The sequence below is a fragment of the Solanum pennellii genome, chromosome 8 (genome assembly GCF_001406875.1).
Source record: "Solanum pennellii chromosome 8, SPENNV200".
In the NCBI taxonomy this organism is placed as follows: Eukaryota; Viridiplantae; Streptophyta; class Magnoliopsida; order Solanales; family Solanaceae; genus Solanum; species Solanum pennellii.
In genome coordinates this window covers 30,754,777-30,824,825 of record NC_028644.1, presented here as the reverse complement: position 1 = coordinate 30,824,825, position 70,049 = coordinate 30,754,777, and the positions used below count along the sequence as shown (strand labels likewise).

General features: G+C 35.4%; 1 long non-coding RNA gene across 1 annotated transcript; it reads left to right on the top strand.

Moving 5' to 3' along the window:
- The first annotated feature begins 24,245 nt into the window (after nucleotides 1–24,245).
- On the top strand, nucleotides 24,246–47,888 carry LOC114078468. Its single transcript, XR_003580148.1, has 3 exons — nucleotides 24,246–24,402; nucleotides 38,413–38,475; nucleotides 47,685–47,888. It is a non-coding gene; the product is annotated as an uncharacterized LOC114078468 (long non-coding RNA).
- The last annotated feature ends 22,161 nt before the right edge of the window (nucleotides 47,889–70,049 follow it).

The following is a 70,049-nucleotide window of genomic DNA, read 5'->3' as shown; positions in this document are numbered from 1 at the left end:
TATATAAGGAGTTCACATAGACTCCTTACATAGGAAACATTACTTAGGCTTCTACTTTTATTTCACATACATAATACATAAAGATATTCTAATAGGAAAAGTCTCACATTTAAACTATCTAGATCGAGTACAACATTTGGACATAGCCCACACTTCATTACAACAAAAGCCACATATAGGTTTATACAAAAGTAGTCTACAAATGAAAGAGAAATAATTAAATTATCTTCAAGACTAAACAACAACAATATCTAGACAGTGGCATCATCCTCGTAAGGTGAGGACCTACCAAACATGGAGAATGAGAGTCCAAGTTATCTTCCAATTGCCCTCTAAAAGCTCAACGGCCGGAACCTACATAATTTTAGAAAAATAGAAATATGGGTTAGTACAAACTTGTAATAAATAGGTAACATGCACATAAAACTTTTGAATCATGCTAAATGGGACATTTGTTCAAAACCATGCCGAGTTATTTTGAAAAGTCTTATGCACAACCAAGAAGCCATTCAAGTCAATAATCACATATTCCTTAAGACAAGATCATATTCAACAAGAACAACGTCATCAAATCTAACCAAGTCAACATGTGTAATATCAAAATTTGAGTACATAATAAACCCGCTCCAACATCATCATATAACAAAAAAGCATGCATAAGAGTTCATAACATTACAACATATACAAGACCCTTACTCATAACCCATCATCAATTTTACAAGTTCAATGACCAATCATAAGCTTACTAAACCAAGTAAACCAAATAAAGGACCATAAGCAATGTCTAGACTCACATAACATAGCATTAAGAGTAATCATCATCATACATAGAAATATACACCAATAGCAAGTTCATACATGAAATAACATAATATAAAATCATCAACATGTAGAGTCAACATAAGCAAAAAAATTACTTTATAAGACATAAGAACAACCTTCTAGGACTCCCCTCAAGGCCAACTAGTTCAATGTATAGGTAGATTCCCACACCCCTACTCACCCTTGTTAGTGTCCACCTTATTACTACATTTTACTTTCGGAAACACATCCTTAACCGACATAGACCACATGATCTAAATGTGGAATCCTGTGTCATGAAAACCCTACACCAAAAGAAGGTGGACTACTTGCCAAGGTAGTACCAAAATATGAACATAGCATTCTAGGTGGATCCACTAGCTAGTATTCCTATAGGGCAACATTGTTCAAGAACTAGGAGATATTCTTAGGACCCTCTTTATGCACATTGCATTATAGTCTCCAATATTATGAATACAATAGTGAACCTAATTTCCTACATGGGAAGGGACACGTCTCATTACTAGTTCACACGGTGCTAAGCTAGAGTTCCTTTTTGAAATGTCTTTATATCATTTTTTTAACAATCATAACTTAGTTTAGGCCATAGGAGACTAACCCCTTGTATATTCATAGTCATTAGCACATTAGGAGTTGCATGAGAATGTCCTTTCAATACAACCCTTATATGTGATATCAACACATTATCATCATCATGCCATAATAAGGCACATAGGCAATTCATAACCAACCTTATATCATAACATGTTAAACATAATCTCACACCTTCACATAATCAACAAATTTCAATTGAATCATCATAAAAACACCTAATTAATAAAATCACAAGACATGCTTCAATTGAACTTCATCACGAAGTACAAGCCATCAAATTGAAGTAAAGGTTCAAGATCACAAAGTCTTACAAATTCTTCATCTTAAACCATCATCATTGGTGTTACTCTTAACCAATCCAATTTCATCCATCAATAGGTGTAATAACATCATTCAATAATAATTAACACAACAACTAAGGCAATTGCATCAAACTAATCAATTTAACATGAGTTCATAACCTAGGATTGGGGAATTTGGGTCAATTCATGATCTATTCCACATACTAGATTAAATCATCAAGAACTACCATAATTTAAAAATAATCAATCATAATATAATCATAATAATCATTATGAATCAAGAGCAATACGTTTGAAAGATCAATTTCGAATTAGAAAGAAACCAATATAGAACTCATCTTTTTAAAACCAATTTCGGGAGAATCCTTTGGTGAAATGAATCCCAAAGGTGAAAGGTTCTCATACCTTGTTAATCTTTGAATATTGATGGAGGGAAGTGATAATATTTCTGCCCTAGAACCCTTAGAACTCGCCCTTTAATGGAGTCTTCTTTGGGAGAGAGAAAGTAGAGAGAAGGTAGAGTAATTTGGGTTTGGGAATTGTGGGGCATTAAGTTGCGTTTAGGCTTAGGGTAGGTTATATTGTAACCTAACTAACTTAATTAACAACCCCTTAACCCCTAATTAAACCCCTAACTAATTAACTAATTAAATGAACTTACTTAAAATAAGACAATGAAACGCAGGCCTGACCTATGAGACCCCGACCTACGGGTCATAGGTCAGCCGACGGCCACCCTTGACCCCCGTATTGCACATACTTAGGTTTGGTTAGAGACTATGTGTTTGTCCATTTTGGTAAAATTTCTAAGTGTACATCGACGCTCTGTCGTTCAACCTACGTCCTGTCGATGGCAGGCGTAGGTAGACACTGTCTTTGATAGCTTTTTGGTCAACTAGGGAGGGTCCTCCTCAAGGGACCTTTGGGTAGTCCTTGGGGGGTAGTGCCCAAAATTTTAGACCCTAAACCTACTCTAATACTACTTTAACACCATTCCACCAATTTTTATCTAATTCCAGCTCCTAAAACCTCGTGAAATAGGCTAAGGCACACTAGCACCTATTTCACTAGTCTCCGGACGTCATGGACGTTTCTTGATGTCTTGACTCTAAAACTTCCTACATGACTTATAAAAATTATTTTTTACCTTAAAAAAGTTCCACATACCTTATACACTAATGTGAGGCTCTAGATTAGGTCTTGGACTTCATAGTGTTAATGGCCAGATGATTAGTGGCAGACTAGGATGACCCATGATAGGCATTTTAACCCCTGGGATGTTGTCCTCATAATTACTTAAATTGGGATAAATATATGCTAGGATTTATCCCCCAAGCTGCCACACTTCCAAACCACTTGAGATCGACCCATGCTAGGCTTTTGCCCCTAAGCTTCCACTCATATTTATACAGATGGCTTCACTTAGATTCTTTCATCTTTGAGATTGCTGTTTTGGTGGTCATAATCATTATTGACATTTGGATCTACAGAAAAGTGGTAGAAAGACATGATAATAATAATTCAAGGCTGTAACAATTACATAAGGAGCTATGTAACATCAATGCATTACTTGTGAGCTTAAATGACACAATTGACTTCAATTGATTAAAAGAAGAATTTACCGAGCTTACTTTTGCAAATACCATTTCCATGCCAGCACATAGGAGGATAATTACACAAGCAAAGAGTAACGTAGAAATAGTGAAATAATTCTACACACCTAAGAGAGGTGGAAATATTTTCACTATTTGGAGACCATTTGACGTCCTATGTTTCCTTTACTTGGAATAGAACTTAGGAAACTCTCTTCATTGTTATTCATCTCAAATATCAGATTTCATGCCAAGGAATATGGAATAGAATAGTATTACAAACCTTATTTTCTGACCAATACACCTAGCACGATTCAACCTTCCTTTTTGGGTGTTAATCTACAATATACGTCATGATTAGGCTAATGTTAGCAATTAATCACATTAAGGCCCTCGAAAAATAGTTGCTAAGCTTTTGACGGAAAGTAGGCCCATAGAACCCTTACAAAAATGGTGAACCACCACAACATTCTTCTATACATTATTAAAACTTCATACATCCTTTGCTGAGATACCCAAGCTGCCCGCAGCAGCAATATACATAAGGCAGTTACTATCAATCTCTAAAAGTCTTTCAGCATAATAGGAGAATATTGACTAAAGGATTTATCACCATCCATGAGTTATTGATAAATATATTTGAAATTCTCCAATCAAAACTTGTATTTAAAGTGAGGCAAAAATGGTCACTAATCTTAGCTTCGTTTCTGGAAATTTATCCTCTAAACTTATACTTCAAGAACTGAAAATCTCCTTCAAACTTTTACTTGAAAATAGGGACAATACTCAAGAACCCTAAGGTGTTTTAGGGCTGTCGTTTGTAGCCAAGATAGACCAAGAGAGAAACTTAATAAATCTGCAAAATTTACAAGTTAAAATGGAACAAAAGATCTGATCTTTATCCCTTTAAAAGGGAGGTGTATTGGCAGACTTTCTTGGCCAATTTTTGGACATATATTGTCAAGTAGGTGACTCACCTACTTAGACTTTTATCTTTGGACTTTGGATACTTAACACTTGTTGGGCCTTAATGCCAGTTATCTCTCTATTCTTTTCAATTTGCGCCATAATTAATGCAAGTAGCTGATCCACCTACTTGGAATTTTCACTTGGGCCTTTTTGGACTTGACACAATTGGGACTTTTCACTTGGGACTTTTTGGACATAAGACTATTGGGCCTTGGCCGTTTATTTTTCCTTATTTAAACCCAACTTGGGCCAGATTAAAGCAATTAGGTGGTAGTGTACTTAGCCCAATTACATGGTCAAAGAAGAATTATTAGGTGATGCACCTACTGTGTCCTTTCGGCTGGTCATTAGGTCAAATTAGGTGATGCACCTATTTGTCACCTACTAGCTTAATTAATTCAAGCAATCAACTCACATATTTTATTCCATTTTTTGTAAATATTAATCCCTTTTGCTTCAACTTAGCACTTAACTTTCAAGTTTACGCTCAATTACCACCTTAATGTCTCTAGTTTAAATACTCCCGTCAGAATTAACTTGCAATACACATGCTAAACATGCCAGGTGTTACATCACCTTTCGAGCTAGTTTAAACCAACACTAATCAGATAAGAAACATGGTTCCTCACCTATACTATAAGGCTATGTTAAGTATCACATAAATAGAACTAGCATAGACATAATCAGGTCATTACAACCTTACTCCCTTAAAAACATCCATCCTCGAATGTTAGCCCGGTTATCCAACAAACAATTTCAGGCCTAAGTAAGTACTACTATTAATCACATAATGAATATGTACTTACACTTACTTTTCAACGTCTAAACTAAGAATTTTTCATCTTTCGCATCTATCTGAATGAGATGAGGATACTTCAACTTCCCATGTAATTTCTTCTACTTGTTGGTTCCTCCATAATACTTTTACAGAAGCTACTTTTTTATTTCTTAACTTCTTAAATTTTTCAATCTAGAATAGCAATGGGTACTTATTCATAAGTGAGGTCTCTCGTAAATTTTACATCTTCCGTAGGAGTAATATGAGATGGGTCAACTATGCATTCTCAAAGCATTGAGAAATGGAACACCAGATGAACTGATGAAAGCTCTTGTGGTAGCTCTAACTCATAAGCTACTTGGAAAACTATTTGAATAATCTTATATGGCCCTATATAGCGGCGATTCAACTTCATTTTTTTACCAAACCCCATTACCCCTTTCATTGGAGACACCTTCAAGAACATCTAATCCCCTATGGAAAATTCTAGTCCTGTTCTTATAACATCCGAATATGACTTGTGTCGACTTTGATTCATTGTTAGACATTTTTGTACTACCTTAACTTTTTTAATAGCTTGATGAACAAGATTTGGCCCAAATAAGGTAGTTTCACCTGTTTCGAACTAACCAATTGGATATCTATACTTTCTCTCATACAAAAGCTTCATAAGATGAATTTGGATAATCGAATGGTAGCTATTGTTGTAAGAGAATTCAATAAGTTGTAGGTGATCATTCTAGATACCCTTCAAGTCTAATATACAAGCTTGCATCATATCCTTAATTGTTGAATTGTACGTTCTGCCTGGCCATCCATTTGAGGGTGAAAGGTTGTACTTAAATTAACTTGTGTTCCCAAACTCTTTTGAAATGACTTCCAAAAATTTGCAATGAAATGAGCAAAGCTATCGCATATTATACAGATTGGCATTCAATCTTGTCGAACTATATCTTTAATGTACAACCTTTCATACTCTTTAGCAATATAAGTAGTCTTCACCGGAACAAAGTGCGCTGATTTGGTGAGCCTGTCAACTATTACCCACATGGAATCAAACTTCCGAAATGAGCGAGGCAAGACAATGACAAAATCCATATTGATCATGTATCACTTATGAATTGGAAATTCTATATGTTGCATATAACCTCCGGGATTTTGATGCTCTATGTTTACTTGTTAACAATTTGGACATTAAGTCACAAATTTCACAATGTTCTTCTTCATGTCACCCCAATAATACATTTCTTTCAAGTCATGATACATTTTGGTTGACCCAGGATGGATAGAATATCTTGAATGATGTGCTCCCATCATGATCCTCTTTCTTAATTCATCTACATTAGGTATACACAATCTATTTTGACACTGAAGTAATCCCTTTTGTGTAAGCTCAAATGCCTTTATCATACCCTATTGTACTTTCTCTTTAAGCTATAGTGAAATAGGATCAGTGTATTGCTTCTCTTTCACTTCCACTACTAATGAGGATTATGTCGCATTTTATAGAACAACCCTTTTGTCTGGATATTCTAAAAGGCAAAACCCCAAGCTTGCTAGTTGGCATAGGTCCTAAGTTATTTCTTGTCCTTCCACAGACTGCCCATCAGTGCTTTCCATTATTTTAAAGCTTAAAGCATTAACTACTATATTTGCTTTATCGGGATGATACAAGATATCAATGTCATAATCTTTTAATAGCTCCTGCCATCTTCGTTGCCTCAAATTTAGGTCATTTTGCTTAAAGATATATTGCAAACTTTTGTGATCAGTATATATTTCAACATGAACTCCATTCAAGTAGTGGAGCCATATCTTCAAAGCAAACACAACTATTGCTAGATCTATATCATGGGTTGGATTTTCTCATGTGGTCACAGTTACCCTGAGCCATAAGCTATAACTTTACAATTCTACATCAATACACAACCTAAGAACACTCCCGAAGCATCACAATACACTGCATACCCTTTCGTACCTTCTGGAAGTACCAATACAGGTGCAGAAGTTAATTTATTCTTCAGCTGTTGGAAGCTTCTTTCACATTCATGAATCCACTGAAACTTGGTTTCTTTTTGTGTTAACGTTGTTAAGGATGCATCAATGAAAGATAATCCTTCAACGAACCTTCTTTAATGATGGGTCAATCCAAGAAAACTACTAATAACTGTAGGCGTTATAGGTCTTGGGTAGTTTTTCACGGCTTCTATCTATTAGTTATCAACCCTTATTCCTTCATTCGATACAATATGACCTAAGAATGCCATAGATTCCAATTAGAACTCACATTTATAGAACTTTCCATATAACTTATGATCACTAAGAGTTTGAAAAACTTGTTGCAAGTGATTAGCATGGTCTCCTTCCGATCTTGAATATACCAAAATGTCATCTATGGATATTATCACGAACACATCTAAAAATGGCTTGAACACTATATTCATCAAATCCATAAAAGATACTAGTTTATTTGTTAGCCCGAATGACATGACTATAAACTAAAAATGACTATACCATGTTTGGAAAGTTGGCTCGGGTATACCTTTGTCATTGACCCTCACTTGGTGATAACCCGACCTCGGGTCAATCTTTGAAAAACACCTAGCACTTTGTAACTGATAAAACAAATCATCAATTCTAGGGATGGGATATTTTTTCTTAATTTTCACCTTATTCAACTGTCATTAGTCGATGCACATCTTAAAGAGCTATGTCTCTTGCGTATAAATAAAACTGGTTCTTCATATGTGGACATACTATGCCTTATGAATCCTTTTTTTAATAAGTCTTTTAATTGCTCCTTCAACTTTAGTGATTCTTTTGGGGACATTCTATACAAAAAAATGGATATAGGTTGAATATATGGAATAACATTTTCTAAAATACATTGGGAAACTCATTTACCGGAATGGATTGAAGAGTTAGTGGCTTTGCATCTGTATTTTTCACTCTCACTAGATTTCCTTTTGACATCATCTTCTTTTCCTTAAGATAAGCAATAAATTTACCTCTTGGTGTCTCGATATTGCCTTTCCATTCAAGGACTTGGAAAATGGAAATGCACCATTTTAGTTCAGAAATCTACCATGGTATAACAAGAAGCTAACCAATCCATACCCAATATAACATCAAAATCTACCCTTTCCATCTCAACAAGGACAACCAATGTATCACGATCACAAATAGTTACGATGCAATTACGATAAATCCTTTTAGCTATAATAGACTCACTAATTGGTGTAAACACTTCAAATGAATCCCTAATAATTATGGTGTTCTTTAAAACTTTTCAGCAATCAATCGACTAACATATGATAATGTAGACCCTAGATAAATTAATGCATATACAATATGTGAAAATATGGAAAATGTAGTATTAACCACATCCAACGATGCTTCTGAATTTTGTCAATCCCCTAGAGTATGTGTGGTTTTGACCTCCACTAGAACTAGTTGCTCCCCTAGATTCTCTACCACGACTTCTAGGCATCTCTAGTCCCCTACCTAAAGAAGGTATTGATGAGGAATATGTAACAACTGATCTAGTCGGTATTGCAACACCATCTACACCCCTATGACTGTAGTTTCTCATCATATTCCATGGTGTAACGCACCAAAAACAAACATTTGTCCCAAACCTACATGCACCTAGATGATTCCTCCCACATTGTTTACAAGACTGTCAAGGTTGTCTTGTACTTCCCTACTCTTGATGACCCACTATTTGTGATCCTTGGCTTTCAATTATTTGCCCAAATTGATTGCCCCTAAACCCTTAAAACCGCGCTGGAGCACTAGTTATAGAGTAGAAAGATGATGGCCTAGGTGGTCTGTTAGAGAACCGAGGCCTAAACTCACCAGGGGATAGTGTACTCTGTCCTTCTTAGAATGCCTTATTTTTTAATCTAGTGTCCTTCTTGTCCTTTGATCCTCTAACTTTTGCGCAAAAGCATGTATCCTTGCTATATGCATATTTGTATTCAATGAAGCAATGGTACAGTCACTAACCAGATACGAATACAATATATCCACATATCGATGAACTTTATCATTCATAGTAACTACTACATTAGAAGCATACCTGGCCAAGGAATTAAATTTTTGGTGAAGATTTATGAATTGATCCACACAGGCCTCTTTGATCTCCAATGGCAGGTATTGGTCAAGGAATGCCTTTTGGAAATCTTTCCACGTAGTTGAACGTGAATCTTTTCTCCAGGATTTCTTGCAAGCTTCATACCAAAATATAGCCACACCATTTAATCTACATTCTGCTAGCTCAAGTGATTCTTTACCACTTACAAGCATAACATCCAAAATATGTTGGACCTGATCTATTAAGTCTTGCGGATCTTTATTAGTATTTGACCCGGTGAATTATGGAGAGTTTGAGTTAAGAAAATGATGTATCTGCATGCTAGCTAATCTATCTACGCCACTAGTATGTAACATCTCGCTAATTGAAAGAACTAAAAAGAGCTAGAACTAGAAAGAGTGATTTTTGGAAATAATAAAAAATGTTGGAAACATTGGTTAAGTTTAGTTAAGTTTGAGTTTTTAGTCAACTTCTAACAAACATAACTCCTAGCTCAGTATGAGTTCGGTGTGTTGCCATAAATTGGAGAGTTTGCACGATTCCAAGTTCGTATGAGTAAGTTATGTCCATTGAAAGTTGGGTTGTTTAAATAAGGAAAGTACAATTTGGATTTTAGAAGGGCATTATGGTCTTTTCACCACCCAATTAATTAATTTCATTTTTTTGGTAATTAATTTGGGCTCTAAACTTAGTGCATTTTGTTTGCTCTTTTGAGAAACAAGTTAGGGTTTTGAAAGAAGAGAAAAGAAGAGGAAATGACAAGGAATCATTAAGATCTTCAAGGTAGGTTTGTGGATTTTGTCAAAGGGTGATCCCTACGAGGTATCTGAGTCTTTCATAGCGTTGGGTTCATTCACCCACGCGCCAATCACATTTATTTCAACGAAGTTCGTTCTAGAAAGTTTAAAGTTGATGAATCTTGAATGTTGTTCTTGAAATTGGCCTTCATTCTTGACTTAAGGTTGAGATTGAGGAGTTGCTTGAGGTTAAAATGTTGTTTCCTTGAGTTTTTTTAGTTAGATTATAGTGTATAAGGAATTTGAATGAATCTAGTTCACGAGAATTGGTGTCAGGAAATGAAGAAGGAACAACTCTGGAAAATCTGGGTACCAGGTTCGCGTTCGCGACGCCAACCTGTTCCTCAGATTTGACAAAAAAAAATTCTCATCGAGAGCGGTCACAGACTTTTTGGTCTCTAAAGTTATTTTCTGACCAAATATTTTAATTCATCTCCGCGTCGCGGAGTAGGTTCTTGGTAGTGATTTCTTGATCATTACTCATGATTAACTATCTAAAATCACTCTTAAACATTATGAGATCTTTCCAATCAAATCTCAATCCTTGAATCCATAATTATATTCAAAGATCAGTTAAGAGTCAAGTCAAGAGAAGTAAGATCCAAGTTAAGAGAAGTTCTTAGAGTCTCCCAAAAGTCTTTTACAAATTATTTAACTTTGTTTAAGACTTGAGTTTTGAATTCAGTAAAGAGTAAAGTTGAAGTTCATTTCTTCAAAATTATATGGGGACTATGTATTCACAAAGAGTTTGAAATGTTTTCACATTCAAACTATTAAGGAAACTTTGATTTCTAAAAGATACTTTGAGCTAGTTTTCAGTAAAGACACTTTGAGCTAGTTTTTCACTAAAGAGCCTTTGAGCTAGTTTTTCACTAAAGAGCCTTTGAGCTAGTTTTTCAGCAAACAGCCTTTGATCTAGTTTTACAGTATAGAGCCTTTAAGCTAGTTTTCCATTAAAGATCCTTTGAGCTCATTTTTCAGTAAAGAGCTTTTGAGCTAGTTTTCAGTTAAAGAGTAAATGCTTTCACAATTAAGCAAGAGAGGAAACTGAGATTTCCAAGTAGCCTTTGAGCTAAGTTTTTGCGCAATTATCTTAAATCACAGAAAGAAGTTATGTTTTTAAACATAAAGATCTAGTATATTTTGAGAGTAGTATTGAGCACCGATATTGGGCAGAATTATGAATACTCTGAGCCACGATAAACCATGTAGCCATTATGAGTAGACAAGGTTTACACTTTTTAGATGATTCATTTAGTTCTTTTTAGCATAGAATAGTGGATCCACTTAGTAGTTCAAGTTTTATACTCCCGGCAAGGTATAGGACGACCCTGGCAGCGTGAGGCACAAGATTGGATCATCACAATGGCTCTTATGTGATGGTTTTCGATTAGAGAAACTCCCACATAAGTAATTGTATTTTATAAACACACTTTCTCTGTATTTTTACATATATTTCGGAGTTATATGTATCTTGGCATACACCTAGATTTGACATTATGTTTTAACCAGTTTTTCTTTATATTGCACTTGTTTTAAACTGCTTACATCAAAATGAGTTTAGCTATTCGTGTACTGTTAAGCTGGTAAGTTCTTCAGATTATTTTCAGGCATATGTTGTGTTTAGCATTCCAACTCCCATACTCGTTCATTCAGTGTACTAATGTCAATTAGCCTTCATCGTCTTATGATGTAGACACATGCAACCAGGATCAGCAAGCATCTTATAGTTGATCCAGTTGAGCACTCGAGAGTTAGTTAGTGAGCCTCCTACCATTGTGGAGGACTTATTTATTTTTTTTCAATTATTTTAATAGTTCATTAGGATGTCGTGGGGTTTGTCCCGACATCCATCTCAATCTTTTTAGAGGCTTCATAGATTTTCAATCAGATGTTAGTTCATTGGTCATCATTTTTTTATTGTATTATGTTCAAATTTGAATTGCCATTTTGGCTAAGTTAAATGATTTTTTTAAAAATTTTATTAGTTCTATTTGTGATAGTTGAGTTATTTAGAATGTGAATCCTTTTCTTAATGATTAAGGTCTTCTAATGAGTAAGTAAGCCAACCCAAGGGTTCGCTTGAGGTCAGAAATAGTTCTCAAGTTCGAGTCCTCCCCAAGGTGTAGGCTTAGGGCGTGACATAGTACCTACAACTAGACCTTCTTGCCTTTCGCCTTGACCAGCAACTATACGAGTCAATAATTGGACTACATTCTTTACATCTTGCTCGGTAGGTTTTTCTGGTGCAGCTTCTCTCCTTAGATCTTCTGGAGATAGAGAGGTTGGGTAATTATGTGATAGAGATTCATCTTGAGCCTCACTTTTAATAGCATGATTAGGTGGTGGTTGGCTGGTCCCTACTTGGGCAGCCACATCCACGCGCTTACTTATGTTTTTACTCCTTATCGTAACTGACATCTTTGTTATAATAAAATAATTTAGAAGTTATATACGATTCACCTACAAGATTGGTTCTATTGCACAATATAAGAAATGAAAGAAAAGATAATTGTTACATGTCTTGTAGCCTCTTGTTTATAAATGTGGTGTAAAACATATCCATAAGAAAGAATCTACATAGACGCAGATTTTTAGACACCCTAATATGAACTTCTCTGATACCACTGTTGTTACACACTAAATCTCATTAGGATGACAGGCACCCGACGCCCTGAAAACCTGAGAGAACCAACATGTAACTTGTGCTTACTATGCATATAACTATGACAATCTTAAAGTTGTGACAACTTTGCATGGCATGCAGCGATAAGAACTAACATAAGTAGACTCAAAACTTATATACAAGACATGGTCGTTGAGGCCACAACTTGAGTCTATAAAGCCTCTAAAAGATAGAAAACCTCAGTGTAGGTCGGTACAAGGCCCCGCCTTACCCTTAACTAACATATAACAACAAAATAAGTACAAAAGACTCGATAAGACCTGAATCAACCTGGATATTCACCAATAATAGATAAGTTCATGTGCCTCTACTAAAGAGGTCTACTGGCTGGAGTACATGTGCTTGCAGCATGAAATGCAGCGTCCCCATAAGGGACGTCGGTGTGGAAAAAATGTACTGAATATGTAAGGCGATAACATATATACTACATGGCTCAAATGACATCAAGTATCCGTATATAATTGCATAGATCAAATATGACAAACTTTGTTATTCTTTTTGGATTATCTATGTTGCATTCATTTCTTTACTTTTTAGTGCGTTATAATATTTATTATGCATGTGATATGAATGATTAGTTGATCAATGGTAGAAGAGGCTGATCCATGCTAGGAATTATAAACCCTGGATATTTTGCTCATAATTACAAAAATTGGGATCGAACTATGCTAGGCTTTCGCCCCTGAGTTGGCACCCTTCCATACCAATTGGGATCGGCCCTTGCAAGTATTTCTCCCCTGAGGTGCCACCCATAATAATATATATTGCTTCACTTAGCTTCTTTGATCTTTGAGATTGTCGTTTGGTGGTCATAATCATTATTGAAAATTGGAACTCCTAACCAACAGTAGAAAGACATGAAAATAATACTTCAAGGCAGTAACATATGACAGAAGGAGTTATGTAACTTCGATGCATTACTTGTGAGCTTAAATGATACCACTGACTTCAATTGACTAAAACGAGAACTTCACCAAGCTTTCTTTTGCAAAAACCATTTTCATACCAGCACATAGAAGGATAATTACACTAGTACAGAGTAACAAACATATAATGAATTAATTCTACACACTAAAGAGATGGGGAAATTGCCATGCCGCGAGCTACCCCCGAGATGCAGACACGGGACCTAGGACCATAACTGATCCTAAGCTAACCCTACTTGAATGATCATGAGCATACTAGAAATAATAATCTAGTGCTGAAGCTAAATCATAATTAAAAAAAAGATGGGAATACCCATATACTATAACTGAGATATATAAAAACTAATTAGTTTAATACAAAGAAGATATTAACTGAATACTAAGCCGAAAATTAACTATGTATGAAAATAAACTCTAATTGATTAGAAATGATGGGAAAGGCCCCAGCTAAGTCTAGAATAACTGAAAATAAAGGACTAAAAATACCAAAATAAACTCATGACTATTGTCCTCGGAGAATGAGGACTTACCACTGATTCTGCTGAACTGGTGATCGGGAACCGATCTAAGCGTGATTTGGATACTAAGAACCTGAACCTACATCATGAGAAGATGTATCAACAATATGAGTAAGTACTTGAAAGGAACTTAGCTTGTAGGATAAAGTAAAGTTGCAATAATACATAACTGAACAAAGCAGTAAAACAGTGATATAATAAACATGATATAAATTCTGAATGGTGAGATAACTGAATGTAGTGACCAATTTATAGAATGTTGAAAGTGAATATTGGATATACTGATAAATAGTCAATGCAATGGAATCTGACTGAATTGTTGGAGCTACTAATGACCGATAATAAAACCACATGAGATAAATGTGGAGTCCAATGTATACTCCCCATCGAGAGGACCCAACATACCCTGCCAGAGGTATAAGGCATGCGGGCGTGATCATAAATTGATGCCTGCAGAGGGGACTTACTACCTACTTGGCTAGTAGTTCTGGGACTATGTGGGTACGCTAGACCCTAGTCCAACTCGGTATTATGTTACTCCTAATGAATTAAGTAGTTAACTAATTATAACTGAGTTTCTATAAATACTAGATAGCTTAAACTAAACATGCAAACAAAGAATGAAACAATTAATATGGTAATGATGCAGTATAACTGAGGCATGTAGAACTAAATAATTAAAATATTTGATATAGTATGTGTAATTGAAGAACTAAAAAAGTGTTATGGTTCTAAAATTCATGCAATAAACTGCGTAATAACATGGTAATATGATTTGGAACATGCTAATAACTAATTCATGATGATCTGTTGTAATTCTAGAAACCCTGGGTCTATTCATAATAAGGGAATCAAGAAACTGACTAAATTTTAGGGACCCAATGGGCGAAAGGAACCCATTAGGGATATCCCACATACCTAGTGATGAATTCCACGGAGAAATCTTTAGATTATGGGGTCGGAACTGATGGAACCTTGTTGCATTCTTAACTAGGGTTCTTGACCTTTTTCGCTTCTCTTGTTTCTAATTTTCAAAGTTTTGATTAATGATTTTGACTTGGGTAAGTTCTAGTTATATTGCTAGGATTAAACTGACTAAAATCTCATGATTTAGGATCTAAATGATGTAGCTTAGGGGCCAAACAAACAAGGAAAATATGAAAATACCCCTAACATAAAAATGGTCAAAATCACTGACGGAGTCGATTGACGGACCGTACTGGTCGATCGTCACTTGTGATTGAGAGCTCAAAGTCAGTTGGGGAATCGACGAAGTTGACTGACGAACGGTAAGTCGACTAACGGTCTGTACTGGTTGATCGTTAGTTCGCGACTAAGAACTGGAAGTTAGCTGGTTAATCGACGGGGTCAACTAACGGACCATAGGTCGAAAGAGGGTCCGTACTGGCCGACCGGCATTTATGACTGAGAATTGGGTGTTGACTGGCCTATCGACAGAGTCTGAAAATCTGTATTTTTGGTCTATTTTGGATACGGGGTGTTACATTATCTCCCCTTTGAAACCATTCATCCTCGAATAAAGACTAAACTAGCTGAAAAGAGTGAGAGGGCCGCAATCCCTACCACTAAACACTAAGAACTAAATTTCTGACTAAACTGAGTTCCAAGAACATGCAAATACGCTGAAAATGCAAATACAAAATGAGAAACATGATTCTACGACTGAATTCATGCATGAATGACTGACAAACTAAAGAGGAACTATTACGTCAAATTGTAGTGGACTCAGAAGGAAAGAGGTGAGGATACTTGGATTTCATGGTTTCTACTTCCCAAGTAGATTTCTCTACGGACTCACTCCTCCAAAAAACATTGGCTAAAGTGACTTCTTTGTTTCTCAACCTTTTAACCTGACGGTCAAGAATCTCAACTTATACATCCTCATAAGAAAGGGTGTCTTTCACAACCACACTCTCCAATGGAACTACGGAGGCTGGATCACCCACACACTTCTTCAAAAGTGCGAATTGAAAGACCGAATACAATGTTACTAATTATACTGGCAACTCTAATTCATATACCACTTTTCCAACCCTTTTCAAGACTTTTAAAGGCCTACATATCTAGGAATGAGCTTCCCATTCTTGCTAAATCTCATAACCCCCTTCATAGGGGACGCTTTCAAGAAAACTCAATCATCAACTTGGAACTCCAGTTCCCTTGTTCTTACATCTGCATAAGATTTCTAACGACTCTATATCTATTGAGCTGCACTTTCTGCATAGCATAACAGACTGAATTTGGTCCTATCAAGGCTATTCACCTACTTTAGACTAGCCAACAGGAAATCTACATCTACACCCATATATTGCCTCATAAGGGGCCATCTGAAGGATGGAATGGTAGATATTATTGTAGGCGAACTCAATAAGATAAAGGTGATCATCCCAACTACCCTTGAAATTGATCACACAAGCTCTCAACATATCCTCTAGGGTCTGAATGGTACGCTCTTCATGTCCATCCGTGTACGAATGAAATGTTTTGCTAAGGTTAACTTGAGTACCAAAAATGTGAGGTAAACTAAGACCTCTATCAGAGATGATCGACAAAGAAACCCTATACAACCTCACAATTTCATTAATGTAAATCTTGGTATAGTCCTCCGCCGAATATGTAGTCTTGACCGCCAAAAAGTGAGAAGACTTAGTCATCCTATCAATTATCACCCAAATGGAGTCATATTGTCTGCGAGTACGAGGTAACCCTGTGATGAAATCCATATTGATAACTTCCCACTTCCAAGTAGGAATGTCGACCCCTTGAGTCATACCCTTGGTTTTTGATGTTCTACCTTGACTTGCTGGCAATTGGGGCACTTACTCACAAAATGTTATATATCCCTTTTCATGCCATTCAACCAATAGACTTCCCGTTGATCAGGTTACATCTTAGTGGCATTTGGATGTATAGAATATATGGAATTATGGGATTCTGCAAGAATATGTTGTCTCAACTAACCCATATCAGGAACACACAATATACCTTGGTAGAGAAGTACACCATCACCCCTAGGGATAACACCTCTACTCTCTGATTGTGGACTGCACCCTTAAGTTCAAGCAAGATTTGATCACGGTCTTGCTTTTCCTTAACCTTTACTGCCAACGAAGATCCTACCCCATTCTGAACAGTTACACCACTATCTGATATGCTCATAAGGCGAACTCCCAAGCAAGCAAGCCTATGAATATGCTTCACTAGTTCATTTCTCTATGCCTCAACATGGGCTACACTACCCATAGATAATCTTCTAAGAGCATCTGCTACTACATTCACCTTATTTGGATGGTAATGCACACTCATATCATAATCCTTAAGGAACTCAAGTCATCTCCTCTGGAAAAAGATTTAACTCTTTCTTGTGAACACATATTAAAGGCTCTTATGGTCAGTGAACACATCTACTTGAGCACCATAAAAGTAGTATCTCAAAATCTTTAATGCAAAAACCACTGCTCAAAGATTGAGGTCATGAGTTGGATAGTTCTTCTCATTCACCTTAAGTTGTCTAGAAGCATAAGTTATAACATTATCTCACTAAATCAACACACAACCTATGCCATCTCTGGGTGCATCGCAATAGATCACATAACCATCTCAACCCTCTGGTAGAGTTAAGACAAGAGTTGTAGTCATTATAGTTTTCAATTATTTAAATCTTTTCTCACAATCATCTGACCATTTAAACTTGACCATTTTCTCAGTCAACTTAGTCAATGATGAGGCTACGGATGAAAAACCATCCAAAAACCTTCTATAATAACCCACTAGACCTAAGAAACTTCTGATATTTATATTAGAGGTAGGTCCGGGACCACTGTTTCACTGCTTCTATCTTGTGCAAAACCACTCGGATCCCCTAGCTAGATACAATGTGAAAGAGGAAAGCAACGGATTGCAACTATAACTCGCATTTGCTAAACTTAGAAAATAACTAGCGATCTTTGAGAGTCTGCAGAACAACTCTCAAATAACTTATATGTTCTTCCTTATTCCTAGAGTAAATAAGGATATGATCAATAAAGACGATAACGAACAAGTCCAAATACTGTTTGAACACTTTGTTCATCAAATCCATAAAAGATGCTGGATCATTGGTTAGTCCAAGCGACATAACTACAAATTCATAATGACCATACCAAATTTTGAAGGTTGTTTTCAGAATGTCATTGTCTCTGACTCTTAGCTGATGATAACCCGATCTGAGGTCTATCTTTGAGAAATAACTAGCACCCTGAAGTTGGTCAAACAAGTCATCAATCCTGGGGTTGGGATACTTATTCTTGATTGTGACCTTGTTCAACTGTCTGTAGTCAATGTACATTTTTGGTCTGTTTTATATACAGGGTGTTACATAAATATTGTTTGTTATTTTGAGATTGTAGCTTCCACTATGTTTCCTTTACTGTGCATAGAACTTAGAAAACTCACTTCATTTTTATTCATCGCAAATATCATATTTCATGCTAAGGAATATGGAAGAATAGCCTTACATATCTTATTTTTTAACTAATACAACTATCACGATTCAGCCTTTCCTTTTGAATGATAATCTACAATATAAGTCATGATTACGCTAATTTTAGCAGCTAATCATATTAAGGCACTGTAACAACCCTAAAAAATAAATATGCTAAGAAATGTTTAATGTGTCTAGAATGCCTACTATTAGACCGGGTTCACATGGATTGATGCGCGTAGACCCGGACCTCTGAACCCTTTCTACATCCAAGCCAACTAACTTAGGGAGTTATTTTAGCTTGGAAAGGTTGCGTCCAACCATGTAGGGCTATCGAATACGAAGGATACTTGAAGGAGACTTTACCGGACTTCAAAAAGGGAAAATCTTAGGTTTGGAGGGTCTAGGGGTAAAATGGTCTTTTTCCAGGCTAAAGGGAGTATCATTATTACCCTAAATATACAATTAATTATTTAATTAATAAGGTGGAGGGGTATTTTTGGGATAGAGGGCCGAAATTGGGCTCTTGAAGTGAAATCTTGCTTCACCAGGGTTCGAACCTAGGTGGAAGCAATGAATTAAATTTTTTATTTAAGCTATTGAATTAATTTAATAAATTAATAATTATTTCATTATATGATTTAAAATAATATAAAAATAAGATTTTTATTAAATAAACAAAACCTTATTGACTAAGTCCTAAAACTAGACTCCTAAGCCTCCTACAACTCCCACTCTCTCACGTTTATCTCTCCACTCTCACGCTCAATCTCTATTATTCTTTCTCACATTTTTTCTCTGCCAAAATAATATTAAAAAGCAGAAAAATAAACCAAGTTCTTCACCCTTGAAGAAATCACACGAAATCACAAGAAAACAAACGTTAATCGCACACTAGGCTAAGGGAGGTTGTCATTCGAGTGGAGTTGATATTGAGGAGGCTTAGATGTGTTCTTGGTTGAAGTTTTTGGGAAGCAAGTCAAGATTTTAACGTCAAAAAGGTATGGGTTCTCTTCCCTCTTGGTCCCTTTCCTAAGAGACCCCCTAAGGTTCAGACGAATCTATTCCAAAAACTAGGATTGTTGCCCGTTGCATGTCCCTGCCACTAGCTCCCATTGAATCATAGGTTGGTTATATTTGCTGGTAGAAAACTAGGGATGAAATGTGTTTTTGTGATGATTATGTGTTTATATGTATGTTTTGAAGTATGTGACTTATGTTGATATTTCCGAAAATGTAATTACGTGTATATGTGTGTGTTTCTGTGGCTATTGTTAATTGTTTAGAACTTGAAATGACATGATAGTTCAATATATTTCATGTACACGTGTTGATGTCAATGTGATGTTCATATGAGTTGAATGTGGCTGATTTGAGGGATAATATATTGTCTAAACGAATCCATTAAAACACACCCAAAACGTTCTAAATGCACTATGAAATTCCCCTAAGAACTAAGGTGTAACTTGATGAAAGGATGCTGAAAAATTAAAAGAAAATTTCCAGCTTCTAGTGATGAATTCCGGTCAGCAAAGAGGGTTCAAAATGTTGAAAAAAATGAATTAAAACAAGTGAGGTCATTGAGGTTTGAACCTGTGACCTCACCATGTTAAAAACCATGAAAAAAAAGTAATAAAAATGTGGTGAAGGGGATTTGAACCATGGTATTGGCTAGAAAATGTAACTTAAAAGAAAAAAATAAGAAATGAGAAGAGTGGGATTCGAACCCACGACCTCTTAGGCAGATTTTGAGGAGGAGAATAAAAGAAAAATAAAGGGGGAGGCGTGTGGGAATCAAACCCACGACCTCTTTGACAGATTAAGGAGGAGAATAAAAGAAAACTAAACGGGGAGGCGTATGGGAATCAAACCCACGGCCTCTTAGGTAGATTAAGGAGGTGAATAAAAGGAAAATAAAGGGGGAGGCTTGTGAGGGTCGAACCCACGACCTCTTAGGCAGATTTTAAGGAGGAGAATAAAAGAAAAATGAAGGGGGAGGCGTGTGGAAATTGAACCCACGACCTCTTAGGTAGATTTAAGGAGGAGATTAAAAAAAAAAAAGAGGTTGTGGGGGTTTGATCCCACAACCTCATAGTCAACTCCAAATAGACAAGGAGAAATAGAAAAAAAATAAAAGGGGTTGTGGGGGTTTGATCCCACAACCCCTCGGCCAAGAAAGAGAATTTTCAAAGAATAAAACTGAAAAGGAAATGGTGATGTTGGGGCTCGATCTAGGGTCCCAATGTTACGTGGACTGGAATTAAATAAAAAGAAAAATGTAAAGTGTTGTCCAAGGGATTTTAAACCGTGTTCCCTTGCCCAAATTCCTCATTGATACATAAGTCATACATGAATTAAATATTCAAGAATAATGATGCCTATTTAGATCAAAATCGAGATCTTGGCATACATACAAGATGCATAAGTCTTGTTTTACATAATCTTAGGAAGATATGAATCACTTAAACGAACGATGAATGAAGCTTCATGGCTTGTATTTATAGACCCATAAGTCTAGCGTACGTTTAAAAATAAGTGAACCTAAGATGTATGTAATAAAATGGTGTAACCTTAGAAGGGTTAAATAAGAGGGTAAAACACACTAAATGACCAAGTGCATTGGCACATAATTAAATGAACAATCAAATGATGAAATGAACAATGAAATGATTAAATGAATAAAGAAATGATGAAATGAACAGTGAAATGATGAAACCCTAAAAGGGTTAAGTAAGTGTGTGAAACACACTCAATAGCCAAGTGCATTGGCATATGATGAAATGAACATTCACCCTTACTCCCGGTGAGTAATAATGAAGAGCAAATGTGCTAATCTTAATGAATGTGGAGACAACATGATATGAGGCTAATGTAAAATATGAGACCAATCTCAAATGAGCCTAAGTAAATGTTACCAAAACGTACTCACCTATGAGAGTGTAAAGTTAATGAAGAGACCAGTCTCTATGAACACTATAATGAAAGTATTGAGATTAACACACTTAATACTAATGATGATATGAGAAATCATCTATTGAGCTATGATGTCCTCATACTAGAAGCCAGCTTTCATAACGTATGAGTTGAATGTAATGGAACTTTATACTGAGCACCGATAGACTAGCTATGAGCGGTGATGCCTTATTTTGGGAAGTGCGGAGGTTCACGTAACTCTCTTTAGATAAGACTGTCCGGCATGCCAGGTATGGGTCTCCTTATATCTCCTAGTCTTTGAACCTATACTGCCAATATAGGGATCTGGCGGGGTTCAATTCCAATGTACGCTAGCCTATTTTGGGTAACTTTGGCCGGTGATTCTACCTATTTTCGGTGTGGGGTTTCATGACACTGGATTTCATGATGCTCACATGATCTATGTCGGTTAAAGTTAAAGTTCCCAATGAATTACTGAGGCCAGCGTCAAATGATGCACATAATGAAACGAATGATACCAAAGGTGTTAGGATAGATAATCAAGAGGTGAGTTAGATTCAAGTAATGACATTAGGTCATTCTTGGTCATTGCACAACAAACCCGATGAAAGTCTTAAACTACATCCTAGGTATAGCTGGTGTCTACACTGGCCCATGAATGAAATAAAATAAAGTACGTATGAATGAACGAAGCAGACTTTCTGTTTGCTAAAGTAGACTCCCTAGATGAGGTCCCATATGTTGAGCCCTCATTTTCGGGAAGTCTTAATGTCAAGTCCATGATTCCAAGGTCTCATGGAATACGAATGAATGATATGAACAACGTTATGTGTTATAGGAATTATGATATGTGCTATGTGTACGTTGTTGTGTGCTGTGTGTAAAATGTTAAGGATGATGATGCATGTTACTCTAATGGCATTACTTTCCTAATCCAAATTTTGAACGCTCATAAACTTTCCTAATCCAGATTTGGAAAGTTCACTCACTTTCCTAATCTCAATTTTGCAATTCCACTGACTTGACCTTCTATAATCATGTTGCTAGGAAAGATCTATTCTTACTCATGCATGTCCTTGGTGTGTGCTTGCATATACCCATACTTTGTAAAAGTGTGTACTAACCCTATACGAATCTAAACTTTTAGGTGCAGGCACAGGTGGACGCTAGAGCTACAGGATCAACGCTTCTGTTATCCGACGTCAAGCATTCATCCAGACTTGGTAGGCCCTCATGCTTTCGAGGATGCTTGCCCATTTACATTCTAGCTTAGTTGTAGGATTGAGCTAGTGGAGAATGTTCCACTAGAGTTTCTTTCCCATTTTTGTTCAGACATTGTATTGGTGCCATTTTGCCAAGTACATCTTTATCGTTGTAATTAAATGTTTCTTTCATTAAATGATCTTAATTTTAGATGGTTGATGGTGAACAACTATGTATGTAGTAGAATGTTTAGTAGGCATGTTATGAAACAAATAGTTTCAAATTTTCCACTAAAATTAACCTAGACGAAGTAAGAATGATGTAAGTAGGCTTGTCTGCGACCTCTAAGAGGTCAACGACGCCGGTCTCGTCTAGGGTCTAGACTCCGGTCATGACAGGCCCTCTAAAAAAATAGCTAAAAAATTGACGAATACACCTCATACACAGATGGTGAACCACCACACCCTTCTTCTATATATTAATACAATGTTATACATCCTTCTTCAAGATACTCAAGTTGCCCCCAACAACAATATATATAAGGCAATCCCTATCAACCTCTAAAAATCTTTCAGGATAATAGGAGAATATTGACTCAATGATTTATAATCATCCATGATTTATTGATAAATATATACAAAATTATCCACCCCAAACCTATATTTAAAGAGAGGAAAAATTGGGCAGTAGTCTTACCTTAGTTTTTGGAAATTTATCCTCTAAACTTGTACTTCAAGAACTGAAACTCTCTTTCAAACTTTTACTTGAAAATAGGGACAATACTCAAAAACCCTAAGGTGTTTTAGGGTTGTTGTTTGAAGCCAAGAGAGACCAAGAGATAAAATTAAGAAATTTGGAAAAAAATTACAAGTGAAAAATGGAGCAAAAGATCTTATCTTTATATCTTTAAATGGGAGGTGTATTGTCCGACTTCCTTGGCCAATTTTGGGCCATATGTTGTCAAGTAGTTGATCCACCTACTTGGCATTTTGACTTGGGCCTTTGGGGACTTCAACACTTGTTGGGCCTTATTGCCACTTATCCCTATATTCTTGTAAATTTGGGCCATAATTAATGCAAGTAGGTTATCCACCTACTTGAACTTTTCACTTGAACCTTGGCTGTCCATTTTCCCTTATTCAAACTTAACTTGGTACATATTAAAGCAAGTATGTGGTAGTGTACTTCCCCCAATTACATGGTCAAAAGAGTCTTAGTAGGTGATGCACCTACTTGATTCATTGGAATGGTCAATAAGTCAAAGTAGGTGATGCACCTACTTGTTACCTACTAGTTTAATTAACTCAAGCAAGCTTCTAACTTATTGTATTCCATTTTTTAATTAATCCATTTTGCTTCAACTTAGCACTTTTTTTCAAAAAAAATTATATTTAAAACTGACGTCCTTTATTTATGCCTTAATGGGCTATAAAATCAAACAAAACATAAGAGACTTTATACATTGTTGGCCCACCTCAAACCAACAACTCATTATTAAAAGACCCTACCATGTAAGGTTTCCTAATTTGTTCCTCCATATTTTTCCTCTTTCTCTCCTTTTCCATTTGTCCCTCTCTATCCGCCGCTTGATCGTGTTCTCCTTTGTTTTCTTTAATGATGAGTTCCGGTTGCTCCTTCTTTGGATAATCAATAATATTCACGTTATGGAGATGAAAAATGCTGACTACTTCAGTTTTCTAAGGTTTGTATTCCTCATTCTTTCTTCTTTGTAGGTGTGCTACCTGGAAAGAGTTCTCATCTAGCTCAATAGAAAGATTAAACCTGGCATTCATCTTTGTATCTCTTGGTAAAAACTTTTTTACCTCCTTCTTCCTCTTCATCCTATTAGTCGTCGCCTTTCTGACCCTTTTTGTTTTCTAGTTGAAGTCAAATAGGAGTGAACCAAGGATCTCCCGTGTTTCATAGCCTCATTGCTCACTGCTCACTATAGATTCACATACGTCTCCTAGTCTCTAGCCCTTTGTTGGTCCTTGTGTCACTTTTTGATGGCTAACGTAGCTTTAAAATGGTTCATCTACAGCTTTTTTACTCCAAAAGTAGATAAAATCTGAACTGTACATATTATAGTTGTAGAACCCTGTAGCTTCCTTGTTGTATCTAGGCATGTTGATCATTGTTGTTATAGTTGATTCTCTTTGTTTTTATCCTAATGGATGGGACCTATTGTTTATCAATATTAAGAATCCTTTTACCTTGAGTAGGAAGATGATTAAACTGTTGAAATGTTAACTTCTATTTTGAATTGATCGTTGTATTATCTATAAAATCTTCAAGTTGGTTCGCCTCCTTAAATACATGTCAAACCTCTACATTTAATTGCTGAATAATTTGTTGTATATCTTCCACTTTATTAAAAATTCCCATGGTATTCCAATCGGACTTGACGGAAGTTTTTCTCCAAACAATACTATAAAGCTTTCCATACTGATGTTACCTCTGCTTCCATGTTGGTGGCCTCACCAATATTGTGTGCTTCCGCATAGGTTAAATTTCCATCCCTTATGAAATACTATAAGAACTCTTCCGCGGATTCCTGTGATGGATCCATCAGTATTACATGTAACCCATCATTCATGTGGTGGCTTCTAGCTGACCATATGATAGTGTAACTTTAGTTTATAATTTTGTAATGTTTTTACCAACGCCGTACAGTGATATGACAATTTTTTGATCCATGGAAATCTTAACCTTACAAATTGATGTATAGTTGATTGAACTTGACAATCCACCTTATTGTAAGTTACTTCCTTTCCATTTTTGAGAACATTTCGCCTTTCCCACAACTCCCACATAATTACTGCTAGAATCACCTTTAAATATACTCTAATTTACTCAAAAATAATTTGTTGTAATGTTATCTCACTTACAATAACATCCTGCACATGAAGCAAACTGCTTCCGTTAAAAGATGAGACACAGTCTTCATTTCTCCCATTTTGTAGTAGTAGCATTTGGAAACCACTTGTATCCTTATCCTTTTTAGATTAATCAGTGGAAATCATCCTCCTCAACACTCTCCACATAAAGCAATTAATCTTGATAGGTATTCATTTGATCCACATGAACTTCCTCTATTCCTCTTTTGCCTTTTTACCTCTCACTATATGGTATGTTGACTTAATAGTGAAGCCTCAATCAGTGTTGCCTCTCCACAAAGCTTTATCAAGACAGACCTCTGACACTTTAGGTCTAATGTTTGTAATTACATGTCTCACCATTTCCTTAGATATGACATTCTTCAACTTAATCTCATTTCGTGTTCCATTAGTGATGAAATCTTTCACCTTCAACTCTTCTTCTTGTTCCCTCTCCCCTTCTGTATAATATAAAGCTCTTTGTCTTGTCCAATTATCAAACCAAAGGCTTCAATTCGCAACTTTAATCTTCCATCAACTATCATACTCCACTTTCTCCTGAATGCTAATCATTTTTTCCATGCCTGTGATGCTCCGAACTCGACGCCAGGACTAGGTGAAACTTCTTGCAGTATTTACTCCACTTGTATTTTGGCCACAATGATATGGACACTCGAAAGTTCCACTATAGTTTTGCATATAAAGCATCATTTATGTTATATAGTTACTGTAAACCTACACTAGTTTCTAGCTTTGGGAAACATAACTCTCTCCAAGCCACCCAATGCATACCTTTAATTCCTCCCATATTTCCCCAAAAGAATTTAGAAAAAATTTGATGTATTTGCTCCAATACTTTTTTGGGTGGGTTTATCGCTCATAACATGTACAAAGGCATTGATTGAAGTACATTGTTTATAAGCACCCCTTTTCCACCAAACGCCAAAAATCTGTTATGTCATGTATGGATGGACCTTTGTGGCAATCTTTTTAACCATGTCTGCATAGTAACTTATCCTCTGTCTTCCATAAAATATTGGGCAACCCGAGTAGGTAAAAGGAAAATTTCCTTGCCTTATTCCTGTTAACCTACGCATTTTGATGGATACTATCAAAGGAGTCTTGTCATAAGGAAAAAGAAACTTTTCTCTTTATTGATTTTTTGGCCCGAAACCCGCTCATAATCACTTAAAACTTTCATCATCGTAATTGTTGAAACTCTATCCCCGAACCTAAATAGAAATGGTACCACCTGCATACGTCAGATGATTTATTTTCGTACTCCATTTAGGAAGTCCATAACCCTTCACATAAACAAGGTGGTTGATAAGGGATCACCTTGTATCCGTCCTCTAGAAGACCAAAAGAAACCATGTGCTTTGCCATTTATTAACAATGAATACCAATTGTTGGACATAATTCTCCATATCATATCTATGATTGTCTCAGCAAATCTAAATTTCCTAAGAACTTTCGTCACAAATATCCAATAAACCCTATCATATGCTTTGGCCATATCCAGATTCACTACCACATTAATATTTTTGTCTCTCCTATTGATATCTCATGTGATCTGTTGTGCCAATAAGATATTGTTCGTGATGCTACTTCCTTTGACGAAATTGACTTTGTTGGTGAAAAAAGCTTAGGTAGAACTACTACCATCCTCTCATGAACCATCCTGCAAATAATTTTATTAATAAATGAACTAAGACTTATGGGTCTTAAATCAGTGAAATGCTTTGCTGATGTTTTTTTGGGTAGAAACACCAAGTTTGTATGAGCTACAAACTTTGGTAGTTCCTGTCCACAAAAAAATCCCCTCACCACCTTAGTGATGTCTTCTCTACTTATCTCCGAGCAACTTTGAAAAAAGTGACATGCGAAACCATAAGGACCACAGGCGCTTCTGCCATTTAGTCCAAAAACCACTGATTTACTTGATCTTGTTCAGGGAGCTTCGTCATTTCTTTGTTTTTTGTCGTGGTAATGCATGTAGGAATATGTTCCAGCATCGAATAGTCTTCCACATTGTACTCCTCAATAAAATGGTCCTTAAAATATTGAATTGTTGCCTCCCCAATTTCCTCATTCGATTTCAACATCATTCCTTGCTCTATAATCATCTCCGCCATGTGAAATTTCTTTCTTCTGCCCTTCACATATGACTGGAAAGACATAGTTTTCCTATCTCCATCTATGAACCACTTCATTCCCCCTTTCTGCCTCCAAAAATCTTCCTCTAATCCTAGGAATTTTTTAAATTCAGTTTCCTCCTTGCTTAGCTCAGCGCTATTTTTGCTGATGGTTGTATATACAATTGTGCCTCTTTAACTTTAATAATGTCCTCTGTCGTGGCAATTTGTTGAAATACATCACCAAATGCCTCCTTGCTCCAGATTGTCAATGCTTTCTTAACCTTTTTCAATTCTATATGGAATTTAATAAAGGGATTTCCAGCAAAATCAATCTTCCAATTATCTTCTACTATATTCCTGAACTATTTATGTTTACTCCCGAAGTTCAAAAATCTAAAAGGTTTGATTAGTGGTTCCTCTTCTAAATTACATATCATGTGAAGTGGCGCATGATCAGAACTTTGAATCACTAGATGATGTACCTCAGAAGAAGGAAATAGATCCATAAACTCTTGATTCACCAATATCCTATCCAATCTTTTAAAAATGCATGCCTCCTCAATTCGACAATTCCACTATGTATATTTACTGCCCCTACATCGCAATTTAGGAAGTGCACCACTACTGATAGAAGCTGCAAAATCAATGGCTTCATTTGGAGAAAAATGCATACCTCCTAATTTTTCCTCCTCATTTAAAATTACATTAAAATCTCCCCCAGTAATCCAAGTACAGTGCACATTCTCCGAAATACTATCTAACTCCTCCCACAATTCTAGTTTTTCAAGAGCACTGCATCTAGCATATACGATCGATATAACAAACTCTTTATTGTTGAGTTTGAATTGGATAGTAACTTGTTGAATGGTGTCCAACATTATACTACCCACCCACTCATCCTTCCAAAAGTACCAAAATTTACCATTGCAATTCACTTCTGCGTTATCAAAACCAAGTTTCCTTTTGTAATGTTCTAACTCTGATGGATTTTTGAAAAGGTTCCATCAAAGCTATAAATCAATAATGATGTCTTGTACTCAAATCCATTCATATCTCAAAATCTTTTGAGTATTAGCAGACCTGAAAAATATCATTTTTCCAATCATTGATCTCTGATGACATCCCTTTCCCTACTGCTCCTTGTTTGAACTTGTAATGGAATAACTACTCTCCCTTTTAGAGCATCATTTTTCATATTGTGAGTGTGACTTGGTGATAAGTCTCCCACCTTGCTAATCTGCTGAATGTTATAATCCATATCCTCGTCATCTTATGTATCTTTTCTCTACTATATTACATCTCCTTCTTCTTCTATTAAGTCTGGTCCTTTGGTAAGGCTGCATCTACATCATGATTATCCATTATCTCTCTTGCACTTATTGCAAATAGTTTTCTTCATGTGTCACTATTGCTCTATGTACCATGTCTCTACGCCCTGCCTCATTACTTTCCGGCAACAATTATTCATTGTTCACCCCTTCGCATTCATTAGAATGATTCTCTGCCTGTTACATGTTGCTGCACCGATCTACCCCTTGTTGTGCTCCTTCTTTTCCATTTTGTCCTTAACTTTTTTAGGAGTACTTGTGTTTTCCTCATGTTCTTTATTATTTCTGTCTTGCCTTCTAGTGAGATTACCATTGGACTGTCCACTCACTAGCTCTTTTTATCTTTCATTCACCTTCTCCATTTCTTGATTCTCCCCTCGAACCACGTCCCCTGAGTCCAACAAGTTAAATTTATTCCTTTTTGCAATGCCACTTTAGTCCATACTTTTTCTGGTTTCTTATTCCGTCCAGCTCTCCGCATTTTCAATATCTTTGTACCACGAATTCTTCTACTTTTCTTACTTGTTCGTTAGTTTCCATCCCCTTTGTGTCCTTCTCTATGTTGACATCTTTAATGATTTTGCTGTCAATCCTCTGATATTCCTCGTGCTCTGGTTTCTCCCTATATGGATGCAGTTCAAGATGTACAACATAATATTGTTGCTCATCGTGTCCTTGAATTATCCAAGTTTGACAATATTTAAGAAAATAGACGTATTTAATTGTGATCCACTTTTCTGCCACTACATTAGTCTTCAACTTCATACCAATATTAATTCTTTTTGGAAATTCTCTCAGAAGATCAACTTCCACTTTAACTCGTGCACAACTCTGTCTTGTCTAATTCGTTGTTGCCATATCCACTTGTAGCGGCTTCCCTACAGCTGCTTCTAAAGAGAATACTGCCTCTTTACAAAAGAAATTTGGTGGAAGAAGAAAAGGAAATCCAGGCTATCGCAGTTTTTCGTTTCTTTTTCTAGATTAAATAGCAAATCGCATATCAATTTTCTCATTGGAAAAGATCAATTATTTTGAGTAATATAGAAGTAAGGTTTACATAACAACTTAACATAAACCTCCAATACTGTAGCCCTGATCAAAACATGGCAATTACTCAATAGGCAAATATTGTAATCTCCTTTCAGCTCACATTGTTTCAGTATAAATTTCCTCAGTTCTTATATTTCTATCCATCCATGCAAGAACTTCCCTTTGACCGCATATTCAAGATTCTAATTGATAGTCATCTGCTCCACCTCTTCTTGTTCCCATCTTACTTGTGGTTCTCCATGTAAATATGTAAGGCTTCAATGGAATGGATTTGATATTCACTATTTTTGGTTTTTACTTCTCATCATACATACCTCCAAGATTCTGGCCTACCTAAGTAGGAGGTTAACATGTATCGTGGCGGCAATAGTTGCCTGATCTATTCAATTGATGGTGACGGTTAGGTTACTCTTCAACATAGCACTTAAATTTCAACTCTAAGTTCAGTTACCACCTTACTATCACCAATTTAAATACTTTAATCAGAGTTAACTTGCAGTACACATGCTGGAACTTGCAAGGCGTAACATCACCTTTCGAGCTAGTTTAAACCAACACTAATCATATAAAAAACATGTTCTCTCGCCTATACAATAAGGCTATGTCAAGTATATCACATGAATAGAACTACCATACACATAATCAGGTTGTTACAGTCATCCTAGCAATGTAGCATAATTATCCTATCAATAGATCAACATCATCCAGTCAATGGAGAAATATTATCCTACCAATAATTCATCATTATTCTACCAATGAAGAATCATCATTTTACTAATGGATAATCAACCTCATCACCCTATCAAAGGATCATCATCATCCTGCCATGTATTAGCATCATTCAATTAATGGAACATCTTCATCAACAATATATTGCATTATAAAAAATATCATAATCATGTCACATCGTTAAAAAGAACGTAGGTTGACGTCAGAATAATTATAAAAAGAACATGTATCAATTTTTGTAAAACTTATGGTAAAACATATCACTTCTCTATTGAAATTGAAGTTTCTACTAACAAGTTTATCATAGTCTTTGTCTAGAACATCCAAAATGACGAACTTTCAAATAAAATCATTGGTGTGGATGACATCAAAAATGATCCACCACAACGTAAAACTTTTTCTTAGTAGCAAACAGGGACATAGTTTGATGAGGAGTATCAAACTCTTAGGACACAAGCTGATGAGAGACTTTCATCCCTGTAACACCTCTATCAGAACGTATGTTGATATTTCTTGTGATTTTTGTTTTCATTTTTGCATCCAGAAAAATTCAACTCTCACTAGAGGCAACTTTCCAATCAAAGTGACAATTCTCTAAGAGCTTTGGAAATTTTTTCTATGTAAATTCTTACTTATGGATGTGAAGAGATCCAAAGTCATAGAATATGAGTGGTTTATTTGCACTCATTTAGGGTCCGTTAAGCTTAATATTTAATATCCTTAATGCCTGATTTTATCCTCTACTAATAGAATATTGATGATTTATAGTTAGAAGGCAATTGGACAAGTCAATGACCGATGTTTGAAAGAATAACCAAAGATACAAAAAGAAGTGCAAAGTAAACATGTTGATCGCCTAACATGAAGGGTGGATCCCCAACTGAGCACAACCTTGCCAATTTGACAGTGCATAAAACTTGTGTCTATCGCAAAAGGTCGGCGTATCCTAATGGATAGGAATGCATAGAAATGGTGATGCACCGAATGAGAATAATGGTCTTAATGCACGTCGCCCAAAGATACAGTATGCAGTGGAATGATTAAATGCTCTAAAGGCGAATCAAAGTGGTATTTGATGATTCACCAAGCGTGAAAGGCTGACTCAATCAATTTCACTAGATGAGTTTCAAACACCTGACCCCAGAGAATCACAAGGCTAGCGGAGGAGCGAAGGGAGATTTACCAAAAAATTTTAGTTAGCTCGATCAATGTCTTCGAGTTAGTCGCAAAGTGGACTTTTGTCCAAATTTTGGCTAAGTATAAATATTCCAAAGGATATAGAGTTTAAGAGTTCGATTGGAATGTTCAAAATTGATTTTAAATAGTTTAAGAACATTTTACCTTTAAAAAACACTTTTCTAGCTTTTGGGGTTTTGCAATTTGGAGATTGAATTTGATTAATTAAAATTGAATTCAAAGTGGTTTTACGCTTATTTGTTTGGTTTCATGTTACCCATGACTATTTTCATGGAAGCTACAAGTTCTTTACTTTTTATGATGGATGACTAAAACCCCAAGATTTTGGGGTAGCCAAGTGGGATTGACTGTTGATTTAATGTAGTGGGTATTGTGCTATGCTATGTTTCGTTGTTGTTCATACATGAATTTGGTTGATTACCATAAGTTTAACTTAAGGGTTAAAGTTGCAAACTTAATTCCTACTTTCAATATCCAAATTGATGTTCGAAAGAGATTAATTGGAGTGGGCAATTAGTTCAATACTAGAAATTTTAGTTATGATGTTTGTAACTTGCTTGAAAGAGAGCTTATAGGTCGGATCTATTTTCTCATTTTTGAAAGAGAGAATAGAGTAAGGTATTGGGTTGTTTAGGATAGGAATATATATGAGAACAACAGGAGATTCTATGCATAGATTCTTTGAGATTGAAAGATAATTAGCGTCAATTAACATGACTTAGCATATTCGTGAATGTTCATCAGTATAGAGCATCACAATCACCCCTATGTGATATTGATTTCCAATCCATGCACCCCTAGATTGCTTGTTAACACTTGATTTTGATAACTGATAGCCAAATATTTATATATTAGTTGGTGGTATCATCTACCCAATTGTTCTTACTGTTAAAATGAGCTAAATTAAAGTCAAAATTTCTTGATAAAAAATTCTCTACGATATACCATTCCTTGTGTGATTCAACCCCGACTCCTTGATAGGTTTTTTACTTACTACAACCGCTCACTCTTATAACTTTTGGATATTTATTTGAGTGTTTATAATAAATGTACCACTGTCGTGGAGTGGTGGTTGAGGATTCTAACTGATATATTGGATTTTTAATTTGCTTATTTGTTGTAGATTTATTGTATAGTGTTGTTTTTGACAGAGTTGCAGGTCTATAAAATGAGTGTCATTACTATGAGTGTCACTACGGTGAAAACGACAACATGGGCGATTTAAATGGCATTCCCATCGGGAGGATTATGTTTCACATCACTGGAACTATGATATTTTTGCTCTAGATGAAAGGAATAATTGTAGGTCTCGCTCATAAAGATCCCCATGAAGACCTTAGGAATTTCAAGAAGGCATGTGGACCCTTTGTATTCAAGAATATATCCAAAGAATTTGTAAGGTTGAGGTATTCATATTCTTTAATGGGAGAGGCTACAAGATAACTGGCACAATTGTCAACTGATTCAATCACTTCATGGGAAGAGCTACTTGATGCCTTCTTGCAGAGATTCTTTCCACCCTTTAAGACGATTTAACTTCATCTCCAAATCCAAAATTTCAAGCATATTAGAGGTAAGCCTTTGAATTAGACATGGCTGAGGTTTAAGAAGTTGTTATCGAAATGCCCAATGCATGGTTTTCTAGACAATTTGCTACTGCAATACTTCTATTGGGGCCTTGATTCAGTCAATAAAGGTGTGGCTGATCAATTAGTCCAAGGTAGATTAATAACACAACTTAATTATGTTTTTGCATTGTTACTAGGTGATTTGACCAAGGTCAACTAAGAATGGTACACTAGAGAGGACCAAGTACCTCTTCTACAAGTGGATTTGAGCAAAGAACAAGCCCAGAAGGACCATGAAAGAGATGAAAAAATTGCCAAAATGATGACTCGAATCGATTCGTTGTCTAAAAATGTCATGGGAGGTGGAACTAAGTCGGTAAATGTGGTTGGAACCAACAGTAAATAAGTGGGGGGTTGTCTCACCAATTATCAATGATAAGGTGGGAACCAAGGTTTGTACAAGGCTTGAGAAGGTAGTTGGAAAGACTAGCGGGGTTGAAACTGGAGAGATAAGGAAATATATATATATATATATATATATATATATATATATATATGTGTGTGTGTGTGTGTGTGTGTGTGTGTGTGTTTGTGTGTGTGTGTGTGTATGTGTGTGTGTGTCTATGTGTGTGCGCGCACGCCTTCCCATGATCGTCTACCCCAAAAAGAACCAACTGGGATAGAAATAAACCGGAATGAAAACACGCTTGTAAGGATCTACAACAAGGTTGAAGGGTCCAGTAAGATGTTGAAGGATTTAATAAATGACGTCTCCACTTTATCCGATATGGTGACTTTGCACTTAGTTTCTATCAAGGAGTTGGAGAACCAACTAGGCTAATTAACACTCATCTCAATCATAGGCAAAAAGCAACATTGCCAAGTGACACAATCCCGAACCCCAAAAATGATTGTTGAGTTTGAGCAATATGTCGTCCCACGAAGTTAAATAAGTTGCTTCTTTGGAGGCAACCCAAGTCTTTACTTTTGTTTTTATCTCTTTCAAATCATGTGTGTTATTAATTGAAGTTGAGATGAGGTTGGAAGATTGAAAAGGGACACATAGGCGATGTAAAACCAATTGGCGATCTACCGAAGACATTATGCTTACCAATCTTTGTCTGCCTTTTGAGCTTGAATAGATGAGAAACTGAACTATCAAGATCGTTAATCAGAACTCCAAAGGGCAATTTGAAGAAGTGCACTACTTGAACTCCAATGGGTCTATCAATCAGCCTTCAAGCTTGGTGTTTGTTCGAAAATGCTCGACGATCTTAAGCTCCAACTGGTGATTCAACAAACATGTTCAGTGATGTTAGTCGAGATTATTAAACGGTATATAAAAAGGCCAAGGGTCTTTTCAAATTCAAAAATTAAAACCATTGAGATTTAAGAGCCTTTTCAAGTCCTTCCTATTTCATTGCATATTTTGGGTCTCTTGTGAGTAATTACAATGTTCGGGGAGTGTATTTCTTGAAAATGGGTCAACCCAACCCCGATCCATATTTTTATCAATTTTTTTGGCATTAAGGTTGGTTTTTTATTTCTTATTGAAATTTTGAGGTTAAAATGAAAATAAGGTGTGCGCTTGAGTCCTTTTACTACTTTTGTGTAATTGATTTCAATTGGTAGAATCATATTTTATTATTTGTACTATAGCCATGAGATTGTGATTGTGAATGCCTGTCAAATTGTGAATCATGATTGACTGAATTGATAAATATGTTGTGTCTAGGAATATGTTAATGTGGGTGAAGTCTGAGTAACTTGTGTTGACCCAATTGCATGATTTTTCCAAATAATAGATAGGGTGACTACTTTCTTAAGGCAATAGTCAATAAGTGCAATACTTAGTAATATATAGGGTAAGTCTATGTACCGATGGGTAGAAAAGCATATAAGTGGTTGTAATATTGGAGAAACTAGTATTTTTCGTATGTGTTGAATTAACTGTGAAAAGTAGGCACTCGTCTGAACATTTTTTGTTTGGCGGGATTCTCTTAGATCGCCAAGGAAGTTAATTGAATCGCCGAGTAATACCCAACTCACCTTCTTTAGCATATGCATTGCCTTGGGTACTATTCCATTTGTTGGGCTTGTCTTATTCCGCCAAAACCATTTGGCGAGTACCCCAGTAGGAGAGGATATCACCCTTGATGCTTGTGTCCTTCCTTTTAACGATGTCAGTTTTGGCGGACTTATCTTAGCCCGCCGAATACAACTTTATGAATCACTGAGTTGGTTTTTACTTTTCCTTAATAAGTTGCCACATTAAATTTTGGCAAGCTCACTGGAAACTCGTTTTCCCGTCAGGCGAGCCTTAGGATTGTTTTTGGAACATGATTCTGTTTTTGATCTCAGCTAACTTTCAAAAATCCTTTTTTTAAATGTGTGTTTTGCGGTTGATGACAAGAATTAAGGGCAAACAAGTGGTTTCATATGATATTGAGTTGGATAGAGAGCCTTCTCCTTCTTAACCTCCACCAAAGAAACATCGGGCATTATCTAATGAGACTTCGGGGGATCCTTGTTGTCAACACACTATCCCTCCCCAATCATCTATCAAAGAAAAGGAACAACCTAGACATTAGATAGTGAGAAAGAGGACAGAGATCAGACCAAAGTGGGTACAGCCTTCCCCTACATATACAGCAACTTCTAGAGTCATTACAGTTATAACTCCAAGCCCAGGACCCCTTAATAGGATCAAGGTTACTCGAGAGACGACTCTCTATAGATGGAGTCATGAGCGATTACCCAGTCATCTTGGATACCATACAGTTCCAAAAATTTGAGGGATTCACAAAGCATGGGGAACCTTATATCCTATCTTGGGTGATAGAGTTCTACACTACATATGCTCATGACCTTTCAAAGAAGAGAAAGGGAACAATTTGGAAACCACTTGAAAAAGTGGAGTTGAGAGGAAATAAAGTTAGTTGTGGCACAGGGGCTACTAATATTGCACTGAAGATGCTGACGTTTGAATCAGAATTGTATTCACTTCGAATGTGCCAGGACTTGGACTCTCTGAATAGTTGTTGTTTCCATTATTTTTAAATCTTTTGCTTCTTGGATGGCAGATGTTGCCCAGATCAAGAATAAGGACTTGAACATGGTTGCTCGATACTGGTTTGGTTTCATCGGTAGTAATATGAAGCCCTCACAAAAGGATTCCATCCTTTACCATGATAAGGCAGTCTTGGTAGGTACCATACTTGATACAAAGCACATACATATAGGTGTTATTATTGATATTGGGATGTTGATTAGGGAGAGGCATGAGTGGACATCGATCACATTTCCAGTAGTGATTACATAGTTGTGCGAAAGGGCAAGAGTCCTTTTTCGGGCATCTACAGATGTGAGGGAATACTTTCCAATAAAATCAGCGGATTCAGAGTGTTTGTGGGACGTTGTGTCTCGTATGGATCTCTCACCACCAGATTTTATGCATGTGGATGACCTCACTACTTTGCTAATTGAGGCTAGCAAATCTTCTACTTCTTTGGAGTGTGCATGTATTTCTACACCTTACTTCATTGTTAGTCATTCTATTTTGTATCTGCCACTCCTATTACTGTTGCAACAACTATTGTGAGGTCTCCCCCCTCTTGACCTAGGCCTTGGTTTACCAGATGGCATCCTTTCCTGGTCAAAAGATGTTAGAGCTTCCTGGGTTGAGAGAGATATACCCAACCCCATTGATCAGGTCACTTAGAAGACATTTGCTACTTATTTGAGTGGTTTTTTTAGAGTCACACTTCTAGAACTGATGATCTCACAACAAGGATAGAGACTCGAAAGAAGTCCGAGGGTAGCTCTGGTGCATTAGAAACCATGAGGGTGATATTGCTACCCTCCAAGCGGAGGTGGTCCAGTTGCAACTGACTAACACATCTATGCTTTGGGGTGACATTTCCATTCTAGATGTACTTGATCATGTGCCCAAGATATCAAGTTTTGTGCCTTCCTCTAGTGAGCACCTAAGGTTGTGCATGTTAAATATGTGGATGTAGATGGAAGTGAAAGGGCTGAGGAGGAGTCGATCAAGTAGATTAATGAGGAGGATTTGTGGGGTGTAGAACAAAGGACAGTTGGAACACTCACAAAGCTACATGATACGTATGAGGTCATTCTTCAGGTATCCATGGAGAGATCTCTTTGAAATACTTCAGTGGTTGGTTTTAGTGGAATCACTCCATACTCTACCGTACATCCTACTACTAAAACTGGCACTTATGCCCCAGTTGAGTCTTCCCTACCACCTCCAAAGATCCTTTTGTCGGGCATCGATGCCCTTCTTGAGGTTTCACCGATAGAGACTCCAAATGAGAGTATTCCATAGGCATAGCCTATAGGGGGCCCTTTATCTCAGCCTCCCCATGTTTAATTTGCATTGAGTAAACTAAATTCTATTTAGTGAGGTGAGGGACTTCATGCTAATATTCCCCTTTTGGTCGTATTTTTGTTATTTTTTGTTTTGAATATTTTTAGTATTACTCTTTGTTTATATTAGAAGGCTCTCTTTGGCTTAAAGGTTGTTTCTATTTTTTTTCCTTCGCCCTTGATGTTGCAACCCCCATGATTTTAAATCGTGAAATGCTTCAAGTTTTTATTGATAGAAATTTTAGGATTGATTGTGCTCCATATTTGATGTCTTCAATAGTACTCATAATGAGACTGATGCATTATGTTGGTATTATGAGGATGAACTCGATCTGGTTGCACCTTTGAGCGATATCTTTGAATCTTTTGTTGACTAACTAAATTTCGATTTGAGCCTTGCAATGAACATCACACCTACATTTTTTTTATCTTTTCAGGATGTGCTAATGAGTGTATTTTGAAGTGCCATGTGTGGAGAGGTCTTACTTGAAAGCATGCAGGTGAAGTCCAAGAATTTTTCTTGTTAGTCCAGTTGTATAAATCTTGGTGAATGTAATAGATGATATTGGGAAACAATTGAGAGAGAGAACCAAATTTCCCATAAATCCTTTGTGACTATCTTGTGAGGGTGTGAATCCATTTTGGCACCATATGAGCCAGGCATATTTGTTTACAACCAAAATAAAGCCTCCTGAACGAAATTATCCCAACATTGTCACAAAAAAATCATGTTGAAGTATTGTGATGTTTGAATAACCAAGTTAAGCAAAAATACAAAGTTAGTGGTGTCGAAAGGAAGGAAGAATGAAATCCAAGTGAAGAGCTAAGAAAGATGAAATGAGACCCAACTCTAAAAGTGCAACAAAATGTAACTCCACCTTATCAAAATAAATAAATACATAAGTCATTGGGATGAAACGTCTTTGAAAAATGAAAAGTAAAATAAAATTGAAAGAAAGAAAAGGGGATTCCGAATAAATTGAGTGACAAGTAAAAGATTTAGTTCTCAAATGAAAAAGAATGAAGAGAACTTGAGAGGAGGTGATGATTATTGCAACAATGCTTGAAAAGGTATAAGTCACCAATTCAAATTTACTATGCCTTAACCGTAACCCCTATTACAAGCCTAAAAGACCCTTGAGATCTTGCATGAACTCGATTGTGTGATGATTGGAAAATATGGGACAAAGCTTGCTTGTGTTTCTCTTTTGAGAGAGTGAGAGTTGCATTTATTCCTTACTGCTTTGTTGATTTTCTTCGTGAGAGAATGGAATTGTTCTTGATGTGAGGGCACTTTAATTCATTTGTTGAAACGTGTTATATAATAAGACAAGAAACTAAGGTTAGCTTAAGATTGTGTTGAGGCTAGCGAGTCATCATGTAAATCTTTCTTTTATCATGATTGAGGGTGACATGCTATTGAGAGTAGTTTTACTATGGCTCTTGCATATTAGCTCTCATTGAGATATATTGTAGACACACTTATTGAGCTTATTGTGTTCTTGATTTACTTGAGTATAAGCAAAATTTTAAATGGGGTGTTGATGAGTGGCAGATTTGCACTCATTTAGAGTCTATTTATATCAATAATTAGTGTCCTCAATGCCTAATTTTGTCATATTCTATAGAATATTGATGATTTGTAACTATGGAGGCTATTGGACCAGGAAAAACCTGGTTCTTAAAAGAATGACCAAAAATACAAAAACAAAAGTGCAAAGTAAACATTGTTTTAATCGCCTAACATGAAGGGTGGATCTCCAACTAAGAACGACTTCGCCAAATTTGACAATGCATAGAACTTGCTTCCATTGTAGAAGAAGGGTCAACTCCAATAGAAATGATGACACACCGAATGAGAACGACGGTCCTGAGAGATAATGTGTTGTGCGAAAATTGAATGCTCGAAAGGCGAACCCAGGTGAAATTCGGTGATTCACAAAATGTGAATGACTTACTCAATCAAGTTTGTCAATTGAGGTTTAAACACCTAAATCCTAGAGCATCACTGGGTGAGCTGAAGAGCGAAGGGAGATTTGTCGAGCAGGTTTGGCGAGCCCGACTAATGTCACCGAGTTGAACAAAATGTGGATTTTGGGCCAAATTTTGGGAAAGGATAAATTTCTCAAAGGATACCGAGTTCATAGAGATAAATTAAAAAGTTCAAAATAGAGTTTAGAGAGTTTATGAACATTTTACCTTAAAAGAACAAATTTCTAGCATTTTCTAATTTTACAACTTGGAGTTTGAATTTGATAAATTGAAGTTGAATCCAATGTGAGTTTACTCTTATTTTTTTGACTTCATGTTACCCATGACTGATTTCATAAAAGGTATAATTTCATTACCTTTTAAGATGGGGGCCTAAAACTCCAAAATCTACCTCCGATATTTGGTTGATGCTCTGAAAAGATTAATTAGAGTGGGTAACTAGTTCAATACTAGAAATTTAGGTTTGATGTTTGTAACTTGCTTAAAAGAGAGGTTGTGGGTCAGATTTATTTCCTTGTTTTTGAAAGAGAGAACATAGTAAGGTATTGGATTTTTTAGGATTAGCATATAGATGAGAACGAACAGAGATTCTATGAATAGATGTCTTGCGATCGAAAGATTATTAGTGTCAATGAAGAAGACATAGCCTATTTGTGTATGTTCATCACTATAGAGCAGCACAATCACCCCTATTTGATATAAATTTCTAATCTCCACAACCCTAGATTGCTTGTTAACTCTTGATTTCATATATATTTTAGTTCAATTGCTATAATTGATAACCAAAACTTTATATTAAGTTCGTGGTATCATCCACCATTTGTTCTTACTATTACAAATGATCTAAATTAAAGTCCAAGTTCTTGATAAGGAATTTTCTACGATATACCATTCCTCATGAGATTCGACCTCGACTCTTCATTGGATTTTTTATTGACTACGATTTCTCACTCTCTTTATTGGTTTTGGAGAGTGATTGGAGAGTTATCAATTGCTAAGAGGTTGCAAGATTCATTTTCATAATTCAACTTATTTGTCACTCTTCCAGAAAACAACGGGTAACTTAGCATACCAAGTTTCTTTCTCAACCGATCAAGTCGAACTACAAGCAATCTGATTCCCATGTTTAGGGATATGTATGGGGGGCTCGATATTGAAAACTCAAATGTACTCCAACAGTCTCTCTTAAATCCAATTTCCAAGCATTTTGATTTGTTCATAATCCGATATTGGAATAGCTTTTGAATTCTTTTAAGAATCGTGCGTCAAATCAAGCATATTGAACTACAAGTTACCTAAATTCTCATATAGCTTGAGATGTGTAGGAAAACCAATATCGTAGTTCGGCCATCATTTCCTAAAGTATGTACTAAAATCCCTTTTTTGAAAGATGAAGATGTGGTCGGCCAAAATTGAATTTGTCAATTTCTTTGTCCAGGATCTCTTTCATCGACATAACCCAAAGAAAGTGACAGTTGTTGACACCCAATTTTTACCCTCCAGAATATAGATTAATCATCGCACTTCTTCAATTCCAAACGATTTAAAATGATTAGTTTTCATTAAATTCAAAATATTTTCAAGATATTTTAAAGTAATATTTTTGTTTTTATGACTTATTTTAAAAAAATATGTATGTGTGTTTTTTATATAATTATGTATGTAATTAGTACCTTTTATGAATATTGGAAAATTATCTCAAAATGTTTTTTAATTTTACTTTCATATTTGGTTAATAAGTTTAGTTAATTAATACTTTATATTTTGATTTTATTAGTTTATAATTGAGTTATTTATTTTATTTAATTGGGATTAAGAATCTCGCTAGTTAATTATTTTAATTCGTCATATTAATTTTAAACCCAATTCACTAGTTAACTTAAATTTGGCCAAATTTGTAATGCCATTTCTTTAGTTGCAATTTTAACCACTTTTGGCTTAAACTTGAACCAATTCTCAAGCGAAGATTTTGGGCCATTATCAGCAGCCCAATTCTATCTTTTCCTCATCGATACCAACATTGCAATCCAACAACAACTCAGCCCACTCTTAATTCCAATATCAACCAACCCAATTAGTAAAGACCCAATACACAACATTTCAAACCAGTGATGCATACAATAACACAGTACATAGCAACAACCCATTGACCCGCCATCGCCTTCATCCTCAACGCCACAAGCCCAAATGCGAGAACCAAACCCCAATGAGTATGTGTTACTCACTAGAGGATGAGAACCTAAAATGTTATGAGGAGGCCATGGAAGATAAGCACAAGTAGCATTGAAGCCACGCTAGAAGAGATAAAATCTCTGGATGAGAACAACACTTATGAGTTGGTGAAATTGCCCAAGGGCATGAGAGCTTTGAAGAACAAGTGGGTGTACAAAGTTAAAGTTTAAGAGAACAACTTGTAACCCAGTTAAGACTTTGATGAAATATTTTTTCATGTTGTGAAAATGTCCTCCATTCGTACAGTTATATATTTGGCTACTACTCTTAATTTAGAGATTGAGAAATGGATGTGAAGACGACTTTCACTCATGGTTACCTAGAAGAAGAAATTTATACGAAAGAACATGAGGGCTTCAAAGTAAATTGTAAAGAAAATTTGGTGTGCAAACTCAAAAAAAGTCTATGGCCTAAAGCAAGCTCCTAAACAGTGGTATAAGAAGTTTAACTCTGTTATGGGGGAGCAATTCTATAAGAAGACTTCTTTAAATCATTGTCCATTTGTACAAAAAAATTCTGAAAATGAGTTTATCATCATACTACTGTATGTGGATGATATGTTTATTGTGGGTAGGAATACTTCTAAGATTAACGAGTTGAAGAAAGTGTTGTGTAAGTATTTTTCTATGAAAGATTTGGGTCATGCCAAGAAAATATTGGTCATGAGAATAACTCATCTTAGAGATGAAAAGAAGATTCATTTGTCAAAGAAGACGTACCGTAAATGTCAATTGAAGCGCTTCAATATAAAGATTGTTAAATCCGCACACAACTTGCTAGTCATATGAAGTAGAGTATGTAAGAACATGTGTCCCATATCTAAGGAGTAAAAAGAGATCATTGACAAAGTTCCATATTCCTCAATCGTCATAAGTCTAATATATGCAATGACAGGGACGTCTCAATCATAAGGCCGTTAAAGCAACCGTTACGGGTCCCATATATTTTAGGGCCCCGAATTTTTATAAAGATATATAATTATATCATGTTTTGATAAATTTGAAAAGAATATTTTGGATGGAAAAATATAATAGTAATTGTTTGCTTTATTTAATGTGGATATTGTTGAAATAATTGAGAAATAGAATAATGTGTACTTAATTATTAATATCTTTGCTTACATGACTACTGATTTTGTTGACTTATTTATATCTTGATGATTATCATAAACCCACATTATTATCCTTACATTTTACCTTTTCAATTAAAATTTTCCATTTTTATTCTCTCGTTATTATTCATTCTAAAGTCTACTAAACAGTAAATCATTTAGCATTATGCAAAATTGTGTTTATAAAAAGATAATTTTTTTAGATTTTTGTTTTAATTTCAAGCACTACAACAAATCAATACTATTTTAATGTTATTATATTAACTTATCAAATTCAGTGTAACTATTTCAATATGATTATATAAACTCTATAATGTTTTGAGTATAGTTTTATTGTTCTAACTTTATATTATGTTTTTTTACTGAAAATTTCATTGTTCGCATTCTTACTTAATAAGGTCTACGTACATTCTACCTTCTTGAATTTGAATTGAAGGTTACATTAAATATGTTATAGCTATTCAATTTATATATGGTAACTCTAAAAATAAAATAAGGCCTCTCGACGAAATTTGGCTTTAGGCCTCCAAATTTATTGAGACGGTCATGTGTAATGATATGCACTAGATAACATTTCTCATGCACTTGGTGTTGTCAACACATTTCTTGGCAATACGTGGAAAGAGCATTGAATTGTTGTGAAGTGGATACTCATGTATCTTAGAGGAAGCTTAGATGAATGTTTGTATTTTGGAGCATTAGATCCAATCTTGAAGGGTTGTATAAATGTTGATGTAAGAGTCTAACATATTGAAATTTATGGTATAAGGTGATAAATAGGTCTAATATATGGCATAGAGGCAGTATCTAAAGTATTAGGTGCATTGGAAGTCAAACGTCAAGGGACGACTAAGACGTTCGACGACTAAGTCACCTATGGGCCTCATATGTGGTTTTATGTGATATTGTGTGATTCATGAGGTTTTAAGGTAAATAAATGAGTTATAGCATGAATAGGCAGTTTGTTGAGTTTCTTAGAGTTTGGAGGTCAAATGTCCAAGAACATTCATGAAGTTCGAAAGATGTCCCTTGAAATGACCTTGTGTATCTAGGCATGTTTCATCGAGTTTTACGTGTTCGTTATGGATGAAATTTATGTGAGAGGTTTTAAACTCATAGAAGATCGTATTTGGTTTGGAAAAGCCTAGGAAATTATCCCCAAGGACCATCCAAGGGTCCTTGAGGAAGGACCCAAGTTGGTGGCAAAGACTGCCCAAGGCAACCTCACCTACGAAAGCCAATCGACGGCTAGTGGCCTGGTCGACGGCCCGTTAGTGATGGGCGTGGGTAGGTACTTATACTGAATGGCTAATATACCTATCCCAAGTCTCTGAACCAATCTACGAAGGACAGGACGGCCCGTAAGTGGACCGATGTCCCATCGATGGGCAGTTCGTCGATGGCAAGTTCATTGTCCCAAACCATGGACCAAAGAACAGTCCGTTGGTAAAAGGAAAAGGAGTCAATGGTCTCGTAGGATGAGACTTAGGTTGGGGAAAGGATGAGAAACCTTGACAAGTATCTGACCCAACCAATGGATGGACTTGACGGTCCGTTTGTGGACAAACGGTTCGTCGACTGTCAACCGTTGATGGTCATGTCCCTGCGTGAAGTTTCACTGCCAAGCTAAGGTTGAATTTGTAAATTCACCCCACTTCCAAAAGTAGACTTTGGCGGTTCCTAAGGGGTATATTGGGTATTTTAAATGGGTATATAAGTGTCTAACACTTAGAAGATTTCATTCTTCCAAATCAAAACCCCAAAATCCCTTAAGAAATCCCAAAATCTCCATTGAAGTCCAAATCAAGGAACATATTAGAGGTGACGTTTTGAGTGGAAATTCTTCATCAAAGTGAATAATTAGCTTCATCAAGGTACGGATATTGATCCTTGAAACTCTCTTCATCAAGGAGCCCCAATTCTCAAAATGTTTTCAAAGTTTCTAAAGTTGAATTGTCTAATTTCATGATTCTACCATGGGTGCTTGCATTAATGATTTCTAAACATTGAATAATGATTTAATTGATATTGTATTGATTATTTTAACCTAAATTACCTATGAACCCATGAATGGGATGAACCCTAGATTTTGACTAAGCTCTGGGTTACTTGATATTAACCTATTGTTGTTGAATTCTAGTGTAGATTTTTATGGGCTTTCTAATGATGTAAGAATTGTGTTCAATTGATATCTAAGTTGTCTTAGATTGTTTAATCTCTATTTAATTGACCTAGTGTCATTGATTATCATAGTTTCCACATTGATTATTGTTCATGGCCATTTGTAAGGGCCTTATGTTATTAATTGGATGAATTAGCATCAAGTTGAGGTGTTGAGGATTTTGAGGGGGTATGCTGTCCTATTTCTCTTATTTTGATGTTTTTTATACTTCAATTATGTTTTTATTGGTATGGTCCACTTATGGTGGTGGTATTATATGAATTGACGTGGCCTTGTCAGCGTTACTTTATGCAATATGATGGTCATGGCCTTGTAGGCCCTACTTGAAGTAATGTGGCTTTTTGTGTAATTGATTATGTGAAGTATGATGATATCTATCTACTTGTTAATCAATGTAAAAGTATATGTGATCTATGGATGTTATGTAGGTGATCATGTTAGACTATGACCATGTGCTTATATGTGTAGTCTTAGATGTTGATACATGATTGTTCCTACTTGACTATATGAGTTGTGATGGTTATATTCATAATGGCATAGTAATGTATAGGATGACATTAAGAAGATAAGGGTCATTCCTAAGTCCTTTAAAGAATGATATGATATATGTGATAAAGTGAAAGTGTGTAGTGTCCTGTTTGGTAGACTTGTGTCCCTTACTTGTTATATGAATGATTATTATGAGATTAAGATATGTCTTTACTAGGTAGGATTAGTGCACCCTTGTCATGTATGAATGAAATATATTTGAGATCTTAGAGGATTTTAAGAAGGTCATGTACGTGGTAAAGGTTATGTTATGAATGTTGAAGTCGAAAGTCGTAATGGTATCCTTCATGTAAAAAAAATGGTGGACTTAAGGTTAATTGGATGAAACGTCGTCATATTCATCCTTAGAAAAGTCATAATGAGCTATCTTAGTCGCCATTGGAAGGTTGCCCTAGTGGACCTCTTTGGTAGGGTTAATGTGATTAGGTTATGAACTAGATAAGGAACCCTCTTCATGTGATCCTTTAATATCAATTACTCTATGATAACCAAGGCTAGCACCGAGTGATTATGTAATGGGAAGTAGCTCTACTTGAAAATAAGACTAGAGTATAATGTACCTCTATTTGAGAATGAGACTAGAGTACATAAAAGCCCTTCATACTCCTTAACCATGTGACTATATGGGATGTGTCCTAGTTCTACCCTTGGCAAGTAGAACACCCTCATCGGAGTAGGTTAGAACTCCGGATTCCATGTCTAGCTATCATGGTCTATTTCGGTTATTGCATATTCTCATCATGTGGGATACTGGTATTAGAGAAGTTCTATGAAGTTTAGATGGTGGTATGGGACGCTATCTAGACATTGCACAATAGGCTTTGAAGGTGTTAGAGTCCCTAGGTCTTGTCCAAGATCATTACTTGAATGTCCTTTACGTGATATATGAGTCTTTATGAACTAATGAACTAATGACTTATGTTATGAGTATGTAAAAGGAATAAGTACCTATCTATTGTAGTTAAGGGTTGTCTAGTTAAGATGTGAAGGGGGAATAGGAATGGTCACTTCGTATCTTAACTAGATGAGTCTTAAGAATGACTCTAATTAGGGAACATGTTGATTATGTGGACATGATCTGAACATAGGAAGTCTTAAGGATTATTTAGGTAGTCTTGAAGAGGTCAATCATGGACTTATCTTCTTGATCTACTTAACTAAGTCTTTTGATAGCCTTTGATGAGGAAATGTCATAGTATCTATAAGTTGATATGTTTGATGTCTTGAAGTTTGTATGTGACTCAATATAAGTAATCTTAACGGTCGTTTAGGCACATCTAGAGAGGGTGTATGGGCGGTCTCTCCTTGTGTGACTTAAGTGAATCTTAGGATAACTTTAAGTGAGAAGATTTCATGCTAAAGGGTGTCTTAAGTGAAGAATAAGCATCTTCACTGTACAGTGAAATAATTCACTGTAACAGTGAATGAGTTCATTGTAAAGTGATCTCTAAAATATGATTTTTGGTTTAAATGTTATACTATGTGTTTCTAAGTTGTTAAATGTTGTTCTTATGATTATAATATGATTTTTAAATGGAAAGATACATATTTCTAATAAAAGCCCGTTTTCATGATTTTTATGCATAATGTCATACTTAGCACATGTGGTTGTACTGCTTCCATGCTTTTATCTATCTATATAGCTCTTGGTAGGTGAAGAGCTTTGGGAAGAAGACTTGGAGTTAGAAGATCGTTCAAAAGAAGTTGAAGTGTGTCCTCATTTGACTCTATGCCATATATGTCTTTATGTTTTTCATTCGAAGTATTGTAATAGACTAAGTATTTCTATATTCGTATTTTGAAGTATGGGCCGTGTACCAAGTATTCTTGTGTCTTAACATGATTAGATTGAGACTTAGTATTTCCTATTACTTTTATATGAAAGAGATTTTGAAGACTATATTATATTTTGTGAAAACTTTTAATTCCGCACTACTTTTCACTACGTTTGTGCGATGAATGATATGAAAGGGCTTGTATAAACCTCCGGAAGGTCGAGTATGCCGGTTACCATTCGAGATTGTACCCTAACTTCTAGGGTGTGGTTTCAGGATGTGAAAGCATATATAGAAGGTGACATTGCTAACAGAAAATCCACTATTGGATATTTGTTTACTTTTTTGGGAAAGGTATATCACGGTAGTCAAAGTTGTAGAAGTATGTTGCACTATCTACAATTGAAGCTTATTATATTGCGGCTACTGAAGCATGCAAGGAGATAATATGTCTCAAACAACTTCTTCAAGAGCTTGGTTTGCATTAGATGGCATATGTTCTCTATTAAGAAAGCCAGAGTGGAATAGACTTGAACAAGAACTTCATGTATAATGCATGGACAAAACACATCGACATTCGATATAATTAGATTCATGAGAAAGTGCAGAGTGAATCACTTCATGTCAAAAAGATCCATACAAGTGAAAATACTACAAAGGTGATACCGAAAGACAAGTTAGAGTTATGCAAAGAACTTTGTGATGTGAGATCTCTTTAAAGAACATGAAGATATTTGGACTGGAGTGGGATATTTCCAGGGTCCATCCCATGTTGAATTGAATAATTGGCAGATAAAATTTAATGGACAGTGCAATATACATTTAAAAATGCAAGTAACCAACCTTTACGATTGGCTCAAATGGTTGGAAATTTATCTATAAATAGAGACACCTTACCCTTTCATAATAACACCACGATAGAGAGAAAAAAATATGGGAATAAAGTGAGACATTTCATAGACTATACAAGAAACATAGTTTGTGTACAAAAACAAAGTGTGAGCAATATTTTAGTAAGGTGGTAGATCAAAAAAGTTTCTTCTTATAAAATATTTCTTAGTTTTATTTTGTGGTAGTCTCATTTTTATTGGTTCGATTCTTTCTGTAATATTTCTATCTTTTTTCTGAGCATTTTATTATTTGTAAAGTCAAACTTAACTATTGGTTTGCTTTTTCAGTTTCATTCTAAATCTCGTTTATATGGTAGCTCGAACACTCCTGTACAAATCACTTGCATTGATACTCAAGTTACCATAAATTGGTATTATGCTCTCAGTATAGCTTTAAACTACTTTTGGTCTAGTGTTGCTTTGAGCTTTTACTATCTAAATCTTGGCATGCCTCTGTGGTTTGTTTGAAGCCTAATTTTCTCATGTATTCCTTCCTCGCTTGGAATCTGAAAGACATATTAATACCTATTTGTTATTTCACTATCCCTTTTGGTAGCTGAAGTATTGTTTTAGATTTATCCCAGTCCTTGTGTTTTTTTCTCATTATTTCTTTTTCCTAATTTGATGTCAAGTTGGTCGTTGCATATCGAAATATTTAAATCATATTGAATTCGTATCTCCTGCTAATATGTTGTGGTGTGCATTGCTACGATTTTCTTTCAGTGTGGATTTCGACAAGACTTTATCAATAGCTTAGCCTGAAAGATCTCTAAATAGCCTATTCTTTGAGGCCTTTTTGTTTTGGCCTTTTAAACTGGGTAAATTTCATATATGGCAAACACATTTAAGCAAACAATGCTCTATGGGTATAGTTTAGTTTGCTATGGAACATTAGATTCGTATATCTCTTTTTTTTTTTGTTTTAAATTTATACAAAAAAATAATAATTAAATGAATACATCAGCGCTAAATACGGTAACAAAATATAATTGTTACTTAATAATTCCTTAATTGACCTGATAAAATCAGTTTTTAAAAAGAAAATGTTCCACGATTCATGCTAAGTGTATATCCTTATAATTTCTTACCAAAATGGACTCTTCAAGCTATAAAATTATCCCTTAAATTTATATTTTATTTTTATTTTTACTGGATTTTAATAATCAAATTTTTATACAACAACAAATATTTTTCAATTTGAAACTAATAATTTGATTAGTTCTTCCTTTATAATTATTCATTTGAAACCGAAAAATAAATTCAAATCATGAACTCTGAAATATAAAAATCAAAATGTATATAATTATCATGAGGATATACAATCGTATAAGATATACATACGATAAATGCATGAAAATTTTTGGTATATATACAACTGATGCATATATACAAATAAGTAATTATATATTATTTCTAAAAACAACAAATACATATATCAATTGATATGTAAATTAAAATGTATATAAATATCATTAACAAATTCAATCGTATAATATATACAAATAACAAATGCTGAAAAATTATTAACAAGTTCAATTGTATAAGATATACAAACTTTTTTCCTCCAACTTTTCCGTGTCTATGTTTTGTTTGAAAAAAATTCAAAATTTGTTGCATCTTAATGCAACATTTCAGTGCTTGGATCCAAACTCTTCAATGGATCTACTTTCTTCAATCGATCTAGGTTTAATAATAGATCTTGCATTATCGTATGTAATAGTAATACCTCTAGTAATCTTCTTGAATGATTATACATAGAAATATATAATAAAAACGATAAACACATATACCATTAATTCATCACTGGTTTACCGTCAAACTTTTTTCCTCCAACTTTTTCGTGTCTATGTTTTGTTTGAAAATAAATCAAAATTCGTTGCATCTTAGTTGTGTCATTTCAGCTAGGATCCAAGCTCTTCAATGAATTTAGTTTTTTCATTCAATCTAGATTTAACAATAGATCTTGCAATATCTTAGAATGCTTGAGTTAGACCAACGAGAATGGTGATAGATTATCAACAAATTTGATATGCAATAGTAATACCTCTAATAATCCTCTTTGATGGAATTCCTTAGTCCATTTTTTTCTGAAAAATTTTGAAAATTTGAAGAGTGAGGAAAGATTTTTGAGGGGAAAAAAGACAAGCATAATCATATACAAATGAAAAGCAATAAAAGAGAGTTGAAACACACATGTTTTGGCGATTATCTTTAATTGTTATCCCATGATTAGGAGGAAGAAAGTAGATTTTGAAATTCAAAATCAATGTGTATGTGTGATAGTAAGATAGAATTAAAGAATAGAGAGAGGAGAGATAAAAGTATATTTGTATAAATGAGTATTCAAATGGGAAGGAATCTTTTTCTTTTATTATACCATTCATTTGTGGGTCCCAAATCAATAGCAAAATTATTTTAAACTATAACCACACACAATAGTTGATTGGAACTATAATCATAGTGAATAATAAACTAGTAATGTTTGTCATCTCACGTAATTTTTCCTTAATTAATTTATTAGGAGTAAATATAGTTTCAATATTTTTGCCATTAATAATGGAACCCACCACCTCTTTATATACTGAATCAAAGAAGCCTTCATCGGATTTTGTATATAATATATAAAAAAAATTAAATTTATCTCTCCTCTCCTATACTCATTTCCTATTTTTCTTTGAACATTACTCTTGAACTTGCAATTTGAAATTCGAATTCCACTTTCTCCCTCCAATCGTGTTTTCAATTTTCGTAGGTAACTGCCAAAATCATGAGCGAATCTCTTTTTCTCTTCGTTTTTCAACAAGTTTATATTTTGTATATTATGCTTGTTAGTTTTTTGATAATATTTTTAATAATTCCATCATTACTTAACAAATTAACAGTTTTTAGGGAAACAAAATGGATGATCTAAGAGGATTACGAGAGGTACGCCATTGCATGTCCAAATTGTTGACAATCAACCTTCGTTTTCAGTCAATTTAACTCAAGTTTGGAGTCAATGCAGGGTCTATGCAAAATCTATACAAGTTCTAGATAAAAAAAAATCTATTGAAGAATAAAGATTCAAGAAAAAAAATTACTCAATTACGTTTCAGAGAATCGTCAACAGTGTCAAGACAAGTGATATTAAATTTATTGAAGGAAAAGTAATAGAAAAGCCTAAGACAATGATTTAGAGGAGATTATGTTTGCTTCATCAAATCTGGAGAAATATGAAGAACTACAAGTATTTGCTTAAAATAAAATTGTATCTAGATATTTGTATGTACATAACTATTTATTTGTTTATAGATATATGTATATTGTATATTTAATGTTCAAAACACATTTTCACTACAAAATTTTAGGCCTACGGCCACACTAAATTTAGACAACACTTGTAAAGTATTGCTTAAAATACTTTTGGGGACGGTTTTAAAGCATAGCATAAGTTTTTCACTTTTAACTTCGATAATATTTGCAACACTTGTAAAGTCTACTCTTTAAAGGTATAGGCTACACTTAATAAACGTTGTTACAGTATTTTATGATATGCAACAACTATTTACACATATGACCACACTTTTAAAATGTCATGATTTTATAATTGTAAAAACAACACATTACAAATGTGGCCTTATAATAGTCACTAAAATATTATATTCCCTCTAACATTTTTAACTCTCCCTTCAATTTTTATTGGGCAAAAATATAGTTCATAAAATTTAAATATTACTTTTCTCCCAAATCTGAAAATTTTTCTCTCAAGAAGTACGCTAAAAAAAGTCTCAAGAACGCTAAAGAAATTTGTAATCCCTCATAGCAGTAATCCCTCCAAACGTCTTTTCTCCCTCATAGATTTCTTGCTCAAGAGCTATTATGCCATTGATTTCTCCCTGTGACATACGAAAATCTCCCATAGAGTTCTTGCTGAAGAAAAGAATTTTCCACTTAAGAAGATGATGAGTTTCATCACATTGAAAAGATTTTGTTGGAATACGGTTTATCATGTGAAAATTTATCTCTTTAAAAGTCTAAATTTGTGACATATGAATTTATTTTTTGTGTGTGGTTACAGATTTGACTTTAGAATTTTGATATTCTTGTGTTGTTGATACGATTTTTATTGACAATAAGTTGTAGAGCTCAGTCTAATGTTGTATTCATATGTGATTGTTTTGGCTGTTACTACACCGAGTAATGTAGGCTATATTTTATTTTAATGCCTTGTGTAGTTATTTATACAATTTATTTAAATCTTCAAAAAAAGAAAATGAGTGTTTTCAAATTTGAATTGTTCGGATGTTGTTGTTTATATTGTAGTTGTATTTCTCTACTTAGTTTGTTCGAATAAGTGCTAGTAATTATTGTTTCGGTCAAAACTATAAAGGAATAGATTTTTCTTTAATTGATGTGACAGAGAGGGAGTAGTATTTTGTGATTATCTTTTGGTGTAAAGTAAAACTTGTATACATAGTGATCTTTTGGGTTTTTGATATAATGTTCTGCACAATATTTGTGCATTCTTTTATGTACTATATGTAGCATTTCAACAAAATAAATTTTCTGTCTAGAGGTGAAGTAGGCTTGTCAAGACCTTAAGAATTCTTTATAATCCTCTTTATCATTTAAAATCAAAGTTGCTACATGACTTGACAATGTACTTACTTAGTTGCTTAATTCACTTAGTTATACTAGCAATGCTATGTGAAAATCATTTACTATTTGCAACTGACTTGTAAATCAGTATTCAAGCACTTTATGAAGCTGGGTAGTTGTGTTGCTTTGGTATCAAGATTTAGTATAGCTAACAATGAATTTTGGATAGAAGCTTAGTTGATGAATTTATTGACTTTTACTGTTAGATCATGATGAAGTTGAATGATTGTTTAACCAGATAATTTTTTAGACTGCTTTTCTATTTTCTCTTGCATGATGATAAAAATTTTCATTATCCAATTTTTTTTATTTGATTGTTAGAAACAAAGGAAAATAACTAAGAATATATAACTATAATCTTCTTAGTTTCTACTATTTGTTCTAGATTGTCACCAGTCATCAACATGTACCAAAACTAAGTGGATGTTTGCCTCTTGTAGACTTTTTTGGTACTACAATGTTGATTACATGAATATGTTCTTGTATGAGTTGACACATTTCCTTCTTTATCTATGACATAAGTATAAGTAGGACCCTCCTATATTGCCTGAGGTTCATCCTCTTACATTTGAGCTGGTTTAGAAAACACACATAAAGTAGGTTGAAAATTAGCTAACTTGAAGGAAAAAACACCTTTCGTATTCACAAAAAACACATGATTATAATGATGATAAAACACATATCCTGTTTGAGTTTCAGAATACCCCATATGAATGGCAAACTTGTTCTAAGCATGTGCTTGTCTGTTTCTTGAATCAGTTTAGCATGACAATACGAAACTAAGACTCTGATCAGTTCTCATACCCTTTGTTTATTTTACGGAATGAGAATTTGATAATATTTGCAATTGTAGGTGATTATAGTTATGTAGAAAGTTTTATTCCCTTTGGATAATTTATCAATATTTTGTCTCAGGTTTCAATAGTAGAAAGTTCAACAAAATTAGAATCTTTGAAAATTCAACGGACATCTTTTTGACCTTGAATAGATCACAAGTTTGTATTAGTTGTTTGTATATTTTGTTTAATTATATACAATATTATTTGAAATGTATGTTTGCTGCGTAAATCATAATTGTATATTGGTATTTGTATATGTTATTGGTTATACATAAGTTGCTTAAAATTTATGTATATAATTATTTCTATATTAAATTAGTATATACAAAATTGATTGAGGTATTTATATATATGTATAATTAGATATTATATTCATATACACATACTCGTATACATAAAAATTTATAGCTATATACAAAGTAAATAAAAAGACAAATATAGTTTAGTTATTTTAAAAAACATAGTTTAGTTGTTATACAAATATTTTAATTTTTGTACAAAAGCATGTTTGTATATAGTACTTAATCGAAATACTTTTTTTTATCTTTATATTTATAGGGGTTAGATATTTTTACAAATACCCTCCAACAAATGGCCCCACATTCAATGTTATACACAAATCAAGATATTGTATAAGTTACAAAAGAGACTTCCCACAAATCAGTATAATCGTATATGTCTGTCGTCGTGTTTTGCTCAGGTAATTATAATGAAACGATGTCATATACAAGAATAATAATTTAAATGCTTCATGTTGCGGGAGTAGAAGGTAGTTCTACCAATGCAAGTCTTATTTACGTAAATAGCACAAAGTTTCACTTCACAATCAGGGAATTCCCCTATATACTAGATCAACTTAAATATATTTGTCAGATGCATCCGAAATCACCCCATTAGTATCCATCGATACAAATACAACATTTGTTTCTTTGAATTATGCAACATTCATATTTTGAACCATATCCTGCAATTTCATTTATACAAACTGGTGCCAATACCCCCAAATCTCCATATGATGAACTCTGACACAGTTGATTGTGTCTATTACAGAAATCTGAAACTTTTATACAAATTGAAAATTTGTTAAAATAATTGTAAGCCTTTGTAAGCATTACATACACCCTAAAAGTTGTGTCGCTGAGTATAACTATTGATCTATTTCATTCTTCAACCTTATACTCAATCTTCAATATCTTCTTAGTCACGTCAATATCAATCAGTGTCACAATTGTTGTATAAAACTCAAGAAACAATGTTTGTTCCTAAAGACTATACCCTCTATAGTATAATTGACGTAACATTTTTGAATCGTCCCATTTTCCAGAATGCATAACCAAAATGAAGAAAACATTTTATGTATAAATTACAAAAATTTTAATCATTAATTAAAAATAAACTCATGTTACACGCCTTTACAGATGCTCAAATACAAATATAATACATATACAAAGTTAATAATTATATACAATGCATTTCACATAATTCATGTCACTATATATATATATATATATATATATATATATATATATATATAAAGGCGTGTAACATGAGTTTATTACTTCCTCTACTAGAGAGAACGAAAACACCTTAATCATATACCTTTTGAAGAGTTACCTGAGAGGTTGTACACCAGAAACCCTCTCCCCTCTCCCAACAAAGTCTTTTAGATTGTTGTTCAGGTGTGATAAGCTAGACCATCAAACAATCTCTTCATGTCAATAAGTGTAACATCGTAAGTTTTCCATGTGAGGATTCAAAAGTTTTGTAAGAACTCGAGGCGCTAACCCTCTCTTTATAAATTATATTAGGAATAATAATATTTACTTGGCATGATCGGTCGTGCTTAGTTAAAGAATAACACATATAGTTGTGCAAGTATCATATAAAGATGAATTGTTCAACTTTTAAAAATATTATATATAATGCAGGGACTAAGTGCATGTGTGTAACTCAAAATATTTGTGATTGCATGGAAATCGACGAACAAAGCTCACTAATTAATATAGGTAGATCATAAAATATTATTATGAGAGAGAGAGTGTGTGAGTGAGAGTGTTAAACCTCACTAATTAATATAGGTAGATCATAAAATATTATTATATATAAGTTACATAATTACCCTAGTGTGATGACCTAAATTACATTATATCCCTATTCTTTTTCAATTATAATATCCCTCAAAATGAGTGTTATCCGTATACATAGCAAACAAGCCAGATACATTAAATATGATACATTAAATCAAATCCAATTACACTTTTAAAGAAAAGAGAATATAAAATTGAATATGAGTTTCTCATATCACTCAAATCTAGTTGAGATTTCAATCTCTCCCAAATCCAAACAGATTCAATCAAATCAAAATTCAATTTTTTCTCTCTCAATTCTCTTTCAAATCAGCGCACCTTCAATTCAAAATTTAAATTTCCTTCTCTCAATTCTATTCCAAATCCGTCTAGCTTCAATTAATTCAAACTTTTGTCTTTCAATTCTCACACAAATTGTAATAGATTGAAAACAAGGTGAATTATGAACGATACATAAGTGATTGATTTCAAATTTCTTCTCTAATGCGTCGAAGATTCTTTCAATTTTGTTAGTAAGATATTGCTGCATCTTTCATATTTTAGTTATAACAATTTTCATTCACCGTGTCGTCACTCAAAAATAATTATATATCTTGTGTCCTAAATCAATGTCGAAGGTAGAATAAGAGACAATTATACCGAAACTTCCTCTATTTTCTCCTAAAAGAAATCTCAAATGTTACTTTCCTTGTTCATCACACCATAGCCATTGTTGCTTTTCGGTGGAAAAAGATCCAGAAAAATCAAGCACCACTATTCTTCCAATCAACAAACAAAAATTCTTAGAGCCACCACCAATACTTTACTCAATAAACACACCATCACCCATCATTGTTCTTGATAGATTTCATGTTCTTTATATTATTCTTGGAAAAAAACAATAAGTAAAACACCAGAAACAAAACAATTTGTAAAAAGGGAAATTGGTGGCAACAGAATCTTAAAATTCAAGAGACTCAATTTTCAATGTATCTGGCATGCATTAATATGAAAGACCAAAAAAAATGAAGAGATACCTAGCTTTGATGGATCATCTATTTCCTTTATAATGGTGTGTAATTGTTTTTTGAATTGTGTTATCGAGATGGATAGATTTATCAATTATATTACTATTTATGTATCTTGTTTAAATTGATAAGTGTTGTATTTTTACTAGATATATTAAATAAGAATTTTTTGTCAATAAGATGTTAGATTTGAGATCGATATATTACTGTTTGGTAATTGTTATGTATCATGTAAATTTAATATAAATTCAAATTTACGTATCATGCCTACAAAATTAGTGCATGATACATCATTATTTATGTAACTTATTTTGTTTGCGAGCAGAATTCATATGTATCAGAAATTAATAGATGAAAAGCTTAATACATGGTAAATGATACATTTGGTAGAATTTTTGTATCAAGTATCGATACAAATTAATGTTATATATCAAAATTAATATTTGAACTCGATACATTGTGCGTGATAGAATGATAATGTATCATAATGTTGAAACGAAAGCAACATCATTAGTTTAAGAAATAAAATCAACTAGAGACATTAAAAATCTGAACCTATATCAAAAAATCGAAAAAAATTCAACAATTTAATCAATAGAAAGCGGCGAAGATTTATCACTATCAGACTAATTGGGCAAGCCCAATACTGAAAGATCAAACCAATGGAATGAAGTGCATTAAAACCGCCATAAGAAATTTCTCGAACCATTACAAATGCACTCCAAGATGAACTCTCTGCATTAGCACGGGTTTTCCACCATCTTTCGGTAAAGAGACCGGGAGTAACAAATTCAAGAAAGTTTTAAGATGAAAAAAATATTTTAAAAAAAATAAATTGAGAATTGAAGTGATGGAAAGAAATCTACCTCTTAAATATCTTGAAATCATTAATTGGAAATAAAAAAGATTTGAAATTTAAAAATGGATTAAGAGCCGTTTGGATTGGTTTAAAAAAAGTAACTTTTGAAAAGAACTTTTGAAAGTGTTAAAACTTATTTTTTAAAATAGGTAGTTATGTGTTTGGATAAAAGTGTTGCAGTTAAAAAAAATTGTTGATTTGTTTGACAAATAAGTGCTGGTACATTTTTTTTATCAAAATGTCTGAAATACCCTTAAAGCTGTTAACATGATAAAAAATTGATTAATTTAAGGGTTTAATCCTTAAAAAAATAAAAAAAGTTAATTTATATTTTACATCCATAAGTAATAATATTTCCTATCATTCACATATTTCTTCATCAGCACAAATTATTATTATTATTGATTTATTATTATAATTATTATTATTATTATTATTATTATTATGAATAATGATAATAATAATAATAATAATAATGTCATAATAATAATAACAACAACAATAACAACAACAACAACAATAGTAACAATAATAACAATAACAATAATAATAATAATAATAATAATAATAATAATAATAAAAGAGTTAAGGCAAAAATGTAATACACTTGGTCAACATAAAATGACTTTTAAGTTGAAAAAAAAAGCACCCTCACCTATTTTTTAGCTTTTGGCTTAAAATAAGTCACTTTGATAATTGTCAAAAACTGACTTTTATATCAGTTTGACCATCTTTTAAGCTCATCCAAACAAACTCTAACTAGGTAACTGTGGAGAGGTTTGTGGCTTGAGAAATGAAAGAAAATCACGCGTATGAGATTTCAAATTAATGTATCAGAAAAAAGGATGATGGAGCAAAAAAGGGGATTTTTGATAATTTTGAAATGGTAGAAAAAATAAGAAAATATGATAATAAATGGCGTGCAGTTAGATAATTTTCTTATTATTATTTTGTAAATTTAAAGAATGTTATGAGTTCAACCTTGTGATGCAGGAATAATAAGAGTTTCCAAGTTGTATTGTCACAACATATTTTACCATAGAATATTAGAAAACTGTAAAGTGGGCAAGCGAATCTAGGAAAAATTAATATTTTGGATACTGTCGATTTTGCAATATTAATGATTTTAGTTATCATAATAAAATGGATGTCAATAACCTGTTGATTACCCGAATGAAAATTACAATATGCAATCTTCCTTTAGCCATCTCTTCCTGTCTATTCAAGCCTTGCATCAGAGAGCTAGAGCTTAGAGAAATTGAGGATATCATTCCGAAAAAAATAATGTTGATGATGAAGTTGAAGATGATACAATACAATTGGAACCAGTGATACGTAAGAAAACACTAATCACATATAGAACTCTTCACAATTATATGGTGCAGTTCGAAAAGACAATATTGAAACTTTAAATTACAATAACAAAAGTTATAGATGAACAACAACTAGAACTAAATTTTGACAAAAAAAAAAACAAAACATTGTAGAATCATATTTCACTAAATTCTATTAAATATATATCTACTTTTAACGAAATATTAATTTACAATATTAATGGGACCATATGTTTATATAGGGGCCTCCATAAAATGCATTATCTTATCGAAATATGATTTTTTTTCATTGACCCAAGTCCGGACCGAAGAAAATACTATTTTAGAGAGATTATCAATTTAATGAGGTTTTACAGTATTAGTTATACAACATATTCAGTGTATATGACTAATACATAATAAATCATAAACTATTTATACATTAATACATATGATTAAGAAAAAATTATATGAAATAACAAATTATAAATTCAAATTAAATGTTATAGTTGTAGTTTATTTTATTTGTAATTGTCACGACCCAAAACGAGCCGCGAGTGGCACCCACACTTATCCTACTAGGTGAGCGAACCAACAATCTAAATCCCAACATTTACCAGTATATCAATTTCGAATAGTAAAATATAATGCGGAAGATCCAAAACTTATTAACGTAATCAATTAAATAAACTTCTATAGTATAATACTTATTATCCCCAAAATCTGGAAGTCATCACATCAAGAACATCTATCCTCAAATTTCTAAGTCTAAGAGTATTTAAGAAACTAAAATAAGTAAAAAAGATGGTCCATGTCCGAACTTCAAAGACATCAAGACGTGAAGAAGAGAATCCAGCCCGAGCTAGGAATAATAGCTCACCCTGAAATCTGTGTCGGAACGTGACACTCCGATCCAATAATCCGTGTCGGAACGTGACACTCCGATCCAATAATCTGTGTCGGAACCTGACACTCCAATCCAAAATTACCATTAATCATCATTTAATACCACCACTTTTTCATTATTTAGTAATATCTCATCGAGCCTCCTTTATTCAAGGAATTACTTCAGTAGAGACGGTTCAAGATTAGAATTTCAACATTCTCATAATTTTATAGCCAACCACAAACCACACAATCAAAAACATGCAACCACACAATCAAGTACGTAGGAGACTTTACAATATCATTCAATACATATCAATCGCTATTTAGAGTTTATCTATTAGATAGAATTAAACCATAACCTACCTCCACCGGAGAATCGAAATCAAGCAAGCTACCTCTCCAATGCCTTTGTTTTCCTCAATACTTCGCTCCCTTCGTTCGTTTCACGTCTCCTCCTCTTTTTACTTTTTCCCTTTTTACAGATTCTTTTTACCCTAATTATCATATAATCAATTATAAAAGATGATAAAAGTAACCCACTATTTATTTTAAAGTTATCTCCTTTAACCCCCAACTAACTCAATTATAAAAATTACCCCACTAATTTCATGATAATAATTATGAATAGTCCAAAACACCCCTTAAAAAAATTTTGCGGAAGTCTGACCAAGTCGGGGTTACGCAGCTTGTGACGGTCCGTCGTATCTACGACGGTCCGTGCTGCAAGTCCGTCGTGAAGTTCAGAGAGTCGATTCCGGTACCCAGACTCCAAAAATTGAAGTGTTTTGGAACGAAGACCCTGTGACGGTCCGTCGTATCCATGATGGTCCGTCCTGCAGGTCCGTCCTGAAGTTCAGAGAAGTAACTCCAGTACCCCGATTCCCAGAGTTGAAGTGTTTTGGAACGAAGGCCCTCGACGGTCCGTCGTGCCTATGACGGTTCGTCCTACTTGTCGTCGAGGGTAATGAGAAGAGCAGCAGAAGAAACTAAACAAGTGTGGGACGACGGAGTCCATCACGGGCCGTCGTGACCAGGACGGTCCGTCGCGTGGTCCGTCGACCCAGTCAGTTTTTATTAAAAAAAATTCTACTGCTCGAACCGACTAAACAGGTTGTTACAATAGATACCAATTTACCCATCGTTCGTCCTCGAACGATCACAGGAAGAAAAGCAAGGGCGAGAAAGAGTACCTGAATCTGTAAAAAGATGTGGATATCTTTCTTGCATATCAGCCTCATTCTCCCAAGTAGACTCTTCAACTGGCCGATTCTTCCACTGAACCTTGATAGATGCAATCTCCTTTGATCTCAACTTGCGGACTTCTCTATCTAGAATAGCAACCGGCTCCTCCTCATAAGACAAATTCTCATCAAGAAGAACTGAATCCCAACGAATAATGTAGTTTCCATCCCCATGGTACTTTTTCAGCATAGACACATGAAATACCGGGTGCACTCCTGAGAGTCCTGGAGGCAATGCCAATTCATAAGCCACCTCCCCCACGCGCTTCAAAACTTCAAATGGTCCAATATACCTCGGACTAAGTTTACCTCGCTTACCAAACCACATCACCCCTTTCATGGGTGAAACCTTCAGCAAGACTTGTTCACCCTCCATAAAATTCAAGTCCCTAACCTTTCGATCTGCATATTCCTTCTGCCTGCTCTGAGCTGCTAGAAGCTTATCCTGAATGAATTTTACCTTATCTAACGATTCCCTCAAAAGATCGGTACCCCAAGGTCTTACCTCAAATGCATCAAACCAACCAATGGGAGACCTATATCTCCTCCCATACAGTGCCTCAAATGGAGCCATATCAATACTTGAGTGATAGCTATTGTTGTATGAAAACTCTGCTAAGGGTAAGAATTTATCCCAATGACCACCAAATTCTATCACACATGCACGAAGCATATCCTCCAACACCTGAATCGTTCGCTCAGACTGACCATCGGTCTGAGGGTGAAATGCAGTACTAAGATCCAGCCTAGTACCTAATTCAGCATGTAATGTTCTCCAAAACTTAGAAGTAAACTGCGTACCTCTATCTGATATGATGGAGAGTGGAACTCCATGCAATCGAACAATTTCTGAGATATAGAGTTTGGCTAACTTCTCTGCATTGTAAGTCATCTTGACCGGAATGAAGTGAGCAGACTTAGTTAACCTGTCAACAATTACCCAAATAGAATCAAACTTACCCAATGTCTTGGGAAGACCAACCACGAAATCCATTGCAATCCTTTCCCACTTCCATTCAGGAATGGGCATTCTCTGAAGTGTTCCTCCGGGCCTCTGGTGTTCATACTTTACTTGCTGACAATTCGGGCATTTGGCAACAAAATCAACAATGTCGCGCTTCATTCTACTCCACCAAAAATGTTGCTTTAGGTCGCGATACATTTTGGTTGCACCAGGATGTATAGAGTACCTTGAACTATGAGCCTCTGTAAGAATAGTGTGAATCAAATCATCAACACGGGGCACACATACCCTTCCCTTAATCCTCAAAACGCCTTCCTCATCAATTATTGCCTCTTTAGCCTCTCCTCGTAATACCATATCTCGAATTCGGCTCAGCTTCTCATCAGTAAACTGCTTCTCCTTAATCTTGTCAAGAAAAGAGGATCTTGCCTCCACACAGGCCAAAAGTCCTCCTTTCTCTAGTATTTCCAGCCTCATAAGGTCATTAGCCAAAGTCTGAACCTCTCTAGCCAATGGGCGTCTAGAAACCTGTAAGTGGGCTAAACTACCCATGCTCCCTGCTTTTCTACTTAAAGCATCTGCCACAGCATTAGCTTTTCCTGGGTGATACAAAATAGTGATATCATAGTCCTTCAGTAGTTCCATCCACCTCCTCTGCCTCAAATTCAAATCTTTCTGAGTAAAGACGTACTGTAAACTACGATGATCTGTATAAACTTCACACTTGACCCCATATAGATAATGTCTCCATTGCTTTAATGCAAATACGACTGCAGCCAACTCCAAATCATGGGTCGGATAGTTACGTTCATGCACTTTTAATTGCCTCGAAGCATAAGCAATTACATTTCTCTCCTGCATTAGCACTGCACCCAAACCAGAATAAGATGCATCACAATAGACAATGAAATTCTTACCTTCCACTGGCAAGGTAAGAATTGGTGCAGTAGTCAACAAAGTCTTGAGTTTCTGAAAACTTTCTTCACATTCATCCGACCATACAAAGGGAACATTCTGCTTAGTCAAATTTGTTAGCTGCGAAGCAATAGAAGAAAATCCCTTGACAAATCGACGGTAGTAGCTAGCTAAACCAACAAAGCTCCTTACCTCTGTAACATTAGTAGGTCTTACCCAACTCTTCACTGCTTCAATCTTAGAAGGATCCACCATCACTCCATCCTTAGAAACCACGTGCCCCAAGAAGGACACTGAATCTAGCCAAAACTCACACTTGGAGAATTTGGCATAAAGCCTTTTCTCCCTCAACAACTCCAATACAATTCTCAAATGCTCCTCATGTTCTTTCCTGCTCTTTGAGTATATCAGTATATCATCAATGAATACAATAACAAAGAGATCCAGATATGGCTTAAAAATCCCGTTCATCAGACTCATGAAAGCAGCAGGGGCATTCGTAAGCCCAAAAGACATTACTAAGAATTCGTAATGCCCATACCTGGTTCGAAAAGCAGTCTTTGGCACATCTGCTGCCCGTATTTTCAATTGATGATAACCGGATCTCAGATCAATTTTAGAGAAGACACAAGCACCTTGTAACTGATCGAACAAATCATCAATGCGAGGAATAGGATACTTGTTCTTAATAGTTACCTTATTCAGCTGCCTGTAGTCTATGCACATCCGAAGGCTTCCATCCTTCTTTTTCACAAATAAAACAGGAGCACCCCAAGGGGATGCACTCGGTCTAATAAAACCTTTACCTAACAACTCCTGAAGTTGGGCCTTTAACTCCCTTAACTCAGCTGGAGCCATTCTATAAGGGGGGATGGAAATGGGGCGAGTACCCGGCTCCAGATCAATACAAAAATCAATATCCCTATCCGGTGGCATACCAGGAAGGTCTGCAGGAAACACATCCAGAAACTCACAGACTATCGAAACAGACTCAATTGAAGGTACTTTGGAAGTATCATCCCTGAGATGTGCCAAGAAGGCTAAACAACCTTTACTAACCATCCTCTTAGCGCGAAGAAAAGAGATAATACGGACTGGGGTGGAAATGTAGTCACCCTCCCACACTAGCGGATCTGTCCCAGGCTTGGCCAATGTCACAGTTTTAGCATTACAATCTAAGATTGCAAAATTTGGGGAAAGCCAAGTCATACCCAGAATTACATCAAAATCAACCATTTCTAGGATAATCAAATCTACATAGGTATTGCTCCCTACAAAAGTCACAAGGCAAGACCTATACACCTTCTCAACTATCACAGACTCACCCACAGGAGTAGAGACACTAATAGGCATGTCAAGCAAATCGCAATGTAAATCAAGACCAGTAGCAAATGAGGAAGATACATATGAAAATGTGGATCCAGGATCAAATAATACAGAAGCCATGCAATCACAGACCAAAAGATTACCTGTGATAACAGCATCAGATGTCTCTGCTTCAAACCTCCCGGGGAAAGCATAACAATGGGCCCTATCACCTGTCTGTCCATTGCCCCTATCATGTTGCGCCGCAGCAGTTCCAGCTTGCCCGCCACCCCGATTGATTGGGTGACCACCATTACCTTGGCCACCGCGTCCTCCAGAATGGCGGCCTCTCCCATGACCACCTCTACCTCTAACTATTGGGGGTCTGTAACTCTGTTTTGGACAATACTTCCTAATATGTCCAGTCTCCCCACATCCATAACAATTCCTGGAGTCAAGCATAGGTCTTTGTGAAAGTGACGAAGTCTGGGGATAACCTCCAAACTCAGAAAATGGCTGACTGGGCTGCGATGGACCCCCAGCTAAAGCCTGCAGGGAAGACTGAATAGGGCGGTTTTGGTAACCTCCTGAACTCTGCCCTCTGGAGTAAGAACCACTAAACTCACCTCCCTTACGGAACTTCTTAGATGTCGACGCCATGGTGAAGTCGTCTGGCTTCCCCCCCTCCACTTCTATCACAAAATCAACCACTTCCTGAAAGGATTTTGCTGCAGCAGCTACCTGTAAGGCTGGGATCCGCAAATCTGACCTCAATCCCTTCACAAAACGGCGAATCCGCTCTTGTGGACTGAAACAAAGCTGAGTGGCATACCTAGATAGTGCACGAAATTTAGCCTCATAAGCAGCAACAGACATCCTTCCTTGCTCTAGGCTCAGGAATTCATCTCTCCTCCTATCCCTCAAAGTCCGGGGTATATACTTCTCCATAAATAAGCTAGAGAATGATGCCCAAGTCATAGGTGGTGCCTGTGCTGGTTGACACTCAACATACGACCGCCACCACCTTTTGGCATCCCCCTGAAACTGATAGGTCACAAACTCCACACCGAATCGTTCTACTATGTCCATCTTATGTAGCAGCTCATGACAATCAACCAGAAAATCATAGGCATCTTCAGATTCAGCACCCTTGAATACTGGAGGTTTTAACTTTAAGAATTTAGTGAAAAGTTCATGCTGATCACTTGTCATTATGGACCCTGTAGTCAATCGAGGAAACGTGCCTACTTCCAATGAGGCATCCATGCGGGGAGCCACAGCGGCTGCATGTTGTACCCCCTGAACCTGAGGTGCTGGTGCAGAAAACACTGGAGGTGTCTGGCCCTGATCAGATAACCCGCTAAGATAGGTAAGAACCTGGTTAATCATCTCTGGGGTAGGCTGGGGTGGTAATTCCTCATCTTGAACCTGCTCATTTTCCCCTTCTTCACCCTCTCTCACTACCTCATCAGTCGGTGGAGGAGTCACTGCCCTATTACTAGCTGGACCAGGTGTTTGTCCTCTACCTCTAGAGGGCGTCCTCCTGCGACCTCTACCACGGCCTCTTGCCACTGCTCCTCCTCGAGCTACAGTCCCAATGGTTGGCTCAGACGCACCCTGTCTTGCCGGTGTTGGTGTTGACACAGTTGTTGCTCTAGTTCTAACCATCTGCGAGATAGAGTGAGGATGTCAGATACCAATTTGTATCACCTAGATACCAATTGGACCCAAGTAATAGCACGAAAGAAAGAAAGAATGGAGTTTTCCTAAAGTCCTATAGCCTCTCAAAGAAAAGTAAGGGCGTCCCCCTACCGTTCCTCAAGACTCTACTAGACTCGTTCTTGTGTGATGAGACCAACGAACCTAAAGCTCTGATACCAAGTTTGTCACGACCCAGAACGAGCCGCGAGTGGCACCCACACTTATCCTCCTATGTGAGCGAACCAACAAATCTAAACCCCAACGTTTACCAATATTTCAACCATAATGAACAAAATATAATGCGGAAGACCAAAACTCATTAATATAACCAATAAATAAACTTCTAAGTATAATACTTATCATCCCCAAAATCTGGAAGTCATCACATCAAGAACATCTATCCTCAAATTACTAAGTCTAAGAGTATTTAAGAACTAAAATAAGTAGAAAGATGGTCCATGTCCGAACTTCAAAGACATCAAGACGTGAAGAAGAGAATCCAGCCCGAGCTAGGAATAATAGCTCACCCTGAAATCTGATGTGCTGAAGACTGGCTAGAGTTGCGGACGAGTCGAAGTCAATGGTGCACTTGCTGCACTCCACAAAACAACAAGAAGAAAATAAAAGTAGGGGTCAGTACAAGGAACACGTACTGAGTAGGTATCATCGGCCAACTCAAAATAGAAACCAGTATATATTAAACAATAATATAAAACCAACTACAATACTTAACAGTTGGCAAACAACAAGCACATGAACCATAGACACAACAACACCATAACGGTTACACCCTCAATCACAACATTAAGCACACCTATGAGGACTCATGCCTCTACACCATACTCGTTTGGGAACTAGATTCTTTGAATTCGAGTATATTAAGTTAATTCAAGATTTCTTGCCTTTAATGTTAGTGTGTCGGAACGTGACACTCCGATCCCCTAATACTGTGTCGGAACGTGACACTCCGATCCAATAATCCGTGTCGGAACGTGACACTCCGATCCAATAATCCGTGTCGGAACGTGACACTCCGATCCAATAATCCGTGTCGGAACCTGACACTCCGATCCAAAATTACCATTAATCATCATTTAATGCCACCACTTTTTCATTATTTAGTAATATCTCATCGAGCCTCCTTTATTCAAGGCATTACTTCAGTAGAGACGGTTAAAGATTAGATTTTCCACATTCTCATAATTTTATAGCCAACCACAAACCACACAATCAAAAACATGCAACCACACAATCAAGTACGTAGGAGACTTTACAATATCATTCAATACATATCAATCGCTATTTAGAGTTTATCTATTAGATAGAATTAAACCATAACCTACCCCCCCCGGAGAATCGAAATCAAGCAAGCTACCTCTTCAATGCCTTTGTTTTCCTCAATACTTCGCTCCCTTCGTTCGTTTCACGTCTCCTCCTCTTTTTACTTTTTCCCTTTTTACAGATTCTTTTTACCCTAATTATCATATAATCAATTATAAAAGATGATAAAAGTAACCCACTATTTATTTTAAGTTATCTCCTTTAACCCCCAACTAACTCAATTATAAAAATTACCCCACTAATTTCATGATAATAATTATGAATAGTCCAAAACACCCCTTAAAAAAATTAGCGGAAGTCTGACCAAGTCGGGGTTACGCAGCTTGTGACGGTCCGTCGTATCTACGACGGTCCGTGCTGCAAGTCCGTCGTGAAGTTCAGAGAGTCGATTCCGGTACCCAGACTCCAAAAATTGAAGTGTTTTGGAACGAAGACCCTGTGACGGTCCGTCGTATCCATGACGGTCCGTCCTGAAGTTCAGAGAAGTAACTCCAGTACCCCGATTCCCAGAGTTGAAGTGTTTTGGAACGAAGGCCCTCGACGGTCCGTCGTGCCTATGACGGTTCGTCCTACTTGTCGTCGAGGGTAATGAGAAGAGCAGCAGAAGAAACTAAACAAGTGTGGGACGACGGAGTCCATCACGGGCCGTCGTGACCAGGACAGTCCGTCGACCCAGTCAGTTTTTTATCAAAAATAATTTTACTGCTCGAACCTACTAAACAGGTTGTTACAGTAATTCGCAGCAAACATCAATTTTTTTGCCATTTGGTACAGTATATAATTAGCCATTTTCTGTATACAATTATTCATTTGGTATATAAATGTATAAAATAAATTTATGTTTGTATAAAGCGAGAGAAAAGTGCATATACAAATACAAATACAGATATTTTCGTCCTATAAAATTATAATTACACAAATTACAACGGACAGAACAATTTATATAAAATTGAATGTATCTAGCGAATTATACAAATTAAAAACTCCATAACAATTAAGTATAAATTTAAGGAATCCCATAGTATAATACAATAATTACACTCTGTCCCGACAAATTTAGGATTTACTAATAATCCCTTAAAATTGTTGTGGCGTGATACATTAGTATGTTGTGATACATGGTAAATGATACACAGTAACTTAAAAATTGTTAAGATTAAAAGGGGAGAAAAACGGAACATTTAAATTTGTTATCTAAATCAGCTTAAATTACGGTAACAGTTCATTAATAAGCATTAATTCAGCACGTAATTGGATAACAATTTCAAATTTTGAAAATTCAAGATTATATCATCTAGTTTGAAGACATTTTTATGAACATCCAGTTAAATTTCGAACAATACAAATTTGATTGTTGTTATTGTGGATGATTCATGATGAATACATCAATTTTGATGAGACATTCAGGAATTTGGATAACATTCTCCCCTATGTATCCCTAAACAGTTGGATAACATTCTCCCCTATGTATTTTTCAAAGTCCTTCAGGAAAGTGTTGTTAAAATTGACAGCAAACCTTATGGGAGGTGTTGGTATCTTTTTTATCTTGTACTTGAGTGGCTGCAATTTGAAAAAAAAACAACAAATTTTAACGATATTGAAATATAAATACTAAATAAAACAACTAATACTAAATAAACAACTAATACCTTACTGATACATGATATCAATTTTTGGAAATTCATACTACATGAAAAACATGTGATACACATCTAATTCATGTATCAATGCATCGACTAAACACTATACACACTGAGTCGATATATGACTCAGCAAGCACACTTGATGGCGCAATTATTAAACTTATTGACTGATACATGATAACAATTTTCAAAAACTCTTGATACATAGGAAATCATATGATACACATCTAATTCATGAATCAATGCATCGACTAAACACTATATGTAACGACCTGTTTAGTCGTTTGGAGCAGCAGAGTTAATTTCTGGAAATCACTGTCTGGGTCGACGGATCCCACGACGGACCGTCATGGGCACGACGGACCGTCGAGGGGGTCTCGTTCCAAAACACTTAGAATTTAGAAATTTAGGTACTGAGATCGACTCTCTGAACTTCGCGACGAAATGGCAGGACGGACCGTCGCAGACATGACGGGCCGTCACAGACTCTTTAATGAATGAAGTCTCTGAACTTTGTGACGGAAGCAGCAGGACGGACCGTCGCAGGCACGACAGGCCGTCACAGGCTGCGTAACCCTGACTGGGTCGGATTTCTGTTAAAT